Below are 72,089 nucleotides of genomic sequence, written 5' to 3'. Positions count from 1 at the left end.
GTGGCATGTATCACCAAGAACTGTCTCTGGAAGAGGGGTAGCCCTTTTAGATATATGCACAGCTGGGTTTCAGGTGCGGCATCAACCAAGACTTGGGAGCAGGGGTGAGGGAATGGTAAAGGAAGGTTGTGAAATGTGAGACCTGGTTTCTTAAGATGGTCTGTAGGGGTCAGTTGGGACTGTTGCTGTTGTACCAGTCTCCCGGTTGAATAACAATTTCCCTTCTTGAGCTCCTTGAATCCATTTCTGGGTTGGCAACTTATAGTTCTGGAGAACTTCTGTTTGTCTTCTCTAGGAGTGGAGCCTGAAGTGGCTTGGGAATTTATGGCCCTCATAATGGCCATGGACCTAGATCAGCGGTCCCTAACCTTTCCAGCTTGGCAGCCTGGCCCAGGGTATGGGGGTATGCGAGTGGCAGGCGCACACACAAATACACAGCTCCATTATAAACACACTATAAAGAGGGCAGATAAGTGGAGGGTGCTTTCACGCGAAACTCCATTCATGCAAATGGAGCTTGGCGCGCAAGCATAAGCACCATTCTCTCACGCAAGAGCACTCCGCTCACGCGAGTGGAGCTTCATGCATGTGTATGCGCTTGCCCGCTGCTCGTACAGGTAAAGCTTCATGTGCTTGCCCATCACTCATGCAGCCTGGTTTCAAATAGCCTTACATCTGAATCACTATTTTTTTTAAATTTTTTGCATATTAGAAAGATTAAGACCTTTTATACTGGCAAGCTTTTATTGAATTCATGAGTTTCTGCCTCCTTAAAAGATGATGATGTACATTTGATTTTTAAAGTTTTTAAAATATATGATATTTTTTTTTGGACAGTGCAGCAAAAAGGTGTTTAATATATGGATTTTTGAAAGTTAATAACAGATTAAGAGGCCAGAGGGATTTGGAATTATAGTTTTGAATTATTTAGAAGATATTCTCTCATTGGAAAATTGAGGTTTCTTTCATTTTTTTTAAAGATATTTGAAAGCTGGACGCTAGAGCCAGAGGATAAAGAAAATGGAACAGAAATCCTTAGTGCAAACCTTTGAATATCTTTCAGCCAGGTTTTTGGACAGAACGAATCAAATGCTTGATAAAATTGACAAGAGCATATTCTAATGAAGTTATAAAACAAGAACAAGCTGCCATGGAAGTCTATGAAATTAATTTGAAGGGGAATTTAAATGTAATACAACCGGATCAGATGGATGACTCATTCTTTAAAGGAGAAGAACAAATATTAAACCAGGAAACTGATCTGGATAATTCTTTTCCATCTGGTTAGACAGAGCTCCATTAAGATTTGAAAAGAATTTTTTTTAGACATGGCAAACAAAAGGATAAATTTTATCTATTGATACAAAAGAAAAATGTTAAAGTTCTGAAGGATTTTTCATTTTGAAACACAGATGAGCAGAATAAATCCTTTAACTTTCCTGTTTATAGGCTTGTTTGTGGAATTATGCCAGTTTTAGAATCCAAAAAAAGTAGAGCACAGATAGATAAAATATATGTATTTATGTAACATTTCAATGTCAGATAATGCTCTATCTGTATTACCTTTGAAAAATACATAACAAACTGGAAATATTGGAAATGAGGACAATAAAAAAGATTTATTGGCACCCTGGACCCCTTCCCAGCAAAAATATCTGGGACTCTACAGATTGGGGAGAAAAGTTACTAATATGGAGGATGATCAAGGTGTATTATATCATGTACAGATGGAGAAAGAAGACAGAGGGTTTTTTTTCCTTTCTCAAACTCTAGCATCAAAGATCATCCAAAGAAGTTGACTCTAAGGCTTTGGAATAGAGGAAAGAAAGCACTTCTTTGCATTAGACACAATTAACACATAGAATTCAATACGACGAATCATGGTGATTGCTACCTACTTTAGGCTACCTACTTTGGCTTTAGGAAGACTGGATAAATTCATGGACAGAAAAAAATCCATCAAAGATTTGAGGATTCAGCTTTCCCAATGGGCTGGGTACCGCATGCCTCTAAATTGTGGTAGAGTAATAATAGCAAGACAGAAGTATGTCTTCATTTCCTACCATAAGTATCCAAGCAACATTAAGTTGGTCACTGCAGGACTAAGATGGGCAGTGGCCTGATCTAACGGGGCTATTCTTATATTCTTAGGTTCTTATCTGACAGAGAACAATCAACAATCTTTAATAAGATGCTGGATGTTTCTGAACTCACTAGCCTTCCAGCCTACCTTCTAATCCATTAATTGTCTCTGCTTCTACTTTCTGTATCCTCGCTAACCAGCCACAGGTATCAGTTTTCCAACTCAGCTAATTATCTGTGATCCTGCTTCTTAACTGACTGTTTCTCAGTCAGACATGCTAACTCCACCCATCATTTCATTCTGGCTTTGCTGTCAATCTTTCTTCTACTCATTTGTCTTCCTTTCAAATTTATTGAACCATCACTCCTTAATTTATTGCTGTTCTTATGCATATTCAAGAGGCTGCTTTAAAGAATTTTAGCCCCAGTAGGCTAGCCTAGTCCTATGCTGGACATTACCAAGATCCTGCCTACATGCTGACTATTGCATTCATAGAATCCCCAACACATACCCATTATCCTTCCTGTCAATCATTTCTTCCACCAGGACAAGAAAAAAATGATTCTCTTATCCATCTCTAGGATAAACAAATTTGCATTTTTAGATATGTATCATGTTTAAATGCCCATATGTAGATGTGTTAGTGATATGACCTGTATAGCAACTGATTAAGGTTAAAAAAAATAAAGGCCATACTACAGATTCTTGTTTGCTGATATATTTGACAATTCGGTGTCATCTAGTGTTGGATATAAGAATAACATTGCATTCATATCCACCAAATATTTTCTATTCATTCCATCTAAAGTCTCCAAAGCTCTCTACAATTATAATATGCATTTACAAAGAAAGTTATCATTTTTAGATCATCCATATATGTTTTATTAATAGAAATGTCCATGGATATTGGAAAATGACTCAGGTATATTCCATTAGTATTCACTTTGCTCTAGTTCTTGTGGAACCTAGTTACTACAAAAATTGTACTTAGATTGGGTGTGATTCTTCTGCCTACAAAATCCTACTGCTGTGATATCACAGCAGAAAATCTAATGGAATCAAGAAAGAAACAGCTGGCACAGGGATCAAAAACTGAAGAAGAATAGAGAATAATGCATTACCAATGCTCAGTGGTGAAATCCTCCGTGGTTTGCCATCAGTTCGCTGCCCGCGGATTTGCGGTGTGTGCCAAATGCATCTGTGCATGCATGCTTGTGTGTCAAATGCATGCTGCACACGCACGCATGCACAGTGCATGCCAAACGCGCACTTCACACAGAAAAAGGAACCTTAACAAGGTAAGTAGAACAGCAAGGTGGGAACAGCTGTGCCGCACGATTTAGATTTGCTAGAAAGCAGGATTTCCTGCTTTCTAGTGAATATAAATCGCGCGGCACAGCCAATTGTCGGTTCGCGCAAACCGGTAGCTTTTATCACTACTGGTTCGCCTGAACTGGTGGGAAACGGTAGGATTTCACCACAGCCAATGCTTATGTATTTGTTCATGTTTATCCTGCACGTATAGAAGTATATATGTCCAGTAAGGCTGCCAAAAATGTATCCTGATTTTATATATATATAATTTCAACCCAGCTTTCTGATAAAATTCTTGTTAGAATATACGAGGGAATATGCATATCATGTTGGATTTCTTTAAAAGAAAGGTCAGATCAATATTACAAGGACTGAATGAAAATCAATGTTTCCATTATTATAAGTTTCCAAAAGGTGGTAGCAATGGTGTGCTAGAAGCTCTCATGAGTTCTTTACTGTTTGGTGTGTTTTCTCTCAGTAGAAAGTTGCTGTGAGAAAAAGTTAAATTGCTATTGTTCATGAAATAGAAGCCAACAATGAATACTAAGCAATGCACTGTGACTGAACTTTTTACAATTGAAGGAGTCCCTCCAACTGATATTGATGGCTAAATGCGGTGGACAACTTGTGACAGCAACCAGAGAGTTTTGCATGGGAAGGGTTGATGAACTGATAAAGGAAAAATTGATGAACCAATTGAGCAAAGTGGCAGATCATACAAATGGAAATTGCCATCAAGCTTGGCATTTCATAGAAAGGTGTAGGTCACACTACAAGAATGAAAATGAGAACATTCTTCAGAGCATTGTGACAGCTGGGAAAAAAAGATGGGTTCATCATTACCTGAAAGCAAAACACCAGTCCATCGAATAGCATCATATGGTGGAGAAACTTCCTAACAGGGAGGACAATTAAACAGTGGAACAGCTTGCCTTCAGAAAGTGAGCGTTCCATCACTGGAGGTTTTTAAGAAGAGACTAAACTGTCATTTGTCTGAAATGGTATAGGTTTTCCTCCTTGAGCAAGGCGCTGGACTAAAAGACCTCCAAGGTCCCTTCCAGCTCTATTCTATAAGGTTTCCCCTGAAGGGGGTGGGAGAAATCCGACAGCCTTCAGCAGGAAAACTTGTAATTATTCTTTGGAGGATGCAAATAGTTATTCACCTGAATGTCCTTTAACCTGGCACTGCTATCAGCTTAGAGTACAACATTCCAATGCTTAAAATGTGGAAACAATAGCTAAGCAGAGTTCAGAAGCACAGGAAGAAAAATTTGCTGCAACATGACAGTGCTAGACCTCATACCTTAAGAGCCACTCAAGAAGCCATTGTGAAGTTGGATCTCATTGTTTTGTTCCATCCATCATACAGCCCATATCTGGCAAGATGGCAAAACTTTCACTTTTTCCAGAAACTGGAAGAATACCTTCATGGTCATCTGTTTGATTCAATAAACAGGTAAAAAGAACTGTCAGGGCCTGGTTGAAGAGAAAAAGTATGCAATTTTTTTGTGATAGCTTTAATAAGCTTGCCCACTGTTAACAAAATGTGTAGTAAATGCTAATGATTATGCGGAGAAATAAATACAGGTAACAAAAGGATTTGGAGGATTATGATCCTGCTTCATTTATTCAAATATTCCTATTAACGCTAAAATTATAGGGGTGAAAATGGGGGCATTACTTTTCATTCAATCCACATACATAGTTATTTACAGCAAATACTTGGTTTTAGAATAGATTAAGTTACTCCTACTTCTATAACTTGATTCCCTCGTTTCTGAATCAACCTACACATTCAGTTGATGATGTTACTTATTTTCCTGACAGGTAACAAATGAACATGGCAGATATCCTTGGAGAAGGATGGCAACCTAATGTTTCTGTGCTAATTCTGCAAGATTCTGCATCATGAGAGATTCCAACACTTATTTATAAAGAAGGTACTCATATATTGGCCACAATAGTAACCTGAAGGAGTGGAGAGAACCAATAAGCTATTGGTAACTCTGGGTAGCAATTCTAGTAAAAGCAGAAAACAGCACAGCAGTGTTTGTATTGGATGGGGATGAAAGAATAGAATATAGAATATAGAATATAGAATATAGAATATAGAATATAGAATATAGAATAGAATAGAATAGAATAGAATAGAATAGAATAGAATAGAATAGAATAGAATAGAATAGAATAGAATATGTTGCAATATTTTTAGGATCAGACTCAATAATAATAGTAAGAGTTAAAGGTTTAAATATACTTCCTTTTATTTACAATAGGCATTCTATATTCACTGAATATTCACAGATAGAAGCAAGGAAAAGGGTGAAGGTGGCTCCTTATATATACAGTGGGTGGAGCTATATGAGGGAGTGGTGAAATATGAATACATTAAGAATAGAAGGATAAGTTAACCCCTGATATCCCATTCATATACTATTTACACATTATAGAATAAGGCATTTACATCTGACAAATCCCCCTCTAAATGCCGATTCGTTATACAACACCAATTACATTCAGATTCAGGACAATACAAGACATACAATTTAGAAGTTAAATATTTGTGCTGTTTAGAAGGTAAAGGCTTTGTCAATATGTCAGCTAATTGTTCTGAAGTATCACAATGCACTGCTTTAATAAATCCATCCTGAGATAATTGTCTCACATGTTTAAATTTTATATCTATATGCCTGACCCTTTGTCCAATGGCATCGGATCTAGATATTTCAATGGCTGCTTTATTGTCTTCATGCATAACAAAAGGCAAAGCAGGTTTTTTCCAAACATCTGAAATTAAATCATTAAACCATACAAGGTTATTTGCAGCTTTGGATAAACAAACATATTCCGCTTCTGTCGTTGAAGTGGCTACTAGTTCTTGTTTACCAGTGTACCAGTAAACTGGACAGTCATTTAAGAGAAAAATATAACCAGATGTACTTTTTCTGCATGATGTGTCACCAGCCCAGTCCGCATCTGCGTAACATGCAAGCTTTGGTTCTTTATTATCACTAGGTTCTAATACTAAGCAAAAATCTAGTGTACATTTCAGATATCTTAAAATCCTTTTAACAGCTTCCCAGTGATACATTGTTGGTTTGCTGACGTGTCTGGATAATAAATTGAGTGGTAAGGCGATATCTGGTCTAGTCCAATTAGATATATAAAGAAGTGAACCTATGATTGATCTATAAAATGTGTTATCTTTGAATTCAGGAGAAGATTCATCAGTATTTCTAAGAAAATCAGTTTGCATAGGAGTATCACAAGGTTTGGCATTGTTTAAATTGCATTTATTTAAAAGTTCTATAATCTTATCTCTCTGAGTAAGTTTGAATCCCTTTCTAGTCTTATTAATTTGGACACCAAGATATTTGTTCACTTTACCTAGAGATTTCAACGAGAAATGTTCATTTAACTTATTTACAAAAGTTTCTCTTCTCTCTTTGTGTTTTCCTATATACAAAATGTCATCTACATAAATCAACACAAATTCAGTGTAATCATCACCCTTTTTGACAAAGAAACAGTTATCAGCAGTGGTAGCATTGAAATCCATGGTCTTAAGTACTTTTACTAAACAATCATACCATCTTTTACCTGATTGTTTTAATCCGTATAAACTTTTGTTTAACAGCCAAATTTCATTTTTGTTGGTGTACTGACTGTGAGGTGCTCTTACATATATTTCCTTATCTAGTTTCGCGTGTAGATACGCAGTCTGTATGTCATATTGAAATACATCAAGGTTGAGTGCTGATGCTACCACTAGAGCTGTTTTGACACTCTCAGTTCTTACTGTGGGGGAATACGTTTCAGTATAGTCCTCCGGATATTTCTGTGCATAACCTTGTGCAACTAATCTAGCTTTGTATAGAGTATTGCCTCCTTCTAAGTTCTTAATTTTATATATCCACCTGGTACCAATAATTGTTTTATCTTTAGGTGCAATTGCAGGTGTAAATACATTTAATCCTTGTAAACTTTCCATCTCTTTCTTCATAGCAAGTTCCCATTTTTCTTTTTCTTCATGAGGAAGTTTTAACACTTCCTCATATGTATTAGGTGTTATCGGTTCATCATCCATATGCATTATGTAATCTCTGTATTTATTTGGTGTTTGATTTCTGTTGTTCCTAATGGCTCTTTCAGGTTTGCTATTGTTATCATGCAAATATCTTGCTTCCTTTTTTGTTAGTGTGTCTGTCTTTATTTTGTGTTGGCTATTTGTCCAAGTTTTGGTTTTGCTTTTATATTTGTTGATATTTTGTTTTTCTATGGTCCCTTCCTCATGAGATTTTGTATCTTTGCATTTATTTGGAAATATTTCATTAAGATGTAATTTAGACCAGTTGGCCTGTTCATGGAACACAGCTGTTCTGGAAACTATAAATTTGTTATTATTATCAATGAATCTGTACCCTTTGGTGCCAGTTTCATATCCCATAAATCTGAGTCTTCTGGATACGTTTTCTCCCTTCCTTCTCAACTGTTTAGGTATGTGTACGTCTGCAGTGACTCCAAATATGTGCATGTGTGCTAATTTTGGTTTCCTATTATACATTACTTCATATGGTGTCTTATTTACAATACTGGACCAGGTTCTATTTTGTGTGTAATTTGAATAATGTAAGGCTTCTGACCAAAATTGTTTGCTTAAGCCAGCATCCTCCAATGTGCACCTAATCATGGTTTGTAAAGTGGAATTTTTCCTCTCTACAATTCCGTTCTGGAACGCAGAAAATGGACTGGACGTGTAATGTAGCATTCCTCTATCTTTTAACCATTGGGAGAATTCTTTGGACATGAATTCACATCCCCTATCTGTCATAATTTGTTTTATTCTGATATTGTGTTGTGTTTCTATGCGTTTGTAAAATTCCTTAAATGTTTGAAAGGTTTCATCTTTGTGTTTTAATGTGTAAACAAACCCATAGCGGCTATAATCGTCTACTATTGTCAGGAAGTAACGTTTTCTATAAGTGATTGATGGAGTTAATGGGCCAACTAGGTCCATGTGTACTAAGTCAAAAATTTTGTTAGTTGTTCTAGTAGATTTTCTTGGCCTGGGACTAGTTTTTAGTTTTGTAGATTTACATACTGAGCATTCCAAATAGTTTTCACAATTTTTTATTTTGACACCTTCTGCGTGTTCAATCATTTTTTGCACTACAGGAAAACTGGCATGTCCTAACTTCCTATGTAAGATGTGAGCACACTCATCATGAATTGGCTTACCTATTTTTGGTTTTTTTTCTTTGTGTGCATCTGCATGATCATGAGATATTTTACATTCATCATTGTCACTGTTGCTAATATTTTCATCATCTGCTTCAATACAATCTTCTATATTTGAATCAATGTTATGCAACCATTCTTCCTTTGTTATCAGATAAGGTAGGCCTCCTTTAATCATCACAGTGCCTACATTTATTTTATTCTTCTCCAAAGTCGCTTTTCCCTTTGAGAAAACTATATTAATGTCAGAGTCTCTACTTAGTTTTATGGCACTTAGTATGTTATGAGGTATTTCAGGTATTAATAATACCCCCTCTATTTTTCCTAGACCAGGCAAGGTTACGTTCCCTCTGCCTAATACTTGAACCTTTTCTTGGTTAGCTACCTTTATTACAAATTTATCTTCTGTAAATGAAGACAATATATTTTTGTTATTAGTGGTGTGATTAGTTGCTCCAGAATCAATAAGCCAATTGTTGTTCTCATTTTGTTGTATTTTAGCGTTGTCTTGTTTATTTAGTCCATTCAGTGAACCAGATTTTCTATCCTTTGAATTTTCTCTGCCCCCTCTATTTTCTCTGTAATTTGGTGGGCTTCTATATCTATGTCTATCTATGGAAGACTGTCTATAATTGTATTTGTTCCTATATTCTGACCTATGTCTTTCCTTTGAAATTTTGGGACAATCTCTTCTATTGTGTTCCCTGGATCCACAATTGTGACATTTAAGTGTTTCATTATATTTGTCTTGGAAAGCTACTTTCCTAAAAGGTTTGTGCTCTGTGTGATTGCTAGTACGATTTTTTCTTGAATTGTCTTCTGCTATCAATTTGTTGGATAGACTTTCTATGGATAAATATCCTAGATTGATAGTGTCTAAATGTGACATAAAACTATCCCATGATGAATCAAGTGAATTGATAATAACACTTTTCATTGTTTGGTCTGAAATCACCTCCCCCCTCAAATGCAGTTCAGCTCTTATTTTGTTTAAAGATATCAAATGCTCACTTATAGAAACCCCTGGTTTCACCCTAGATGAAAAGAAATCCTTAGACATTCTTGTGGTGGTGGCTACACTGTCGCTGTGAAACAAATTAAACATGCATTGAATAATTTCTGAAACAGTTAGGTTTGGTTTGATGCTATGATACATTGCAGGAGACACACTAGATATTATTAAGAAAAATGCCCTATGGTGTAAACAATCTATTTTTAAAGTCCAAGGTCTTTTTGGGGGACTAGTGATAAAAAATAGTAAATTTTCTTTCATAAATATAACCTGGAGCTGTTGATACCATTCTTGCAAATTAATGCCATCAACCCTTAGTTTTGGGAAGTCGCTGGGTAAGTTTCCCACATTATTTTGTCCATTACTTACAACCTGAGGTAGTCCGTGGTCTCGCAAGTGTAGAAAATTGCAAAACGGCATGGGGATGCTCGCAACGAGTCTGCGCGGTTCTCTCGCCAGTTCATGTCTTCCCGGACCGTCTGCATAGTTTCGCGCATGCGCGTTGTTCATTTCTTCTTCGGCGGCGTCGTGGAAGGTTCTCTCCATTGCGGCTTGTTCGCTCCGCTCCTCTTCAGACGAGTCGGTCTCTGGTTCGGCCTTGGGAGTTCTGACGACGGTGGCTGCTCTTCTTTTTCTTTTGGGGGCGTTGGCACTTGCTTCGGTCTGTGGTGTAGGACGGAATCGACAAGGCTCTCTGGGTTCGGGCGTCGTCGCTCTCGAAGTCAGGATGGGAGCGGGCAGGTCTTGAGGTGTCGGCTTGCTCGCTCGCTTCTTCGGTGGCTCTTTGGTAATTTTTAGTTTTGGCCCAAATGCAGCAAAAAGCGTCTTCATTGCTGACTTTACTTGGGATCTTGTTGGGTCATCTTCACTTTCTGTTTCTGACTCTTCCGATGAGTTTGAATCCTCTTTTTCATTTTCGTTGTCTGATAATGTTTTTCGCGCCAGAAATTTTGAACTGAGCATTTTGATTGGCTCTGCTTCGCTCATCTCGGAGGTCTGTTGAAACCAAGATGGCTGCCATTCAAAATTTCGCGCCGGAGCACATTTTTTCTTCTTCGTAATGACTTTCTCTGCAGTCGTATTACTCACTATTTTTGTGTCTTTAGATTTCTCATTAGTGATGTTTTTCTCTCTCGCTGCTCCGCTGTTCTTTAGCATTTCTTGGAGGTTCGCGATGAGGCTTTCATCATTCTTCTGGCTTTTTAATAGTTTTAATATCTCTGACCTGAGTTCGTTATTCTCTATTTCGATTTCTTCCTGGTCATCATTTTCATCTCTTATTTCTTCGTCTTCAGTGATGTATTCTTCGGATTCTCTCGAAATTGCGTTTGTGGATTCGTTGATTATTTCTTTTTCTGTTTCTATTTCTTTGCTGTAGGCCCTGGTGTTGGGCCTATCTTTCTTAGACATTTTTAAGTTTTTATTGAGTCAATTAACCATCCTCTGCTACCAGCTTGTTGCAATATTTTTAGGATCAGACTCAATAATAATAGTAAGAGTTAAAGGTTTAAATATACTTCCTTTTATTTACAATAGGCATTCTATATTCACTGAATATTCACAGATAGAAGCAAGGAAAAGGGTGAAGGTGGCTCCTTATATATACAGTGGGTGGAGCTATATGAGGGAGTGGTGAAATATGAATACATTAAGAATAGAAGGATAAGTTAACCCCTGATATCCCATTCATATACTATTTACACATTATAGAATAAGGCATTTACATCTGACAGAATAGAATAGAACAGAACAGAACAGAACAGAACAGAACAGAACAGAACAGAATAGAATAGAATAGACCTTGGAGATCTTCTAGTCCAACCCCTGCCCATGGAGTGATATGAGCATGGTAAACTGACTAGAATCAGGGATGGCAGATATACCAGATTTAATTTATTGCCATGGGTTTTGAACAGATACATATTTAAACTCAAAAGAGGATTCTTCTAAAAATCGCTGAAATAAATTGAAAGGAAAGATCAAGAGGGCTGTATCTGTCTCAAAAAAAACCCACCTGATGGACTTTACACACTGGGCTTTAAGAAAGCTAATTTCAATAAACTTAGAGAGAGCTTGGGAAGGATTCCATGGATGAGAATCTTCAAGGGGAAAACAACTCAAGAAGCTTGGGAAATTTTGAAAAGTGGGATTATAAAAGCCCAGTCTAGCACATTACCAATGAAGAAGAAAAATAACAGCTCTCAAAAGAAACCAGCATAGCTGCATAAAGAACTATCTGACAAATTGATAAACAAAAAGGAGAAGTATAAAAAGTGGAAAGAGAGGTACATAACTAAAGCAGAATATCAGCAAGTAGCCCAAGCCTGCAAAGATGAAGTGAGGAAAGCTAAGGCTCACAATGAACAAAGGCTTGTGACAAAAGTAAAAAAAAATAACAAAGAAAGCTTCTTCCAACATGTTAAAAACAAGAAAAAAGTCAAGTAAATAATTGGTCCATTGCTGGGAGAAAGTGGCAAAAAGGTGACAAGCAACAGGGAGAAAACAGAACTACTTAACACATTTTTTGCATCTGTCTTTACACAAAGGGAAAAAACAATCCATCCTATCAAAAACAGCACCACAAAAAACAGATTAGGAACACAAGTTAAAATAGGGAAGAAAATGGTAAGTGAGCACCTGTCTACCCTAGACGAGTTCAAATCACCAGGACCAGATGGATTACACCCCAACATTCTGGAGGAACTGACAGATGAGATCTCAGAACCATTGAACTATATCTTTCAAATATCCTGGAGCACCAGGGAACTGCCAGAGGACTGGAAAAGAGCTGATGTAGTTCCCATCTTCAAAGTGGGGGGGGGAATAGATCCAGGAAACTACAGTCCTATCAGCCTGACCTCAATACCGGGGAAGATTCTGGAAAAGCTAATCAAGCAACAAATCAGCGAACACCTAGAAGCAAACAAAGTAATAACCAAAAGCCAGCCTGGGTTTGTCAAAAACAGATCATGTCAGACTAATCTTATTGCATTCTTTGACAAAGTGACAAAATTAGTAGACCAGAGGAATGCTGTCAATATAATTTACTTGGGCTTCAGTAAGGCATTTGATAAAGTAGACCATAACCTACTACTAGATAAACTAGAAAAATGTGGGTTAGACAGCATCACAACCAGATGGATTCGTAACTGGCTGACCAACAGCACTCAACATGTAGTCTTCAATGGAATTGCATCTATATGGAGGGAAGTATGCAGTGGGGTACCTCAAGGCTTTGTTTTAGGCCCAGTACTCTTCAACATCTTCATCAATGATTTGGACAAGGGGATAGATGGGGAACGCATCAAATTTGCAGACAACACCACGCTAGCAGGAATAGCCAACACTCCAGACGATAGTCTTAAGATACAAAAGGATCGTGACAGACTTGAACATTGGGCGCTATCTAACAAAATGAAATTCAAAGATGAAAAAAGTAAGATTCTACATTTAGGGAAGAAAAACAAAATGCACAGGTACCGTATATGTGGTACCTTGCTCAATAGTAGTAATTGTGAGAGGGATCTTGGCGTCCTAGTGGACAACCATTTAAATATGAGCCAGCCGTGTGCAGCAGCTGCCAAAAAAGCCAACACAGTTCTAGGCTGCATAAACAGAGGGATAGAATCAAGAACACGTGAAGTGTTAATACCACTTTATAATGCCTTGGTAAGGCCATACTTGGAATACTGCATCCAGTTTTGGTCACCACGATGTTAAAAAAAGATGTTGAGATTCTAGAAAGAATGCAGAGAAGAGCAACAAAGATGATTAGGGGTCTGGAAGCTAAAACATATGATGAACGGTTGCAGAAACTGGGTAGTTTAATTAAAAGGACTAAGAGCTAAGTGGTGGGATTCAGCCAGTTTGCACCACTTCAGGAGAACCGGTTAACTTTCTGAGCAGTTTGGTGAACTGGTTGTTGGAAGAAATCATTAGGGCAGAGAACCGACTGTTAAATTATTTGAATCCCACCACTGACTAAGAGTGACATGATAGCAGTGTTCCAATATCTCAGGGTCTTCCACACAGAAGAGGGAGTCAGGCTTTTCTCCAAAGCACCTAAGGGCAGGACAAGAAGGAACTAATCAAGGAGAGAGGCAACCTAGAACTAAGGATAATTTTCCTTACAGTTAGAACAATTGATCAATGGAACAACTTGCCTCCAGAAGTTGTGAATGCTCCAATACTGAAAGTTTTTAAGAAGATATTGAATAACCTTTTGTCTGAAGTGGTGTAGGGTTTCCTGCCTAAGCAGGGGGTTGGACTAGAAAACCTCCAAGGTCCTTTCCAACTCTGTTATTCTATTATTCTGATAATTGACACAAAACCACAATGAGCAGCCCTGATTTAATAAAGTCTTTAGCAATAGTCTTTGGTAATACTTATATAGCATCCTATTCAGTAGCTAGCCTGCCAATTGTATAGCTAGCTGTGGAGCACAGCTTATGGTAGAAGTTGTAGTATAAGATTATTGCTATAGCCTACCACATGAACTTCCCTTCATTGATCTGTTTACAGCAAATTGAAAAGTGTGTTCTTAATTATTTGACCTGCAGCGGGGGTCACTGGGCTATGATTTGAAGCTGTTCATCCATAATGAATTGGATTCTAGCAAAAAGAGTTGGATAAGAGTTGAAGCTCAATGAATTTTGGGATGAAATATGGCAAAAGTACTTTCCAAATTCAGATCGCTTGTGGATAAAAGTTATATTTGACTGAAAGGGATGATAGGCTACCAGCAGGCAGCCTTTTAAATTGGATCATTTAAGTTCAGCAAATACTGTCTGTCTGTGAGCACACTTATTTTTAGATTTTTGAGCCGTAGGAGTTGCAGCTAAAGTGTTGGATTAAACTAAAAGGGAGCTGAAGATTGTAAATGTCAAAGAAAAATATTATTTTTAAAGGTCAGAAAGATTTCTTAAAACTTAGGAGGATGACAAAGCTGGATAAGGCAAGAGAAGATGTTTGCAGTCAAGACAAATCATGTCTTTTTTGCTGTATGACAGAGCCATGAGAGCACATGAGTTTAATTCTTAATAGTAGAACACATTCCCAAAGTGTATGCATGAATCCCCTACATCAGGGCTGTCAAACTCATGGCCCGCGGGTTGGATGCGTCACGCACTGGCCACGCCCACACCCAGTTTAGCAAAGGGAGGGAAAGTCACGATACGTCACGTGACGATGCGAGTTTGACACCCCTGCCCTACATCAATACATTTAGCTGGGGAAATCCCCATTTTAAGACTAAGCAAGGAGATATAAGTAGTTGTTGACTTACAACCACAATTGAGTCCAAAATTTCTGTTGCTAAGTGAGACTGCTGTTAAGTCAGTTTTGCCCCATTTTATGACCTTTCTTGCCACAGTTGCTAAGTGAATCACTTCAGTTGTTAAGCTAGTAACATGGTTATTAAGTGAATCTGGCTTCCTCATTGACTTTGCTGGTGAGAAGGTCGCATGACACAGGACACTGTGCAGCCATCACAAATACATGTTGCCAAGCATCTAAATTTTGATCACATGGCTATGGGAATGCTACAACCGTCGTAAGGTTAAAAAACAGTCATAAGTCTCTTTTTTCAGTGCTGTTGTAACTTTGAACGGTCACTAAATCAACTGTTGGAAGTCGAAGGCTACCTGTACAAATGTGTCAAGTCTTCCTTAGAGCTGGAACTCTTTTGTCCCCAAAGTAGGCATCCCACAGGACACATGCATCTTCCGTCACATGAAATTCAGTAATGCAATAAGATTCCAAAACCCCAGGAATATGGTTAAAATCATGGTAGTACTATCATTTTTCTCTATCCTTTTTTTTTTTTTAAAAAGACTCTTTAATATAATTTATTCCCTGGCACTCCTTTGCCTGTGGACTCCGATGAACTGCACAGTGGCAGACTATCCTAGAAGAAGTTGCCCATCTCTGGGCAATCTCTTTGGAGTACATAGAAGTTACATTCTTACAGCCCTAATCCCATATCTATTTATATATATGTCACTCACATTTCCTACTTCATACTCTCCCTAGTACATGTGTGCGTGTACACACATTCACATAAAATCACACATATAAAATACCAAGATCCCTGCCTAACAGACCCAACTGATCTTCTGGGAGTTTCATAGTTCAATGAGAAGAGGGGAAAAACAGATATAAAGTATCTCTCCCAGCCAAAGCTAACATGGCCATGGCAGCACATTGAGCAGTGAAGCAAGGAGGGGGCGTTTGCCCTGCAAACTTCTCAGGCTAATTGGAAGTGGGCAGACCCCGGTTCCTGACTGCAGCATCTTTAGACTTAAAGGACCTTAGATGGTCTGCATGATAATGCATGAGTAAGTTTGTATTGGGAGAAGAGGAAAGCACCAATTCCAAACTACTAAACCCAGCTTTAGGTTGATTGAGAGACTGGTTGGGGATAAAATGGAGATTACATTAGGAGGATATGTTTCTTAGAGATGATTAGAAGTATTATTAAGCAAGACTAAGCAAGAAGTGAGAATATGCCCAAAGCCGGGCACATTTTTTTTTGAAACAAGAGTAATGATTGTTTATAAATTCACATTTCTTACACTTACCTTGGTTAACTATAATAGAATCATTATTACAGGTTTGTGATGCATTGCAATCATCTGCCAAACTTGTTTACCTTGATAATGGTCAGAATACTATGCATTTCATAAATCATGAGTGGATAAATTAAAAATGCATAAAGGTACAATATATTCTTTTGAGAATATATTGAGAAACTTATTTCATCCTTTTATAAGTAAAGATTATAGATATAGATTCTGTTTCTTTTTCTTTTTTTAATTGATATTCCCTTTTTCTTCAGTAGTATAAGGCAATGATACTCTCCAGCTGTGTGGACTTCAATTCCCGGAATCCTTCTTATCAGCAGAACTACTGCTAAGCATTCCAGGAGTTAAAAGTCCAAAAATCTGGAAGGTGGCCATATTGCTCTAATCAGTATCATGTGAAAAAACAATCTGTGTGACACTATAGATATTTTTTTTATATACTGAAATTACAATTTCCTTCCAGAATCATTAACCATTACTCACCTGGGAGTGCTAAGAGTCTTTGAAGTGCCAAATGGTAGCTTATCCATCTATGTCAATTCTCTTTCTAGGTCAGTACTATCTTTACTGAGTGGCAATAGTACTGTTCCAGGATTTCAAGCAGAAATCTTCCTCACCATTGCATAGAAATATTATTTGCTGAGCCTGGAGCTCTTTACATGTGAACATACACACACACACCCAGGCAAAGCTCCCCTTTTTAAATCTCTTGGCAGGTTTCCTTTTCAGAGTAAGAAATTGTTTGAAATGACTCTCTTCAGGGGCCTTTAAAGGTTCCTCTGGATAACTCTCCACTCTTTTCTAGCACAAACTACCCCTGCTGCTTTTAAGCAGACCCTGCCAATTTTATACAAAGCGCTACTGCTGCTGCTGCTGCTGCTATTATGACCTTTCAAAGACATTGCAGCTGAAGTGAATTATAGAATAGTGCACTGGGGGTTCAGCATTCAATGGGAGTAAAGCTAGTTAAACAGATGTCTTCAGCTGTAGGAAAATGCTATGACTTGTCTGCCTTGCTGGATTCTAGCCTTCATTTCCTTTTTAGTCCAAGACCTTCATCCCATATATGAAAACTTTTTTAATATAAGCTTTAGCATATTTAATTTGTAAAAACTCCATTGATTCTAGTAAAACCTACTAAGAATTTGCTTACGGAAAATAAAGACAATGTAAAAATGTCAAGCCAACAGGGCTATGTTTCCATAGATTGTTAAGAGTTATTGCTTATTTCTGGACTGGGAGGCCCTGCTCATAATTACTCATAACTTTGTCAATTTCCACTTAGATTACTGCCACATATTCTATGAGCGCTGCCCTTGAAGAGTATTTGGAAGCTTCCACTGGTGCAAAATGCCACAGCAGTTGTAGTATTATAGCCAAATATAATTTTAGCCTTCCTGTGGAGATGATTTTCTGATTTGAGGCTTACATTAGCCTTTCTAGTCTGATTTTGCTGTCCCTCTTTCTCCTCTTTATACTGTGAATTAAGGAGGCATCTGCTTAAGCCAGTGGTGGGTTTCAAAAATTTTTACTAACGGTTCTGTGGGTGTGGCTTGGACGTGGCATGGCTTGGTGGGCGTGGCTTGTTGGGCATGGCAGGGGAAGGCTACTATAAAATCTCCATTCCCACCCCACTCCAGGGGAAGGATACTGCAAAATCCCCATTTCCTCCCAATCAACTGGGACTCGGGAGGCAGAGAATAGATGGTGGAGCCAGTCAGAGATGGTATTTACCGGTTCTCCGAACTACTCAAAATTTCTGCTACCGGTTCTTCAGAACTGGTCAGAACCTGCTGAAACCCACCTCTGGCTTAAGCTGCTCCCAAATGTTATCTCATTGCTCTACATCAGAGGTGTCAAATTCGCATTGTCACAGTGGCGTCACGTGATGTATCAGGACTTTTTTCCCCTTCGCTAAACCGGGCGTTGGCATGGCCAGTGTATGAAGCATCCAGCCCGCAGGCTGCGAGTTTGACAGCCCTGCTCTAGAGTTAAGAAATGTTTCAGGCCATTTTACATTGGTAATGGTTCTTGCATATGTCCCAAAGATGCTTTTTCAAGCGGCAAAAGGACATTCTTTGTTTTTCCTTGAAGACATTTTTCTTCTCATTCAGAAGCCATCCAGGTTATGGGACAACCATAACCTGAATAGTTGAGAATCTCCATAGACATTTAGCTAGGTTCTTGTATATTTACATCAAGGTCATCTTCCTTGCTCTTTATAAAAAGATACTTAATGGAGTGTGCAAATGATCACATAATTAATTTCATTTGCAAGAGAAGTAATGTAGATTAGAGCTCTACAAGGAAAGGAATATGTCATGTCATGGTATATGACATGATTTTAGAGAAGACCAAGGAACAAGAGAAATTATAGCTAATGACTGTTGTACAATCAAGAAAGGGAAGAAATATCAACGAAAGACTAGTACCAACAGAAGAGAATATACATAGTTAGGTTGAACTGTGGAGCCCTTCATTGTTTGTTGCAGACATTCTGACTAGGTAACATCATCACTATAATAAATGTGGGGTTTGTTTTCTGTTTATATACAGTAGCTTACCTTATCATTGCTGGTGGGGCTGTGATTTTCTCCTTGGTAGTTCCTTGATTAGAATAGTTTTCTGCTTGATTGTTTGTCTGGTGTTAATCCCTGCTTATCTATATGTTGGTTGCTGGACAGGATTTGTTTTGTTTTGTTTTGTTTCCTTCTTGACTTTTTATTGTTTCTTCTGAATGGTAGGTATATGTGGTTTATCTCTATGTTTTTATAGATGTCTGTGTGCCAAGTTTCCAGAAATTCCTAGCATTTTAAAATTTAGCTGGCCCATAGTTTCCTAGTTAACTGTCTCCAGGTCAGCAAAGGGTGAAATGAGGCTACTCTCTCTACCTATTCAACCAGTATGCTGAACATATATTGTAAGAAACTGGATTGGAGCAAAATCTTCATTTAGTTTTCTAAACAAAGAACTGATCTCCGCTCCTCCACATCCAGAAACAAGCAAAAAAAATCTCACTGCAATTGCATTTGGCATTGGGTAGAGATTAGGGCATCTTATAACAATAGCACTTAGACTTATATACCGCTTCATAGTGCTTTACACTCTCTAAGCAGTTTACAGAGTCAGTATATTGCCCTTTCCCAAGTAAAACAGACAAGAAAACAAAGTGAACTAATTCTACTTTTTTTGTAAGGCTACATTAACAGAATCTTGCACATGTGAAAGCACACACTTCTCGCCTTCACTTTAAACTACTTGATCAATTAGGGTGGGCCCTTCCTAAATTTGTTTCACCATTAAGTGACTGTGGGCTCCTGTCAGACCCTTCTTGTCTGATTGATTCCTAGGCAATATCTCTTCCCATTTTTCCCTAAGGTCATTCATAAATTCCATTATTATTTAGCTCCTAATTCTGAGCTAGAGGTACAGAACCAGATAGTAAAACTCTAGATGACTACAAAATGGCAAAGGAGAATGCAATTAGGGACCATCCACATTGCAGTCCAGTTTATAGCAATATTGTCAATATGATGGATAGAGCCATGGTCTCATATCAGTTGTCAGTTTGGGCTTGTGAAATGTTTAGATAATGTTTAAAATTATTTTTCCTTTTGGCATTTTGTTTGATGTTGGATAGGAAAAGAAACTAGTAAAGCTAATAAATGATTTATTTTTTAATAAATAAAAAAAATTATTTAAAATAAAAAATAAAAAAGCTACTGTTCTGACCTAGGCTTCCCCAAAAAGCACGAAGCAGAATCCTGGTCCCAACAAAACCCCTTTTATTAAAGGAATGTGAATTCCTCTTAATCACATTCAGCAAAGGCCTGGCAACCAGTCTTTCAAAGGTGAATTTATGACCGCAGACCTTATCTAGCTTGGAAAGCTGCCATGTAAATATTTTCCAAACGCAGTGCTGGGCAAGGAAAGACTTGGCACAGAGTCTCTGAGATTCATGGACAGATCTTCACACTCCTGCACCAAATGAACGAATGAACGAATTGTTTCCTGCAAAAGCCCACTCCCCTTTCGCTCCTCTTTTATTTCCTATGGGAGGGGCCATTCATCACCCACCTGTGGCCTTACTCCCAAATCGACCCTTGTTCTTTAGCTGTTCCTTTCATCTGGCAACTCTGCGCATGTGCACACTATTCGTCTGCCTACTGATGTCTGACTCCGAAGGCAACTGATAACTGGCATACGGCCCTGGCCCACTCTCTGCCTCCAATGTAGAGCCCTCATCAGAGCCTTCCCCAGACTCCAGGAGTGGCCCATGTTCCTCCCTAACCTCCTCACTGTCTGAATCTGCTACCAGCTCCACTGGCCACTGATGGGCCACAACAGGTACGGACTTCTAAAGATGACAACAAAAAAGCTAGATGGTATCATGATAGATATTAAAAATGGACCCTACTTGTAGCCTGTCATTATTCAAAGCTTTAACTGTAAGCATACAGTACTGCCCAAAGGTCACCCACACAAATGCTAGGTTACTTTCTGTGATGTGAAAAGTAAGACAAGCGTCCACCTTACTACTAATTTTTACCCTTCCCAATTAATCTTCCTGGTGTTATACTAATAGAATCTTATATGATAGCGTTTCATTAAAGAGGGATATCCAATTCTTCATCGTCATCAGGAAAAATGTGGCTTTGTCCATGTGGCTCATGTGAACACCTACACTCTGACTTGTTTGCCTTTCAATTGTTAGTAATTTCCACTTTTCAGCAGTATGTAGAACAGAATGTTTTAGACTCATGTACTTAAACAGTTGAGGAAGTCCAGCACAAAGATTTCAAATATGTTAAATTTGTAAGGGGTTAAGTTGAATAGGATTTATTTCCAGAACACCAGTGTGTGTCACATGTCATTGCAGAAGGCAGTAATGGTGAACCTTTTCGGCACCGAGTGCTGAAAAGGGAGTGAGCACTCCATCTGGCCCACAACCCGGAAGAGGAGCTGCCCAGAGCACATGCGCATGCCTGAAAATGAACTTTTGGTTCATTTTGCACGCCACCCAGCTAGTCTTCTGGGTTTCTGGCACACCTGCATGTGTGACGATCAACTGGCTGGCACGTATGCTCATATAGGAAAACGGAAGACCAGCTCTTCCAGTTTCCGGCACTGCCGCACACATGAAAGCCAGCTGATCATTGTGCTTGCATGTATGCCAGAAACACGGAAGAGGAACAGGCGACTCTGCGCATGCCAGGCGACATGGCTCCACGTGCCACTTCGGGCATGCATGCCATAGGTTTGCCATCGTGAGCATAAGGAATTCTGGACTTTATATATAGAGTTATTGAAGAGGACAAAATTTTTGAATTTTATATTTCATATAGATTACCTCCTTTTCCATTCTGAGTCTAGGAACAGGATTTGGCTGTTTGATGTCTCAATTTAATCAAGACGTTTAAAACATTACTGTACAGCAGGTAGAAGTTGAGTTATAAAACCAGTTTTGATTAGAATAGCTAACATTCAGAGGAAACTTTGAAGCTTTTAGATGGGAAATTAGAGATGGTGTTAGAAGGCGATAGGAGCTTGTAAAATGTAAAACTCTTTGAAGTTATCCTTTCTGTGAAATTTGTTCTCTGCTCAGTGCATTATGTAGTACAGTATATAGATACTAAAGGATTTTATAAACTTTTCTAAATTTAGAATTTTCTAAGCTCTCATTCTTTAGGCTATCGAAAGTTCTTTTTTAGATTGTTGTCATTTGTTTCAGTTATATTCTATTGGTGATAAATTATTTATAAAGTCTCTCAAGTCAAGTTTCTAAAAGAGTACATGGGTATGTCAACGGTATTCCTTTGGTGACAATGTGAAAGTGATTTACCACAGATGCTTCTAGATTATTTCTTCTCAACTTCCCAGATTATTTCAGTTTTGTGATATGCTGGTCCATTTCGATGCTTTCTTCTCCAAAGCAGCTCAAAATTTTTAAATATATGGAAATAAAAGTCTAGTATCGAAAAAGAACCTATGCCACTTTTTCAATCACTAATGTGCAGAAAATACAATACAAATACAATAATCCTATGCATATTCTTACCAAATTACTGCTCATAATATATATGAATAATTAAAATACTTTTTAAGAACTAGTTGTTTCTCCTGTATTGGATAATGAATTGAGCTATAGCTAAGACAAATCCATCTTCATCTCTGACAATATGTTGTTTTCTTTACAATAAAAACCCAATTTGCTATATTAAGGTTATTTTGCCACTTTTTAAAAGAATCTCCTGTTCATTCAAAATCTGTTTCCTACAGAGTTCATTTCTAGCAAAGTTCATGCTTCTGGGATTTTTTTCCAGGTCCACGTTTTTGTCTAACTTCATATTTCTTCTCTCTCACTTTCACACTTTTATCTTTTTCATCCAACCTTTCTTCAAGTCCTTATTGTGTTTGCATCTCTTTCTGCCCCTTTTCAAATAAACTCCGGGCTCTCTCTCTCTCTCCATGGTTTATGGGATTCATGGACACAACTAGGACACAACTTTTGGGGAGTACAAACCTATTGGCATGGTTTCTCCCAGAACTCAAACAGCCCCCACCCTACTGGTATTTCAAAGGGCCTAAAGACCTGGCTCTTCTCCCATGTCTTTGTTAAAGACAACTGATGTCCCGTTCTTTCTTTTTTGATTCCCTCTCAGTTAGTTTTATTTTCCATTGCTGTTCTTTTGTCTTGTGCTATTTTTATTTTCTAACATTTTCTTTTTCCTTAAATTTTTTAAACAATTGTAACTACAGATAGGCCTTGACTTACAACAGTTCATTTAGTGACCATTCAAAGTTACAATGGAACTGAAAAAAGTGACTTAGGACTGGGTTTTTTTACCTATGGCTGCGTGATCAAAATTCAGGCACTTGGCAACTGATTCATATTTATGATGGTTGCAGTGTCCTGGAGTCATTTGATCGCCTTTTGCAACCTTCTGATAAGCAAAGTCAATGGTGAAGCCAATTGACTTAACAACCGTGTTACTAGCTTAACAACTATAGTGATTCATTTAACAACTGTGGCAAGGAAGGTTGAAAAATGGGGCAAAGTTCACCTAACAAATGTCTCACCTAGCAACATAAATGCTGGGCTCAATGGTGGTTGTAAGTTGAGGACTACCTATATATTATAGTTGATTGTTACAGACTGGAACTGCATTTTGCACTTTCAAGAAGAAAGCAACTATTTTGTCACTTTCAGAGGAAGAAATGGCAGACTGAAGAAAGCTCCAAAAAAAAAATCCAAACCAAAGACTATAGCAGAATGAAGAGCCAGTAAGTAGACCAGCTCTTTAAAACTTCTACAGACAAGAAGAGGACTTGAGATCACCCACAAGTGCTCCAGACAGCTACTCCTCACAGGGAGATTTACAGTTCTGGGAGGCAAAGGAATAACCATCTTGCTCATACTGCAGTCAGTATTTTTGAAAGTATACTTTTCTAATATCTTTCAGAAATTGCTTGTTAACTGTTTCAGCTATTAAAAACCTTTGGATTAGTAAATTTGACAGTACTAGGTGAGTTTGCTTCAAACCTTACTGAAAGTTTAAAAACTTTTTAAAATATTTTTTTTAATAAACAGCAGAAAGGTGATTAAAACTCTGATTTTTAAAAAGTTAGAAATGGCTAAGAATCAAGATAAATTTGGAATAAGATTTTGAAATTAATTATAAAAAATCCTCCCCATGGGAAAATGTTTTTGATTTTTAAAAAATATTTTAAAATATTTTTTAATAATTGGACACTAGAAGCAGAAAAAGATTACATATAAAGGAGAGGAATAAATAACCTTGCTTCACAATTGCAGAATGAAGCAGAACATTCCAACATTGAACATATTAAAAGATATTTTTGAAAAATTGTCAATTAATTTTAATAGTCTCAACAGAGACATCTGTATCTATGGAGACATTGTTTTTAAAATATGTTATGGACGAGAAACAGATTTTACTTGACAAGATTGAAGATTCTGAATTAAAAGTGGATTTACAAATGATAGTCCACAAGAACAACATGGAAAAAGATACCAATATTATACTGGACACACAAAAGAAACCAGCTGAGTTTTTAATAATTAAAAAGGATATTCAAACAATAAAACCAAGAGAATGATCTGGGTAATATTGTTATATTGGATTTACAAAAAAGCCTTTTAAAAATTTTGAAGAATCTCATGAGAAGAGACAAAGAAACATGAAATCAAATTCTATGACATTATTTGAATGGAATAAAGATTTTAAATTGTTAGAAATGACTATAATTTGATTAAGATTAAAATTGTTATTTCTGGTCATCCTTAATAGATTTTTGCTGACACTGGGACTGAAATAACAATACTTTATGGATGATAGGATTTGGGGAGATTATTGTATTTTAAGAAGGTGTGATAATTTACTAAGATTATACTTGTGAAGGTGGGAAATCACTTTTCTTTCAATAAATTTTATCCTTTGTGTGAATGGAGTTCACTTTTTGAGTAAAGAAAGAATTATATGTCACAGGGGGGGGGATCAGGATTTTAGAGATGCTTAGAAGGGGTGGGTTCTACTTACCTCCATTACCGGTTTGCAACGGGAGCACGGGCAAAAGCTTCTGCACATGCGTAAACGTCATGATGACGTCTGGGCGAGTGGACGGAGCCTCCTGCCGCCGTTACTACCAGTTCACAAGAACTGGACCAAACTGGGAACAACCCACCACTGATGCTTAGGTGGGGCATGGACAAAAAAAGGTTGGTAACCACTGCTCTAAAAGGATGCAGATTACCAGCTGTCTGCAAGGAATATAAATCCTTCCATTCCCCAAGAGCTGAAGAAGCTTCTTGAAGCAAAACGTCTTCAAAAGAAAAAACAAGAAAGTCCTGAAAAAGTACCTTTGGAACTTTGTGTGATTTTTAAATTTTTAATTAATCATTCAATTATATTTGTAAATCCATTATTTCCATCTCTTTCTTATAGGTTATACACTTTAAGTCCACCTTAAAGTCTATTTCAATTATCCTTAAAGGGACTTGTTCCTCTTCCATTATGACTTTTGGGTCCAAAACTGTTAAAAGTAGAAGGCTCACATGAAGTATTCGTTCCATTATATACTGCTTTAATAAGACCACACTTGGAATACTGCATGCAATTTTGATCAAGATACAAATGAAAGCAACAAGGTTCAAAGGAAAGCAACAAAGGTCTGGAGACTAGACAGTATGGTGGACTATTAAAGGAACTAGGTATGTCTAGCCTAATAAAGAGAAGGACTAAGGGTGACATGATAGCAGTCTCCAATATTTAAGGGGCTGTCAGAGAAATGAGGGGGTTGACCTATTTTCTAAAGGACCTGAGGATAGGACAAGAAGAAACCAGCAGAAGCTTATTTACGTGAAATAAGAATTTTCCTGATAATAAGCAAAATTAACCAATGGAACAGCTTGCTTTCCGAAATTAAGTGTCTCCATCGCTGGATATTTTCAAGAAAAGATTAGACAATCATTTGGGATGGTATAAGGATTCCTGTCTTGTGAAGGGAGTTGGACTAGAAGATCACCAAGATTCCTTCCAGCCCTATTAATTCTATGGTTTCCTTTAAAGAGTTATAATCTGGTACCAATACCACTTGTCAAATTCAGTACACCACCACATGGGACTAATTTAAAACCTCTAATTGTAGGACTTTAAAACTATGTTGAACATATTCCCATTTTTATAAGTGAGCCTGATGATTTTAGCAAGAGACTAATACAGATTATAGTAATTTTGTCAAGAAAACACAATTCCACACTACCATGTCACAGAAACAAATGACTAGAAGTAGGTCTTTGTGTCCCTCACTTTTCCTTAGAACTGCGTCAAATATTTGGTAATCACCATTAAAGCCAACTCTGGATTTGCTATCTTCACAACAGGTTGGGATTCACTGGGTGCCTTTATTGACTCTGCAAGGCAAGATTTTTAAACCATGGTATTAACTGGTAATTCTATAGAGAATACTGTAAATGACAAAGAATAATTTAAAGGGACGATTTTAATGAGATTATATAATTTGCATAGCGCTAGGGTTTCCAGTGTGGTGCTTAGCCTGTCAGTGTGCCCAGACATTTTCCGTTGTGTCTGTCAGACTCCTTTCTCAGACTTAGAAATTTATTCCAATAATGTCTTTTAGCACAGCAAGATTTCTTAGGAAATGAAATCCTAGCTGTCCACAATTAAATGCTATTTTTGGAAATGTGCACATTTAGTCAAAGATAGAAAATTAAACATGTTTAAAAATGGAGCATCATATAGAAGGCAGGAGTGGGTCAAGTGGATAGCAAGTTTTTGAATTGATAAATTGATTGGCAATTGATTATGCTAACCCATGACAGTCATTCTATAAAACAGTAATACTCCCAAGCAATGACTTTGTGAAAATACCATTCAATGCACCCTCAAAACCTTGGGGACTCTCTGATGTTGAGTATTCAATATATTTAAACCATCTAAATAGTTATTCTGATAATCCTGCCAAATCAATATAACCAATACCAATATAAGAAACTGGGGAGAGAAATGTAAAGGCAAGAACTTGTCTAAAGTTCAAAATTGAGATCTGAACATCCCAATTCAAAATTGGTTCTTTCAGCTGCTATGTTATGGTATCTGGTCTACCCAGTTTTTCTTTAACAAGTGTTGGTAAATATCTATAGCATTGTCCATTTCTAAAAGAAGTTTACCTATGTGTTCTTCTAAAATTAAGGACACACATTAGGTATCAATGCTGTTTTCATATTTTTTTATCTCTGGAAAATAACAAAAATCACCTTAAAATTTTTCATTTTATAATCCAAAATACAAATCTGAAAAATGCTATAAAAACTATGAGAACTTTAAGACCGGTAGGCAACTCCTTACTGCTGCATATTTTAAATCAGGTCCATTCCAAACTTCATATTTTGGTGATGCAATTTAAATATTCACAAAAGTTTGAAAACTGTCAACATTAGGTTCAGAATACAGACATGATTACACTCATACTCATAGTCTTTTAAACTGAAGTCAGTAATAAAATATGTTCCTTAGGAAATAAACATATATATTTTAGTTAGAAGTTATAGTAGCAGCATTAAAGTGCTGTCATAAAATTCCAAATGACATGCATGAAATAAATATTTTATATGCAGATAAGGAATGAATCCAGTACTTTCTTATATTTCATACTGTTATATATATATACAATCATATGTTTTGAAGTTTTTCTCCAAGTACAAAGAAAAAGCTTTCCATTTATTGTTAAAGCAAAACAGAGAGCTACACCACAATTTTAAACAATTCAGATAGCAACTCAAGCACCTGAGTAAGTTTTATAAGAACGTTTTATGAGTATATCCACATTTATACATGAATCTAAACACATTCTTACAAAATGTTCTACTAGAAATATACCCAGATGGACGTAAGTATACAATAGCAAAAGCTTCAAGCTCCAGTTAATAAGGTAATTTTTGATTAAAAAATAGAAGGCAAAATGTACCTACATTAGGAAAAGCTTTTACAGTATAATACTAAGACAGTCACAAAGTTAAGAAAATACTGATATCAAAGGTACAAACAATCACAGTATTAATAGATAAAATATACAAGGGAATCTTATACATAAATAAAATGGATTTGCATCTCCATGTGTTCCCAGTTGCTGCCACAATCATCAATTGGCGCTCATTTTGCCATCTGTAGGATTCCTTAAATTGTAAATAATCAGTTTTCTTAGCAGTTTGATCTTCATTTCTAACTGGCTTCTTTCTGAGATTCTTCACTGCATAATTTCAAAATAATGCAAGATGGCCATTATATGTTGAGGCATGAAAACATAGCCAGTGTAAAGTGCCATTCCAATAATAGACACCAACATGGAATCTGAATGAAAGTAAAGGAAAGCATAAAAGGCTACAAAAATGGATTACCAACATCTCAAATGATATAGTAAAAATGTTTAACATTCTTATTCATTTACCAAAATCCTATGAAGTTAAATTATTTTTAGTACAGAAATGGTACAACTATCAAAAATAGTCTTTGATTAGTCTGACTCAACAAATAACTGTTCAACTTCTCACTGCAGATCTTCAAGGTAAGACCTTTTGCAACTTTGACAGAAAGGAAAAGTGATTAATAATCAGACATTTGTAAGAGTAAAAACCAGTTCTCAGAAGCAAACTTAGCACATTTATTACCTCAGATCATTGCTTAAATTCAGGCTCAGCGTAATTTCTTCACTAACAGCAACCTAGCAATAGACTGATAGGAATATATGGATGCAGAGACAGCATAAACTGATGTGGATTATAGAGTGTGTTTAAACAACAGTAGTAATCAGGACATACTATATCAAATTTCAGAAGAGAGGCAATTCAACCACTCCTCCTCTTTTTCTCTTTCAGGAAGATTTCTGTAAGAAGGGGAGAAAAGCAAGTCTTTTCTTGTATGAAATCCTTGAAACATTTTGACCGAGTCTCTGAAGAGGGAGTGGATATTGCTTCTCAACAGGACAAATCAAGCTGAACAATTGTCAGTTCTGACCAACAAAATTAATTCTGAAGACTAGGAGGTGGGATCCAATTCCAATTTTCTATCAATAGGACAGTTTTCCTTAACGTAATTGCAAAAGATCCACATCTCCTCTCCCTCAAAATCTGTTCTGAAAGCTTAGGGAAGAAATACTGCAGCTGTAAAATATTTTTCTGTTTACGCAGTGCTCAGCACATTTGTAACAAAAGACACAATGTCAGTATCACTTACAGAACAGTACAAACAGTATGCTATGAGAAACTGAGCTAGCAGTATTACATAAAAAATACAATTAGCAAATAAAAGGAATTACACCACTGATTTGAGGGAATTATGATAGCAAGGTATACATGTCACAAGATACGTTTCAAACAAGACTATCTTGCAGTATCAACAGTAACTTAGATGGAAGCAAAAGAGCGTTGTTGAAGCCCAATCCACTCAACTAAATTTGGATTTAGTTTCTCTACAATATTTGCTCACTTTCTCCATGGGAGATCATAGAAAATAAGAGAAAGGATCATTTGCAAGAACTAAGAATTCTATACAGGGGTCCTGAATGAACAAATTACTTATTTAGCAACATAGATATTAAATATTAGCAGGTGGCAAGCACGACTTTAAAGAGGCATTATTGTTCTGAAAGGAGGAATTGTTTCTATGTTAATTCCAAGGCTAAGAACAGAGTAATACATGGAGGAGATAAAATACAATCTTTTAAAATAAAAAATGATTATACTGGATTTTTTCAGCACATATAATCATATATATTAATGTAAATCATTATTACCATAGTAATTTAGAAACAAAAATTTGATCTGCATTAAAATATGTAAGTTTAATGGGTAGGGAACAAAGAACTTTTATGAATTACATCTACTGTGATTTACTAAAAAGCACAATTTATTATTAAATAACCCACTTTTCCTACAGCAGCTGAAGGTGGCATACATAGCACTTCCTCTTACATTTCCAACACCCTGAAAAATATTCTGTGAAGTCTGCATCTTCGACTTATGACAATTGATCCCAAAATTTCTATTCTAAGACAATTGGTGAATTGTGCCCCATTTTACGACCTTTCTTGCCACAGATGTTAAGTGAATCACTGCAGTTAAATTAGTAATACAGTTGTTAAGAATCTGTCTTCCCCACTGACGTGTCAGAAGGTTGCAAAAGGTGTTTGCTTAACTCTGGCACATTACAACCATCATAAATATGAACCAGTTGGCAAGTGTCCGAATTTTGATCACATAATCATTGGGTTGCTGCAATGGTCACGAGAAAAATGGTCATGTCACTTTTTTCAGTGCTGTTGTAACTTCGAACGATCACTAAATGAATGGTTGTAAGTTGTGCACTACCTGTAGACTGTGTGACTGACCAGACACAAAGTGGACTTCCACAGCTAAATAACTACATGAATTGAATTCTCCCGTCCTATTCAACTGTTTACCACTATACCAAGTGGCTCTTACTGCAGAGTTTATAGAAAAGCTTTGGTTATTCCATTAATTGCAAAACATTGAAGTGTATATTATCTAACTTCTGCCTTTAAAGATTTTGGTCAAATAATTAAAATGTTATTAACACAATTGTTCTGGAGCATTTGCTAACAATTAGGCAGTAAAAGAAAACTAGTGGTAAATTAAGGAGTGTTCTGAGGGCTGGCAAGAAAATCAAGGAATTCTGAAAGATGTAACAGATGCCATAAACTGCTCCTTCATGACAAATACAAAGGACTGCAATGGTAACCAAAATATGTAGCATGTTTTTAGAACCTACAAAAGGATGATAGGTTGAAATTGCCACAAAAGCATGTAATTAAGACCTAAGTTTGGAATAAGGTTTTTAAAAAATGAATCTTCATTGAATTACTTTACTGATATCAGAACTGGATATATCTATCTCCCCAACAATCCTGTGGGTAGTATAGACAGAAAACTACCAACTGATTGTCAAGCAGTGAGAATATCTCCTTTAACACATAATAAATTCTCCATAGTTAAGAAAAGTGGGAAAATTTGGCTTCAATTTCCACTCCCTTTTAACTGCCAACTGCTAAGTGCCTAAATGGAGGAAACTGAACAGTGCAAATCCGGACATTGTCTTTAGAAGTAAAATACTAGGCACTAATAACAGCAAATGGCTTTTCAAGATGGGGTAGGAAAATAAAAATGATAGGTTAAAATGTCTGAAAGCACATTAAGCTTAGCCACAACCTTCTTCCCAATAAGGCACAGGATTAAGATGACAGCCCTGAAATACAATCAGACATTATTTTCCATCTCTTGAGCTTTATTCGGCTTCCACCAAACCACAGCACAAACATTTCTATTTTCGCACGCAGCCTGAGCAAGGCGTTCTTAGTTGCGTTGTTGTTAAAAAGTAGCACGTTAACCAAAAGCCTTTGAGGTCAAACGAAGTACAAGGCAAAGTATTCAGGTAGCAGCAACGCCTTAAAAACGAGTAAAGGCTGGAAATACCAATTAACGGAGGCAGTTGATTTATGTGCCACTGGTCTTCTGCTTTCTATGGAGAACTTCCACTCCATAGAAACCTCTCCAAAAGCCAGTGGCGCACATACAGAGCACCTTCCTCGCCTCCGGCCTAAGGGGTTACCCAGCTAAAGCAAGTTCTCAAGGCCCCACGCTGCCACCCGTTCCCATCCGCCCGCCCGCCCGAGTCCAAACCGGCCACGGCAACCTGCGTTCGGTTTAACGGGAACTTTCCCGACGGAGCCAGGAATCTCTCGGCCTGGGACGACAATAAAAAGAGCGAGTAAAGGATACTGAACACCGTCCGCTCCCAGGGCTCCAGCATGTAAAGAGCCGTCACCAGCAGATACTGGTAATAAAGCCACGACATTCGCTTCCAGGCCGAGCTGAACGCCATTTCCCCGGCAGGGTCTCGGTACGTAAGAGCGCGCTAGCGAAACGCACCGCCGAGCTGAGGTCGAGAGGAAAAGGAGCTTGTGACGCCCAGCTTCTCCGCGGATTGGCTGAGCCGCTTCCCGACAGCCCATTTTTGTTCTTTGCCCGGCCGAGCCACGCCTAGAGGCGGGAATCCATGCGCCAAGTTTCGCAATAGGGGGAAACGACGCACTTTCTCAGCCGGCCCGGGGAAAACGCGATCCTGCTTGCTGTCTTTGAGGCGGCGCAGTGGGATTTTTTTTTTTCCCCCGGAGACCTGCGCCAACCTGCGGGAGTGCTAGCTTGAGAAGGAGGAATCCAGTTCATAGTTATGTTGGGTGCTTTTATACTCAAAGAAAAGAAAAAAAAGTTTCCCTACCACAAGACAGACCTCATTGTTATATTGAAACTACTTTTTATTTGCCTTTCAACATATATGTGTTTTTTCCCCACCTTTTGTGCTCACCCACAACTCTGGGGCAGGTGAACCTAAGAACTCCACAGGGCCAGCTTCCTGACTATTTTACTACCATATTCGCTTCCTGAACGGGGAACAGTTTATTTCAGTGTTTCTCAATCTTGGCAACTTGAACATATGTGGACTTCAACTCCCAGAATTCCCCAGCAAGCTAGGCTTAGGTGGGGAATTCTGGGTATTGAAGGCCACTTGTCTTCAAATTGTCAAGGTTGAAAAATACTGGTTTATTTAAAGTTAAATCGATTTAAGGGTCGCTTCCCGTTTAAGCATTCTTTCCTCCTGTCCTTTAGAGCTTAAGTATGGAAGCGGCCTGGGTGGCTTTGGGCTAGTTTCTCTCCACCCAACTCATTTCTCAGGGTTGTGAGGAAACTATTGAGGAGGAGAGAGTATTAGGTATGTTCCTGCCTTGAATTATTTTTTTAGAAACAACAAAGAAATTAAGAAACACTAGTGGAAAATTAGGTGGGGCTAATATGAAAGGTGTGGCAGCAAGAGAGAGCTTTATTAATTCTGAATTCTTCATTATGCAACAAACATTTGTCTACGTTTTCAAAAACATGTTTTTAGCTGTTAGTATTTTTATTCAAAACATGTAAAAATGGGGGAGGGGCAAATAATTAACTGCCACAAGAAAAAATCTTCAATTTAAGGGTACACCCTTGAGATAACATCAAAAAAAAAGTTTTATTATAATTGCTGCAGTGCAAAGTATGAGTGGGATAACTTCATTTTTTCTCAAATCCTCACTATTTAATACCATCCTTCAATCTTTTACACATTTTCTTTATTATATAAAAATACAAAAGAAAATAGGAAAATAAGGGAGGGAAAGGGAAAGGGGAAAGTGTAGGGCAAAGGGGAAAAAAGGCATTGATCCAACTCCCTTTGGTGCAGTAGAATAAGATATCGTCTTTCCCCAAAAATAAGACTGTGTCTTATATTTTTTTGAACCCTGAAATAAGCGCTTGGCCTTATTGCCATGCGCTCAAAAGCCCGATTGGGCTTATTATCAGGGGATGCCTTATTTTGGGGGAACAGGGTAATAGCATCAAATCTCAACTTTTTACTTTTATATAAATAATATTAACTAGCCATTTCTATAACAACAAGCCTATCTAATCGATAAAACCCAAAATTAAAGTTTCAATTTTTTTCACATCAAGCACAAAATCCAGAAGTGGCTTACAAGTAGAAACAAAAATAATTGCATTTTTTTCTTTGATCAAAGCAATCAATTTGGTGATCTCTGCTAACTCCATCTATTTTTGCAACCATTGTAGGAATCGAAGTGTCCTTCCATTTTTGTGCATAAAGTAATCTTGCTGCTGTTAACATATATAACATCAAAGTTCTAAAAAAAATTCCAAGTCTTTCCACTAAACCCGGAAGAAAAGTTTCTGGTTTTATCTTTATGTTCACTTTGAGAATCTTCTGTATTAAGATGTGAATCCTACTCCAATATTTATTTTCTTTATCAGATGTCCACCATAAGTGATAAAAGGTTCCTTCTTTACATTTTCATTTCCAACATTCATTTGAAAAATCTTTATTTCAAGAATTAATGATGAGAGTGAACAAAAAAGGGCAGGAAATAAGGAAAGAACAAGCTAAAAGTGCAGAAAATAAAATACATATATAAAGAAATTACTTCCAATTTTCGTTTACATCAGTTAAAATATAAGTAAAAATGTAAATCAACCTCTTTCTCTGTGGTTGCAGTATTGCTTACATTTTTTCTATAATTTATTTTTTCTAATAATCAAAAACAATTTTTTTCTGTTTCACACAAAAAGTCAATCAACATTAAACTTAGCAATGTCTTACTTTGTAATTAAAGCTTATTAAAAATTTGGCCTTCTCAGCACGTTCCATATTTACCATCCATTCTTTCATTGTGGGTAAAGCCTTAAAGCTTCTATTGTGGTTAAAGATATTGAGGCAGGAATCTCAAGATGAACAAAGTTTATCATTAGCATATGAAAAGAACACAGCCAGAGACGAAGAGCCTAACTAATTAAATGCAGCCCTAAAATGTAGGGTTTTAGTGAGCATGGATTATGTGGCTTGCTTACGTGTATCCATCAAAATTGCTTTTCTCTATTCCAAGTCTGTCTAAGAGTACACCAAGCTGTTGCTGTGGTCTGCCGGTGGCCTGCAGAGCTGGCAGCAGAGTCGGACAGTGAGGAGGTTGGGGAGGAATATGGGCCAGTCCTGGAGTCTGGGCAAGGCTCAGACAAGGGCTCTGCGTCAGAGGCAGAGAGGGGGCCATGACCATTGGGTAGTTATGTGCTGCCTCTGGAGCCTCCGGTATCTGACATCAGCGAGGCAGAAGAACAGTGTGAGCCTGTTCCCAGTGCATGCATGCGCAGAGCTGCCAGAAGGCAAGAACAATTTAATTAAGAAAAAGAAGGGTGACTCAGGAGTAAGGCTTGGAGATGATTGGCCCCTCCCATAAGACATAAAAGAAGGGCAAACGGGCATGAGCCTTTGCAGGAAGCAATTAGTTCATATATTTGGTTCAAGCTCTGAGAAGTCCTGTTTGACTCTGTGCTACATTTGGCCTTGCAAAACTAATTGGCAATTAGGTCTCTGGCAGCATTTCAAGGGAGATAAAGGTGGGTGTTTATCAACATTACCCTGAACGACTGTGTCAACTTGAGCAGACCTCTGTCGGAATCTGTACAGACTGTTTGTGAATCATTAAGGACTATGAATGACCATAATTCACAGCCGTCTCAATAAAAGGTTTTTTGGGGACTAAAATTGTGATTTATGCTTTCTCAGGAATCCTAGGTCAGAACAGCTGTTTCTCAATAGCCTTGATTTGGATTTGGATCTCAAGTGCAACCCTTTACTTCTGCACAGAAATAAATTGTTTGGAATTCCATTTTTCTCCACCCTGCATGAAGTTGCTGGTATCCTTAAGATTTATATTGACTGTTTCCCTACGACTATCATTAAGTATTGTACCTTATGATTCTTGACGAATGTATCTTTTCTTTTATGTACACCAAGAGCGTATGCACCAAGACAAATTCCTTGTGTGTCCAATCACACTTGGCCAATAAAGAATGCTATTCTATTCTATTCTATTCTATTCCTATTCCTATTCCTATTCCTATTCCTATTCCTATTCCTATTCCTATTCCTATTCCTATTCCTATTCTATTCATTGGCCTATTGCACCACCTAATACAAAACCAGTGTTGAATGGGCCAACACCTTTCTCCCTTCTTTTCCCTTCCCAGCAGGCAGGTTTGTGACTGCCAGGAAGTTTGCAAGGAACATTGAAAAGGGGGACCACATGACTGCAGCAGTGTAATGGCAGTGCTGAAGTAGTCACTCCTTTCCAAAATTTGATTCCCTCAATAGTAATGGGTCTTAGTATTCTGTAAATTAGCCCATTTGAGGTACCTTGGTTAAAATAATTTTGTGCCACGATGAACCATTTTGCCCAGTTAAAGGTTAGAGTTGAGAATGTTAGTAGTATATAGATTAAATAATTATGTAGGTCTATAATTTCTTGTCAATGTCAAGTCCTGTTCCTTTGGTATTAATGCCACATTTGTGTCTTTCAAAGTCACAGGCATCATTCCTCCTTGTAAGATAAAATTCACTGTGTTTTGCAAAAGTTGTAAAAGTTCATCCTCAAAGCAGTTATAATAAGAACCTGGTAAGTCATCTGGTCCAGGCAGTTTAATCTTGCTTATAGCATTGAAATACCTCTCCTATTGTTATAGCTTTATTCTTAATATATCTTTGTTTTTCTATAATCTTTGCTAAACTTTGACTTTTTTTAAGTATTAATGTTTTCTCCTAAGGAATATCATCATGTCCTTTATATAGATTGGAATAATACTGATGAAACACTTTTTCTATTGCCATATTATCCTTTTGAAGTTTCACTTTCATTCTTTTTCTTTTCTTAATTTATATGCTAACCATTTCTCTGGTGTATTTACACCAGTTAGTTTTTTCTTTAAGCCCCTTTAAGCCCCAAATCCATAAATTGTTACTCTTTTTTTTTTCTTTAAACAAAAGTACCATATAAGGTTTACAGGTTTTTTTTTTTAAAAAAAAGTCTTTAGTACTTTTGAGGAAGAAGAAATATTCCTGTTGATACATGCTGATTTGAGAAAGCCAAAGAAAATTAAAAAGAATGCAAAACGTCCTTTATTGACTATAGAAAGACATATGGCTATTACAGCTGCTTTCCTCCTGTGCTGCACTCCTCTGTAAACCAGTTTAGGTCCAAAGCTATTTTTCTGTTTTTTTCCTCTCCACCCCCATGCAAAGCACTATTGCCTGGCACTGCACTATTGCCAAAAATAAGTTGGCAAAGGCCAAATATAAGGAAAGTGGGACAGTTTTGTCTGAAAACCAGTTAGTCCAGGAATATTATCAGGAATATCAGTGGTTTGCAGAAAAGGTTAAAAGAGTCCTATGTAGAAGGTGTCTAAGCAGCTGGACATGTTTAAAACTAACCTAGAATTTCCGTGTAAACACAAATCCATAAAAATCCTGAATCCACTTCCAGGATATGTGTGCAACAACTCGTGTTGATCTAGTAGCTTCTGGTAAAGAAATCTGGTCAGAAATGTTGGCTGTCAGAGACTTTCACTATGAGCTAGGCATCTGACAATCTGATTGGCTCTCAAGCACAGAAACAGAGGATTGATAATATTGGATGAACTCCATCAACAAGTGATCAAATGAAGAGGAAAATGACCTCAACATTCCATCTCCTTTAATAATAGATCAACTTTAATACAGACAGCACATAATTCAGGAATTATATGACGTAATAGGCAGGAAAACGTACATTGGATTATTCATAATTAAAGAGAATTAATCTTGGACTGTTAAATGTTGAAAGTATGTTTTTTATAAATCAGCCATTAAATAAAGTATGAACCTTGACTGATATCTCTTTATCTCAGAACTGTTTTGATTCTACTTAACAGAACAAAACTGTTCAACTTCTGTACATAAATTAAAAGTTCCCTTGTTTTATCTTTACAGAGAAGAACACAGATAGCATAATCTCCATTTCAGATTAGTCAAGCAGTGTTTTTAAAAATATAAAAGGGGCCTTAGATTAAATCATCTTTCACTTTGAAATTTTAATATAATTTTGAAGGATGTAAAATAGTGCACCTTAGCAATGGCTTGCCAATACATTGAAAAAATGAAAGACTTCATCCTTATCTAATGCAGCCACTTCTGTTGAACATTCGGTACATTTTACTGGGTGATATATCTCTTCTTCCTGGCTTTCTGAGCCAGTTATTGATTCATTACTCTGCTTAATTTTCTTGTGTCCTCTCTTTGTCTTCTTTTTCAGTGGGTATTTGTATTTCAAAATTTCTTCTTTGACAACTGTACAGTTCATCACAAACATTGCTCTGTATTGAGTTCTGTATAATTCATGCCTAAAAAGAACAGCAGGGGAGAAGGAAAAACATAGTGACCTTGACTGATTAAATATTTCAAAATTGATAACCCTTTAAATATTGAATGCAACCTGAGTCACTCTGTGCTCCAGTTATTGACCTACACATGGGCACACTTAACAATCATCACGACCTCCAGCTGTAACCTGAAGACTCTATTACAGCTATAACTCAAGGATTATCTGTATAGCTCATATTACCATTTTATCCTGAACTTCAAAAATAATGAATCTCCCTTCTCTACACTGTATGTGTTATTTGTTTTAAATTTGTAACTTTAAGGCAGGGAAGAGATTTGCTATATCGATGTAAGCCATCTTAGATAACAATTGCCTGCTATTACTCAATCTATTGTAAACAGCATCAGTGAACTGGCAGAAGTATATTCACCAGTGAAACTGATTTTTCCTCCTAGTGTGCTGTAAAAGGTGGGAGACTCCACCACAGCAGACTCGGGGCAGGCTGCATATGAAGAATGTAAACTTTCATCACACAACAGATATCGGTCTGAATAGGTTTATGCATTTAAATGTACTAGTAAAGAAATTATTCCTCTCCATATTTTCACTACTGACAAACTAATGATGAAAAACTATGTACAGGTTGACTTAGGACCATTCATTTAATGACTGTTCAAAGTTACGACAACACTGGAAAAAGTGACTTATTTTCCTACTTGCAGCATCCCCTTGCAGCATCCCCTTGGTCATGTGATAAAAATATGTTTTAATGACAGTTGCACTGTCCCGAGGTCAGGTGATCACCATTTGTAACCTTCCCAGTTGACTTTTGATAAGCAAAGTCAATGGGAGAAGCCAGATTTGCTTAACAACTGCAGTGATCAGCTTAACTGTAACAAAATGGTTGTAAAGTGGGACACAACTTACTTAACTGTCTTGCTTAGCAACAGAAATTTGGGATTCAATTGTGGTTGTAAATCGAGAACTATCTATACTAAGTCCCTATTTATTTATTTTTTGAGGACATGCAAGGTAAATACCTCTGGAAACTGAATTGAAAATTAAACTATTAACTTAACCACATAAATAAATAGTTTATATTATGCAGAGTTCAATAATTACCTTTGACAATCAAGGCATAATGTTGTCATACAAGCAGGACAGTTCAAAATAGCATCACTGTTGGGAATGGCAGGAAGCTTTTCTTGTTGTTGTGATCGAACATTTCTTATATTATGATAACTACAGCCAAGAGAGCAAAAAAGTAAAGAAACATCACTATTAGTGTAGCAAGCTTTACTGAAATGATGCATACCAAAAACCAGAAATGGTGGATGATATTTCAATGCTCAGCGTTCTTAGTCCTAACTACATAAATATCACATCCAAAATGAAATGGCTTCACCCTCCACCACCACCCTTTTGATACAGGTTTTACACAAATTCTTATTTCTCTCCAGATTACCCATAGTATTCATATTTAATGCAAGCAGAAGCAAATTGACATGAGAAACCCAACAGGACAATCCCACATCACTCCAGAACACAAAAAGATGTCACCCTGAAGGTGTTTAATGTCATCAGACCCATACTTGCAGAACTAGAGATCTCTTATATAATTATTGGATAGGCAAGGAGAAAGTTGGTATTTACACAATCTCGGCCTCCAAAAAACCCCAGTTCTTATTTAACTGAATGTAGGGGAGTCAGATCTAAGTATAAGATTATTTGAGTCTTTACATGTTCTCTAGTGCATGTATTTCAGTGCAATTTTATCATATGTACATTTGTATATACTAGAAAATCCAGCAATGCAAATGAAATGTCTTCCTGCCTTAAACTAGCTCAAAATATGATTCCAACTGGCACATCTTTCCCCAACTGAATGTGCAGAAAGGAGTTACCAGAATCTAAGATTCATTTGATGTACCAATAATTAAACACAAAATTACAACAATGGCAGGAAATCAGAAATATGTAAGACTCTTATCATAATTTATTCCAAAATAATAAATAAATAAATCTGCCAACAGCAGGAGGGTGGATCTGGTGATAATGATGAGTGCACTATGGGGAGACTTGAAAGAATAGGTTAGAGATAGTATAAAATAAAGAATATCTATATGGTCACTAGGAGTTTAAAACGACTTGATGGCACACAAGCAAATCTAAACATCCTTAAGTAAAATTAAGACTTCACACTAAGAAAAAAAAGGTAGGTAATGAAATTTGCAGTGACATAAAATATTGACAGGAATAAAAGATTCTATCATATAGTCTTAGAAGTCTCAATAATTAATCTTCATCTTGGGGATTCAGAAAGAAAGGTGGTGTTAAGGCAATAAGATGATCTGTGGATCGCATAAACTGTGGTGAAAATGCAATTTATTTATTTATTTATTTACTAACTATATCAATTTATATTCCACCATATTCAGGAAAGTTTAGGTGATGTCTAAATTTAAAGGTTGAGTGCAGAACTTTAAAGCTCTTGAGTTCTTAATATAAACTACCTTTTAGTCACAGAGTAAAGTTTCACCATTCTTCTTACCTCCTTCTTATCGCATCTACCCATTCCTGATCTCTATTGTCTTCTTCTGGATCATAAAATAACTCATCATTAGTTGGAATTCGTCGTTGGTGATGTTTTCTTTTTTTTCTGGTTTCTGTAGAAGCTGTCATGTTTGAAACAGATTATATTTGTAGTCATGACACAAAATGTGTAACTCAAAAACAGAAGCCCCTGTTGAATTAACATCCCCTGGGTGGGTATCTATGAAAAATATTCCAAACAGGTATCTCCTAAATGTGATAGTTTAAATTTGGTCTTACCCAGTCTGATATCTCCATATGTGATAGTCACATATGTATATGTTTGGTGGTTCGGGCGCGAACACATTCACGCACATGCGGGCACGCTTTGGGCACTCAGTCTGGAAAAGGTTAGCCATCACTGGACTAAAATCAATGCCATTTTCCAATGGCTTGTATGTGTGTATTGGAGGGGGAAGGAGGAAATACACATTCAATTTTTGTGCAGCTCAAATTCATAGACTAAAGATAATACTGTAATCCTTAAGTAAAAATAAACACATTAGTGACTCTACTCACAAACACAACCTGCATTCACCGTTTCTTTTTGGATAGTGAAATGGGCAATGTATAAATTTAATTAATAAATAAGTGACATCCATGATGTCATCCAGAGAATTGTATACTAAATTTGCATGGAGATGTATATGCGTTCATTTCATTTCATTTCAATTTTTTAAAATTAGCAAACAAATTATAACTAGCACTTCAGATTTTGTGACTTAGTCTGTATTTGGAAGACAAAGGAATTTTACTGTTTATGTTTTTAGACAGGCTATAAAATTATTGGTTATTTACCTGCTGCATCTTCATCATCTGAATCGGAATCAAAATAAATGTCATCATAATACTTAGAAGTGGAGACAGTTCCAGACTGCCCAGCAATAGAAGCATCACCTAAGTCACAAAAAACATACAATTATGAGATCACTCTACATATGCAAATGTGACCTATCCTCCTAGTAATACACTGAAATTCCGTGCAACTGTAATAGCTTTTGTGTTTATATTCTTTATATGTAAGATCAACTGTACTCAACCCAATTAGCATTCTGCTTTCACAGTAATCAACTAAATACCTACAGGAGCCTACAAGCAGAACATGGGTCCAAACACCCTGTCTGTCTCAGCAACTGGTACCAATTTCTAATCCAGGAGGTAATATATGATCAGTGTAGCACTACAAATATATATTGTCTTATTCTTCATAAGTTGTTCTAATTCTCCTTTAAACCCATGCACTCAGATAGCCATTCCCAGATGTTCATTAATAATAGTTACTTTTTAAGCAATATCTTAGCAAATGATGTATTAATTTTTATTCCGGCATCTCTCAAAAAAACCCAGATATCACCAGCCTGAAAACAATGCTGTGAGTGATTATACTGGAAGAATATGCTTGTTCAAACTACCTAGGATGCAATCCTATACAAAATGCACTCAGAAGTAAATCCCAGGGTAGGATTGCATTGTCAGTTAATTATACAAAAGAGAAACTATTTAATTCAATGTCAATATCCTGGCGTCTCATTACAATGATTCTGTGATTGCACAAATTAAACTGATTTCTCAGTGAATATGAGAAACCCTGTATCTTCTGGACTTAAAATCTTAAATAGGCACGAATTTGCCTCAAATGCTTGGAGTGCCTTGACACAAAAATATCACACACAGCAAATTATCTTTCAGTCTCCAAAGTATAGCTGCCTGAATGGGATTTCTGTTGTTTAAAATTTTAAATGTAGCTGTATTATTAAAAATATATGTAAAATAGAAATTGATATTAGCAACTTTATTAACATTCTCTACATTTCTTGATAGAAAATGTGAAGAGACTGGATATGAAATATAACCTTGAGTGCTGTTGCCCTGTTCACATTTTGTAATTGCATAGAATTAAAAAAACAAGCACTTTGATTTATTTTGGTTATTTTTGTAGCACAATAGGACTCAGGATTACATTTCCATTATCCAGTCTCTTCATATTCCTCAATAATTAGAGCTGAGTATCCCCTCATGGTTACAGCAAATAGGTGAAATTAGTTGAACTGAGCTGATTTCCCAAAACTAATCAGGGTTGAAAAGTCCTGGAAAGCCAATTCATATTTTTAAATTTTGGAAAAATGTTTACCTGGGAGTTGTGACTTCCACTGGCCTTCCATATTTTTCATGGTGCTGCTAAGTTCAGCTTCCATTTCCTTCTGGAATTCATCATCACTAGAAGATTCACTTTCTCCTGTGAGACACTCCCGTATCAGTTTACGCTTCTGGTCTGGGGTGCCATATAAAAGCACATCCACTTCATCTTCAGAACTACACAGTGGTGTAGATGACGAGATTAGAGATCGTTATTTCAAGATGAATATCACACACATGGTCCTTGTTTAACATTACTTAAAGAAGGTATTTCTAAGTAGCTTTTTTAATTAGCAGCTGGCTAATGAAACATCAGCTAACAAGAAAAAAAAGTGAGTTTAAGGGTTAGGGTTAGGGTTAGGGTTGAGAGACAATTATTTGAAGAACATTTATGAAAAGTAACTAAGTAAATTTATGTCTGCCCTTTCACAACAGAATTATATTTCAATCTATATATCACTAAAACTCTCAATGGCATGAACTTTAATTGGGCAAAACTGGGTATAATACAGCAACAATTTTTAAACCAAGGTATCTCAAATGGGATAACTTTCAGAATGTGTCCAAAATCCAAGACTGATTATTTATGAGGTTATGAAAATTGGGAAAGATATCCCTGCTTCAATGCTACTGGATGCTCCTTTGGTGACATGATCTTCATTTTTAATGTTCCATGCCAGTTTTCCAGACACTCCCATCCTCTCCCCTCCCCCCCCCAGCATCAGCCATTTACCTGCCTGCTGGGAAGAGGTAAGAACGGAGGGAGGGGCGAACTGAAAGAAGGAAGATTTCAAATGCTCCCTGCCAAGCAGCAGGAAGTCCAAAGTTGCTCCTGCTCCCACTGCTTTATTGCCCATCCTGGTCATTCTGTTTCTCTGTTCGGGTAAGGGAATATTTCTGAAACAATGACCCAAATGAGCACGGATTGTCTAGTATGGGATAATACTCAAATACACTACAAAGTAGCATACCACTGTGCAAAACAGCTTGTTGATTTCTTAGTTAAAAATAAGGAAGAGCGATTCTCAAAATCAAAATTTACAAAACCGTTAAGATATTAACTGCGGGAAGAAAAACGTGAAGATCTCAAGGATTTTTTGTTTGTTTGTTTTTGCAAAATATAGAAAGCGGCAGGTTCCAATACACAGCAGTTTCACCTGATCTCAGAGAAGTAACCAACGATCTCTCGACAGTAACTAATTAAAAGGGAAGAGAGGCCTTTCCTGGTTTCTCCTTCTCCGTGACATCCCAACCCCACAAAGACGTAAGAAAACGCAAAGATATTGCCGTCTGCCTTCCCACACCCAAAAGACCTGCTCTGCGCTGGGTCCTCGTCGCTGGGCTCCTCGATCACGTAAGGATCATCTTCTTCCCGCAGAGAACTCATGCCGGCTTCTTCCTTGTAGTAAACAATCCTGGTCTATTCCTTCCCCCAACTAGCACACAACGCCTTTTCGTCACTTCCTGTTTCCGCTAAGCCTGGGGGGGGGGGGTTGGTGCCACCGATTTCTGATTCCGTATAGAAATCCGGAAAACATTTAGTTCCGCTTTCAAACTTCATGCGCCCGTATCTGCATTTCTGCGCCTCTATCTGCTCAGTCATCCAGGTCGTGGTTATCCCAAAGGTGGTTTTTCAAGAGGCAATTGGACTTTCTGGTTTTTTTTTTCTTTGAAGACGTTTCGCTTCTCATCCAGGAAGCTTCTTCAGCTCTGACTGGATGGTGGGGAATGGAAGGATTTATATTCCTTGCACGCCTTCAAAGAAAAAACAAAGTCCAGTTGCCTCTTGAAAAAAACACTTTTGGGACAATTTGATCTTTGAAAAACACCAAGAAAAGGAAAAAGCAGCCAATTAAAGCGACGGAAGTTTTCCAAAAAGCCCAATCTGCCTTAGCTCGAAAGGCAAAAAAGAAAAAAAAAACTCTCCACGCTCGCAGAAGGGAAAGGCTCTCCCTATTAAAATCTGGAGTGATCAGACTGACTGACTGATCACTGGGAATGGGGAAACTTCCCATTCCTATCACCCACCTCCTCCCACTTACGCCTGTAACTTGATGTATCCTTACAATTTAGTTTCCTAGAATGATTCGATTGCTTATTTGTACCCTATGACTATCATTAAGTGTTGTACCTTATGATTCTTGACGAATTTCTTTTATGTACACAGAGCACATGCACCAAAGACAAATCCCTTGTGTGTCCAATAAAGAATTCTATTCTATTCTATTCTATTCAGGAAAAAGTGTTCTGGATTCATAAGAACCCAGGGAGGAGTTTTTCCTAGTCGCCTGATACGAGTTTGCTTATTAAGATTTAGAATTCTGAATATGGATGTTGGTAGGTTTTTTTCTAACTCTTAGGTACGGAGTAATCAATCATTTTAATTTTAAATTATATTGTATGCGTTTTCCTTAATAAATGTCACTTTCAAAATATTCTAGCCTTTTACCAGTAAAATGCTGTAACATATATAATACATATAACAGCACATAAAGATGCAGTTCATATATCATCCCATAACAATGTTTCTCAAGTTCAGTATTTGAGATTTTGTGGACTCCCAGATTTCCCATCATTTTCTGATTATTTAATTGGATATAACAGGGTGCTGGATAGCAATAAAGACATATATATCGCTTCAATGCTTTACAGCCCTCTCTAAACAGTTTATAGAGTCAGCATATTGCCCCGAACAATCTGGATTTTCATTTTACTGACCTCAGAAGGATGGAAGACTAAGTCGATCTTGAGTCAGTGAGACTAGAACTGCCAGCAGCCAAACCACTGCGCCACCAGAGTTTTCTACATGCTGGATATTAGGAGCCAAGAAAATCAAACTCCTGTTTTCAAGATAGGCTTGTTCTTGCAAACCTCCATTACCTGTAGTTAACTGATAACCTCTGGTGCACAATGGGAAATGAGCAATTTTTCTTGGCTTTATTAAGCCTCAGTACTTTTAAAGATCATACAGCATGGGGAATTTTGTATCGCAACTACAAAGAGTTTAGCAACACAGAGTACTGTTAATTCTAAAATACATGCACGATAGACTTCAAAGTCTAGATTTAGAAATACTGTTTAAAATGTTAATCTCATTCACATGTCCTCTTCTTTTCCCCTCCAGTCATTCCTATAAATAGTACTTCTGAAGTTTGATGGATTTTCCTTTTCTTCTTTTTGAAGAGAGGGAGGAAAAGCTCTTTTTCAGTCACCCTACTAGTTCCAATTCCTCAAAGATACATGAAAGATTTGACTAGACCATTAGTTCCTTCAGTATCCTATTCATACTGATTTAGAGCTTCCAAAGACTTTTTTATCACATTTCTATTAATATTTAGCTCAATCATTCTCTTCGGTTTCTTACTGGCAAATAATGCTATTGGAGAAGATTGAACCAAAATAGGAGTTGAGTAACTCTGCCTTTTCTGTTACTAGTTAACTTCTAAGCAAATTCCTCTTATAAAGGATTTCCTATGAGTCAGCAGTGTGATGAAATTCCAAAGAAGGCAATGCAATTTTACATGTGTCAACAGAAATTTCCAAATCTGGGAAATAATGATTCAAAGTAGTTCATAGAGTAGTAATGAACTATTCTATATTGTGATCAGATCTTACCTTAAATAGTGTCCAATTCTGGACACTACACTTTAAAAAAATTTAAAAATTGAAACAGGCTGAGGAAGACAACATGTTCAATGGACCAGAAATTATGCCATACGAAGAGAGTGAAAGAACTGGGAAATATTTAACCTTAAAAACAACTGAGGGAAGAAATGAAGGATATCAAGATCTGTGTTTTTTCATTCCAAGGTCTAAAATACAGAATAAGCGATTGTAGAAAGGCAAATTCTAATTGAACGTTAGAAAAAATTCTAACAAAACAGATTGACTGAGAAATTAATTACCCAGTAATTAGAGCCCAGTTGATGGGCTCTGTTTCGTTGAGTATATTCAAGTGGCAACTAAAAGCTGTTTGTGTGGAACACTTTAATTTGGATTCCTCCTCTGAGCAGGAGACTGGACTTGAGCCCCAAATTGCCTTTTCCAACCCTGTATTCTATATGATCCACTAAACATGTGTCTCAATGTATATATAGTAGTATGGAATCAAGTATTTATTTAAAAACAAACATAATTAAAAAGTATAAAGTGGAGACAATTGTCAGATCACCAGGCTTAACAATTACAATGATACAATGACTTGTGATTTTAGAAAAATTCAATGATTGCGCTGTTTATTTTACAGTAATTGGGATTAGTCTACAAGTTAAGGCAAATATACTAATGCATTTGCTTTTTTTCTGAAGTTGTATTATAAAGATTACATAAAGTTTGCTCCAAAATTTCTAGGAAATGTTATTTGAAAAAGTTAAGATGCTTGATAACAATATGTGAAATAACCAATACAATGCTTTACAGTAACATTATCCAAACACCTAGTGGCAATATTTAATTGTTTTGAAACCATATGTTTCAAATCAGCTTCAGACATTACAAAGGTAGTAAAATAAGAGTGGCAGCAATATTTAACACTAGCTTTAAACAAAAACATAATTCTATTGGCTACTCTCACAAAAGAAAGACTCAGAACATTTGGTTTCTTAGACAATAAGAGTGTACAGTGATTAAATTAACGTGACTATTTGTATGTAGCAAATATATTGTTGCTTCATATAATTTGGAATTATTCTGATACGCTTATGTGGTTTTTTTTTTTTGGAAAAAAGGAACATGTTTGTGTATCCTTTGCCACCAAATTCACCAAGCTGTAAATATTAACTCATTATCCTTTGCCACCAAATTCACCAAGTTGTAAATATTAACTCAAAGTCGTAAACTCCAGTGGAAGGCAGCCCTTATTAACAGGATGACAGATTCTAGTTTATGTATCACCATTAAGCACTGCCAGACAACTCTGCAACAGCTGTAAATTGCCCTGTAGTAATGAAAAAAACACAGAGGTCACTGTTAATTTGTGATTTCCTCCTATCTCAAACTAGTAATATTATTAAAGATGTATATCATTATAAGTGAACTGAGAAGACAGTATTTTATATAATCCAGTTTCAGTACAAATCATGCTGGGATTTAGTATTTTCATAAACTGCTCTTACAGCTGTTACACATTGCTAACACTGGCATGTTCAGCTAAAGTGCAAGTGGAAGCAATTTGATATTCATTTTTTAAATTGTAAATATTCTGTTAATGTCTCAAATTGGTACTGAAAGCAATGACAATATATAATAAAACATAAAGTCAATACTTAAAACTCAATTTACCAATTAAAATGTAAAGATTAAGATATACAAAACTAAAAACAAATTTACTGCCATCATTTTCTGAGTACTCCAATGATTTCAACACATTATTTGATTAGTGTCTGCCAGAATCCCAGAATTCTCAGCAATTGTCATATTGTTTTTCAGGAATTGTGATAATTAAAACCCACACAGCAGAAGAATACCCAGGCTGGGGAAGTCTGAGTGTAGTTATTTTTACTTATTAGGCTTATACGCTAGTAAGTTCAATCAAAGTTGACCCTCAGTTTTCAAAGATTGTTTTAAGAAAAGAAACATTAAGCTTAAGTAACTTTACAGATATAAAACAGGCAAAAAGACTGAATTAGAATTTAAGAAAAGTTTTAAATGGATTAAGGGACCAAAAAAACTGGGATATTAGGACTTTTGCTAAAGTCCTGTTGAAAAAATTAATAAACAAAACATTTCCATGGGAATGCATACTGTTTATTCTACCAGAAAGATCATTGGTGGAAAGTTGAAAACAAAACAGTAATGAAACCTGAAATTTCATGAATATAAAAATGGACCATTAGAGGGAATTAAAGTTTCAGGCAAGAAAAAGAAAAGTGAAATCTGCAAAATGAGAAATAAAGTTATGACATTTGACACATTTTTAAGAACTGGGAAAGAAATTTATAACCAATCTGACAGCAATTATCGCTGTACCTGAAAATGTATTTTTCAGATGATTATAAAGAAGAAAGAAATATGTGGCAGACAAAACTATGGAAGAATATATGGATAGACAGGATGAAGAGGAGATACAAATATTAGTTCATAGAGAAATATGAACTAATATGGGGGGGAGAGAAATTGAAGGTTATAAGACAGATATCATAGAATGAAAACACACATCACACAAAGATTTAAAAGGTGACAAAATGATAAAGAAGGAACTGGGCAAGGACTTATTTTTTTATTTACAAAAGGGATTTAAGGAAAAAAATATATAATAAACTAAAATAACCTGCTAAACAAAATAGTTTATCTAAGAGACATAACTTTCTCTCTTACTCCTTTTCACTAAAACATCTATCCAACATCTATCCATCACTGCTGCTATGAAAGCCACATCCCCATCTTTCCTTTTTTTTTTAAATTAAAAAAAAGATACTTCTAGTTAATGAGTTGGAAAATGGAAAAAGCACACAAACTTGCAACTTATTATGGATGCAAATCAGTGGAGGGTTGCCCCCGGTTCAGACCGGTTCTATAGAACCAGTAGTAAAACTGGCGGGAGGCTCCACCCACAGACGTTGACGTCATCAGAATGCTTCTGCGCATGCGCAGAAGAGCGCACATGCACATGCACGTGAGCAAAGCAAGTGCATTGCCCCATTGCGAACTGGTAGTAAAGGTAGGTAGAACCCATCCCTGATGCAAATATAACGGATGCCAGAGCTTCCATTAATTTCAACGACACTCGCTGCTTCAATTATTAAAATTGATTCAGAAATAAATATTCTGTATTAGAGGTAACCCTGAAATGTTAATTCAAATTGAGATTGCTCATCCTTTGTCTTACAAAAGGCTACAATCTATGTATCACACATATTTAATTTCCATCTCAATTTTTTAATTAAGACATATTGTGTATTCTTTTGGCTTCTAAAGTACACAATATTTAAATTACAAGAAAAAAGAAAACAATAACCTTAGCATGTTTCAGTTCCAATTCCGCCAGTTCTACTAGATTCTTCCGGAATGCAGCAACTCTTCTAGTTTTAAAATCTATAAGTTCTGTGGGAAATGAAAAGATTTGGCATTTCAGTCATAAAAATGTAACATTTAAGAGAATTCTGCTTAGATCCAAACACAAAGTTAAATCCAGCAGCTCTTTTATAAACTTGACTTATGAAATCTAATAGCATTAAATCTAGCCAAGTGATTTTACATAATTAAATCATGAAGTCATCACTGTTTTGTGTAACAGATAAAAAAAATTCTAACAGTATTACAATCCATAATCTTCATCATATTTGGATACTCTAGGATAAAAACTTACTTTTATTTTAACTGGTTTACATTTTCTAGCTACAATTGCCTATCAGTCTTCTACTGAGAAGGAACTCAGATGTTAACAGTGAGTTCTGGCAGGTAATCTGGTTAAACATTCAGTGACCCTAACTTGATTTAATTACCATTCTAACCACTTTAATTTTGTTAAACCTATCAATCAGCATTACCATTTCTGATTACAAGGACAATTTAGCAAATGTATTCTATATAAAGGCATTTTCTTATAGGAATAAATACGAACTAATGAACAATACTTATTTTTCAGGTATTAAATACATTAAAAAAAACAATTTCCATATCTTACAGAATCTTAAATGTTAACAAAGTATAAGCTTTTGTGGATTTCATGATACCATTTCATGATATGCTGCTACTAGTACCTACAGAAGTATTGGATGGCAGGGGGACTGAGAGTAAAGGGAAATGTAAACAATATTAGAAGTAAATCAAATGTAATAAAATAGAGATATTTCATTATTATCGCTCCTTACCACTGTCCATATAGCCTGCATTTCGTTTCCTCTGAACCCTTAGAAATTCACGACTCCTCAAAATGTAAATACACATACTCAGTCCTCGACTTAAATTGATCACTTACTGACCATTCAAAGCCATGGCAGACCCTTCCCCCAAAAACTATTTAGACCTAGTTCCAAAGTTCTGCTACCCCCCAGGTCACATGACTGCATGTTGGTGCTTGGAAACCAGCCCACATTTACAGGCATTTGCAGTATTCTATAGTTACATGACCACGATTTATTTTGCCAGAAATTGGTATTTACTTTCAGTTTACTTAACCATTGGGTTCACTTAACAACCGCTGTATTTGCTACACGACCACATTTGCTTAATGACCACCACAAAAAAGGTTATAAAATCAGGTCAGTCACGTGATGACCCACTTTATGATCATCCTGATTTACAACAATAATTGTCAGGCACAATATGGCCGTAAGTCAAGGACTACCTATATATTCTTGTATTTCAGAAGATTGAAAAATCTGATGGAGTGTACTGTAGTCCACAATACATTATACCATAATTAACTTGTTAGCCTTAAGGTGCCAGAGGACTTACTCTTCTGGAAATTAATGCATTATAAAATTTGACAATTTCCAAGACTATTTCAGTACCTTGTTTTGCTGATTCAGATATTTTTTCAAATTTATGACAGCAAAGCTGCTGAGTATTTTCAGCTTGCAGTACATCTTTGTTCTTTGCTCTTGCTTTGTCCAGTGCCTTGTTAGCATTTTCATAATCTACCAATGACCTTGATCTCCTATACAAAAGGTCCTGTAATAAATAAAAAAGGAATAAAATCCAATTCTGTGTATTAACTTTGGAAAGAATACTTTAAAGGTTGATCCAATGTTACTCCAAATAGTATTTTTACTCTATTATTAAGATAGTTACTTTACAAAACTAATTTTTTTCCCTATCATAAAAATGAAAGCTCATTTCTTTAAGGGGAACTATATCAGAAAACAAGTAACTACAAGTAACCAACTGAATCAATCATCCTGTCTTTTTAAAAAAGTAACTATAGCGCAAGAAAACTTCTGTTTCCATTATGCTTGTTTCATTTCCCCATCCTCACACACATCCAAACTGAAAGGACCATATGTTATGAGTTTTTAGCAAATATGGCTTAGTACAAACTAGTGAATGGGAGCATCTAAACACTATTTTAGCACATCAAATATTAGTTCTATTGAATTCTACTTTCTGAATATTTTCAGGCTGTTATTCTATTACAATATCAAATTTACAAGATACTTTTCCAACCAGAAATTTAGTTCACCTTTGCAGCTTGTGATTCTCTTAGGTAGTATTTTAGAAGATCTGAGAGTTTAAGATCCTCATCAGCAGATACGCGGGCCTCTACTTTCTAAACAAGAAAAGCAAATCAGAAATATTTTAGGCACTACATACCATCTCCATTTATAATGCCCCAATTACATGCTCCTACTTTATTATTAAAAGCAGACATTTACAGAAAGCTATTGTCTACATCTTAAAATGCCTGGTCATCGCAACTCAAATACTATATAGTAGAGCTAAAGGAGGTTCAGAAGAGGCAACTAAGATGAGCAAGGAGTTTCCCTATGAGGAAGATTGTGATATTTTGGACTTTTTAATCACTCGATTTCATTGAGGGCCGCACCCGGGTTGTGTTTGACCTTGGGGGCCGGAGTGGGTGTGGCCAGCTTGTGTCGGGGGCATCTGTGGCCCGAGCGCTCTGCCAGAGAAAACAGGCTCCCGAGCTTCAGTTTTCGGCCGCAATGGCCTCCTGCAGTCCTCTGCCAGCAAAAATGGAGCTCAGGGGGGCCGTGGTCCCGAGTTCCATTTTCAATGGCAGAGGGCTGCAGGAGGCAGTCCCGTATGAAAACGGAGTCTAGAAGGGCTGTATGTGGCCCGCCCGAGCTCAGTTTTTGCTGGCAGCGGCACCGCTGTTTCCAAGTTGGCCCCATGGGTCAGATCTAAGCACCCCACAGGCCGTATCTGCCCCATGGGCTGCATCTGGCCCACAGGCCTTGAGTTTGACACCCCTGGTCTAAAGAGTTGAATAAAAGGAGACATGACTGAGATGTATAACATTATGCATGGTGAGGATAAAGTGGACAGGCTATTTCCTAAAATACTGACAGTGGTGATCCCATTGATGTTCCTCTGATCAAACAGAAAGTAGGTAGTACTTTGTAGAAGTTTGTGGTCTTTATTTTATTCATATTTCTGTTGTTACAGTCTGTGTTTGTTGGTTAATTAAGTAATGTTTTAGAAGTTTGGACAGGAGGTATTTTTGGAAGCATAAGTAACACTGAATAATAGTAAGATGTCACAGGAACCCAAACCAGAGAAAAATATCAAAATCTGAAGAACCCAAATTGAAATTTTGCAATCTTTCATAATACATACCCTTGTTTTATCAAACAATTCAGATACTTTCAGGAAAAATCTGTAAATGAAAAGTAAATATAGTAAATAGTTTTTTGATCATAATTTTGTTTATAATTTATGGTGGATATCATTCCATATCAATAATTGCCTGATGAACAACATTATCAACTATAAATAGAAACTACTGAATCATGTTAACTTTCAATAGTTATCAAAGTAATTTCCTTAATGCTTATAAGAGTTATCCCTTTCCTAAATCTTCACGATGGCATACACCAGGGGTATCAAGCTGGATCAGCATTGTAGTTCTCTTCTGCAGGCCGGTCTGGGGTGGGGGGTGGGGAAATGGGACGGATCCCTCCTGAAGCACCCTGCCCGAGGATGGGTGGCTGTGGCTGCCAGAGGCACCACGGGCCATTCCTTTGCTATTTCCAGGCTGGTCCACAGGCTGGATTTAAGCACCCCAGGGGCTGGATGCGGCCAGCAGGCCTTGAGTTTGACACCCCTGGCATACACTGTTATCTGCCCCATTTTTTCTTTAATATAGCTCTAAATAATAGGCAGAAACTACCTAATATGACTCAATGTCATCCAGTGGACTTTATAATTTGAAGACCGTGGTCCCTCTAAGCCTGCTGGAATATCCAGATCATCTTCGAGACACTTCAAATGGGCAACAATGTGCCATCTAGACCGAAGTGTTTTTCATCCTACCATGCACACAACTCATGCTCAGTGTATTCTTTAGAATGGAATCAAGAATACTGACATCAAACAATGTAAGCATGGCCTGCAGATCTTTTACTGTTTGCTCTGAGGTTCTTTTCAATCTCCTAAAGTATCATATATCTTCGGATGACTTATGGTTGTTACTTCATGAGCATTAAAATCTTTTTCTGGAGTTCCTCAAAAAGCTTTTACTTGGGGGCAGAATTCATTTCTGTAAACCTTTCTGAAGAACAGACTCTTAAGATTATAACCATGTAAATCAGACAAGGCTATGTATAATTTTTAAATAACTAAACAAAGAAATATTTTTTTTAATGGAACCTCACATCTCACTGGACCACCTGGCTGTGTTTACTGTATTAAGATTATTTTATACATACTTTTTCCAATAAAAAGAGTGAATATTCCCTCAAGCTGTTCAACACAAACATGAGACAGCATTTTGGGTGATATCTGTTTAATCAGGATTACAAACAGTTCTAAAAGTTCACGACTGCAATTTTAGCTTGGAAAAGAAAGCAATAAATTGGATGAACAGATTTTTTTTTTTAAAAAAAGGAAAGCTTAAATGTTGGAATTATGATATTCTTTTATAGCATTCTGGAATGAAGTTCAAGATTTGAGCAGCCCCTACTCTATTGGTGTTTTGAAGAGCTTGAAGACCTGTCTCTTTGCCCAGGCCTCTGGTGTGCATGACTGAAGCTCCCCTTTTTTATTTTACCTTTTACCTAACAAACCATCTGTGTTTGCTATGTCTGTCATCATCTTTGATCCATTTTGCTTTGTTATTTTGTTTTAAAGTTTTTAACAATTTGTAAACCACTCAGTCACTAGGAATTGAGCTGCATGTAAAATTAATAAATTAGTAACAGCAATGGTGGCGACTGAAGATAGCAGAACTGAAAACTAAGAAAGCAAACTTTCTAGTCTAAGGAAATAAAAAATGAAGATCAAATTGGCAGAAGAGAGAAGAAAGTAGTACTGTGATTCAATCAGCTTCAAGCAGGAAGCAAAGACCCAATATGTGAAGGACTGAGAAATAATTCTGATCACAGAACATTGGGCATTCTCAAATATACTATAAACAGCAAAACAAAAGCAGAGCAGAGAAAGACTACAGTACAGAATCTATTGCTAAATCATATTGTGTGGTTGGAATAGGATCCAAAGAAACCTAGCCTAAAAAAAACAAACCAAGAGCTTATTATCTGGAGATGTCTCTCAAGCATTTGCAATGGCAACAAAGGACATTTAATCTAAATTGAGTTAAGCAGTCCCTATTATTTCAAAAATCTATCCTTAATAAACATAATTTTATTTTATAAGATTTTTCAATTTATCCCTATACCTACCACATATGTACATAAATTCTTTAATGTACAGAAGTAGCACTTTGTAAAGGTAACGTTCTCTAAATGTAAGATCTACTTAGAAAATCTGTTAATAACTATGGCAGGGATTTTCATAAAGCTAAGTCCAAAGTTGAGAGAAAAATAGCTGAAATTATTACATGATATGCACATCAATTTAAAAACATTCAAAATTATGTGCTATAATTTTTTAAAGTTATGTATCTTTTAAAAGAGACTTACTTGCATATATCTGTGGAGTCCTGTGTTCCCAATGTATATAATGAAGAACCAATTCTATTGTAGTCGTCTGCAACATCTGAATAAGAAAAAGATATGGCATTAAATTCATTTTATATTGTTAGATTTTCTACTTTGAGCATATTTGTACATGAAGTGCATCCACAATTTTGAGAGCAGCCATGTGATTCATATTCCCAAGAATTCTATCTTCTTTAAAGTCACACCTGTCTTAAATCTCAAAACTTATTTGGAAGATATAACAAAAGCTCAGGCAATATCTATTTAGCATCAGAAAATTCTGCAAACACAGATAAAAAAGAATAAGACACAGTTTGTCACTTCCATATTTGGTCTTAGTCCTAATCAATCAAATATTGTCCCTATTTTTCCAAAATACCATTTATCCTTGTCATATATTCCAGATTTATCCCATCAAATGGAATCTACAAACTAATAGTATTTTACAATTTAATGGTATTTATCCTAATGCCCCCAAAATACTTTCTAGGTATTAGCAGGCAACTTACTTTTGTGGGATCGTGTCATTTTATCAGACTTGAGAGAGGAATCCTTGACACGATTGTGATATTCTACAAGGAATGTTCTTTCATGTTCAAAAAAATCATCTACATCCTGTATGCCAAGACATATCAGAAGAGTAATTTGAAGAGAAGCAGTTTATTTTTTACTGAACAAATGCTGAACAAAGATAAACTAAATTCAATTGTAGAAACAGCAGTTACATATCCATAATTACAGTGATGCTTAGTAAATTCCAAATTTTAACACTCAAAAAACCCCAATAATTCTACTAGAGTAGCATTTCAACATACTGATATAAAATATTTCTAGATCATTTCTTTTTCTAAAGCCCAGATAAATAAAATAACACCAGACATAACAATTCTGGTGAAATGGGATTGCCATGTTCTAAATTGTACTCCAGCATAACCATTGACAGCCTGAAATTTTCAGCCCATCTGAAGAACACCAAGTTGGGAAAAGCAGCCAAATCCACCAAGCTATATAATGTATAATTATAGAAAGGAAAATTATTCATATTTATATAAATATGAAAATATTGTTATCCTTTTCTGTGTTTCTTCCAGTTTCACATCTAAAAAGGTGGAGAGCAAGAATCCATTTTGTCTTATAGGAGTCATGCACCAATAGAATGGTATAAATAGAATACTTCTGAATGACAAAGTTTGGAAATGTACCCACTAGCATAGAAGGTTAGAGGAAATAGTGGAGCACAACTTTTAATGTATTAGTATTTTGTGACCGAACATACCACTTGTGTAAGATTGCCCATACTGTATCTTTAAAATTCTAAGTATTTCCAATGACCTGTCAAAGTTAGAGATCCTTAAACTGAGAATGCCATTTAGCCCACATAATTTAAGTTGCAGGTATAAAATGAGAAAATTCTGAAATTATGATTACTTTGGCAAGCATTTTAAGATTAGATGGATAGATCTGATATGGAAAAATGCTACGTATTTATGCCTCATCTCTGCAGGAGTCGAAGGGAGTAAACAGACCACAAGAATCATCCTATAATTTCTATATCCAGAAGGACAGAGAGCAAGTTTCAATTCCTTCAGGAAAGCTAAAAAGATCAAGTGCTGCAAGAGTCCCAAACAAAGTACCCCAGAAATTCTTAACACTAGATAGATGGAAAACCAATGGTATGTTGAAAAGAGCTACACTTTGTATACAAGAGTTTTCTGTAAATTACTTGAGATATATTCGTCTTGCAAATTATTTAAATTCATATCTTTGAACAATACTCAGAAATGATGCAATGGATTTAAAAAAATCACCTTTACTCCTGAAACAATCACACCATCAGCAGACTTAACCATGTTTTTAAAGAAGTCTTCAAGTTTCTCTTTCTTATTTTTTCCCCGTACACTCAACTGAAATAAGACAAATGCATAATGTAAGTTTACTTTTTTCAATTCAGAGATGTTATTAACTCAAAGCAGTTCTTACTAAAGATAAACTATTAGAATGTTGTATCATTTTCATTTCCACCTTTGTACAGTAAAATTTCATTCACTACCCAGTTAGAGTGGATTTTAATGTGCTTACTTTCTTATTAGATGCATTTCTAATGTATCAAATTTCTTCCAGGATTTCAAGGTAATTTAACTGGATAGCTCCCTTCATTTTACCACATCACAACTTATGAGTAGGCTGGGCTGGTAAGAGTGACAGTCTCAAAGTAAATCAATGAGTTAGTTACATGACTGAGGCTGGACTTAATATCCCCAATTCATCCCATTAACCAAACACAGCACTGATTTTTTTTCAATATTTGTAGATCTATTGTAATTTTCTACTGAATTGCATTTATTTCAGGTTTTATAGTGCCAATAGTTTGTTCTAATTCTTGTAATTTGCTAGGAGTAAAAACTGGGTATTTAAAAATTATTATTAATGCTACATCCAAGTAAATAGCAATAGCAATAGCACTTAGACATATATATCGTTTCACAGTGCTTTACAGCCCTCTCTAAGTGGTTTACAGAGTCAGCATATTGCCCCCAACAATCTGGGTCCTCATATTACCAGCCTCAGAAGGATGGAAGGCCGAGTCAACCTTAAGCCTGGTGAGATTTGATCCGCCAACCTGCTGGCAGCCAGTGATCAGCAGAAGTAGTCTGCAGTACTGCATTCTAACCACTGCGCCACCATGGCTCAATAGGACATTTATTTCAATAGATGACTAGGTCAGAAAACTAACATGGTTTTTAAGAAAAGAGCCTTGGTAGTACAGTGGTCTAAGGCACCCTGTTATTAAGCTGGTTATTAAGACCAGCTGCCTGCAATTACTGCAGGTTCGAATCTCGCCAAGGCTCAAGGTTGACTCCATCCTTTCTAAGGTAGGTAAATTGAGGACCCAGTTGTGGGGGCAATAAGCTGACTTTGTATAAATATACAAAAAGGATGAAGGCTATTGCTGAGCACATTGTAAGCCGCCCTGAGTCTCCGGAGAAGGGCGGCATATAAATCAAATTTAAAAAAAAAAAAAAAGAAGTTCATGTTAAATACTTTACTTGTATATTTGAATTGCATTTTATTTTTAGAAAGCAGGTATTCTTTTAGATAGCTGAAATATGTCAAAGAAAAAGATGTATTATATAAAACATTTTACTTTTTAAAATGCATGACTGCTTTTTAAAAATTTATCATCATTACTGATGGACTATAGCCAATTTAGTGTAGTCTCCTCCAAAATGAGCATCCAACCACCTATTTGTGGATTCCTAGGTTTCTGTAGCAATCATGGAAGGTTAATCAAACATTTTACTGCTCCATGGATAAAAAGATGTTTCTGGAAATCCCAGTATCAGAGTACAAAAGCATTCTCTATGACTGTTTATCAACAACTGAGAAACAGCATCTCTCTTATATTGACTAGCAATCATTAATCTATGTAATCTATGATATCTATTTAGAAATAGCTATCACCATATTCAATAACAAAAAGCTTCACATTTTGAATATACATTGGTAGAGAGGCACTTTAGCCTGAATTAATTGCTAATCAATGTTACTGGATGATCCCAAATTCTAGAATTTGGGAAAGAAAGATTTTATTAACATTCTCTTGATTGTGCATGTTAAACCTCTAGGAAGTCCTGCTTTAGAATACTAATGCATATAAAATGCTTTGGTCCTATCATTTGGCTGTTGTTTCTTATAAATTTTCATTAATACAATATCCTTTGAAATAACTTCAATAGAAATGTTCATTTCAAATGTGATTTCTCAGAAGATTATTAGAGAAAAGTATAGTACTACCCATCTATAGTCAAATCTTGTTATTCATAGTAGTTGTGTTCTATAAAGTTGCCAAAACACTGAATTAGTGAATAGTCATCCTCAGCTGGGGACATGCAGATTTTTCCCAGTCTGTGCATGTTCACAAATAATGTGAAAATAGTGTGAGTATTGGTTGTATGGGGGAGGGGGGGTATTTTGGTTTTATTTTATGGAATCCCAAATAATGATCAATTATATTTCAATTTTTTCATACCACCACCCAAAAAGGCATTTTCTGTTTTGTCATTTCCACAATTACAACTCAAAATCCTTTTTTTACCTGGAAAATACGAAGTTAGAAATTCCCCTCCCTAATGAATCCCATTTATGCCAGCTTTCACTTCCTATTTTATTACCAGTCCTCCCAATCTGAGAAACCATTTTTGATCTCATTTTAACCTTGAATTAACATGAAAAAAAGAAAGACTGCTACACATTTTAAATTTAAATGGGTTTTAAATTTAATGAATTTAAATGGGTGTATGTGTGTTTTAAATTGAGGGCCAAATTTTATATATCTGATTTTAATTGGTTTTAAATTTTATAAATTCATGTGTTTTAATATGGCTGTACACCGCCCTGAGTCCCTCGGGAGAAGGGCGGTATAGAAATTTAATAAAACTAAAACATTTCCAATTTTACTGTTAACAATTTTTCTACTTCCTCAGGAAGCTAGTCTCCTTGCTACCTTTTACTGGAAGAGCTGTCAATGTTTTATATCTCTTCATCTTTTGCATTTTAACTTCTTTGATTCCTAAGAGAATGGTTCCTGTTACCCTTATCAAAATTTGATCTCTGTATGGAACATACCCAATAATTTTTAGAACTGCCATATCCTCTGCATTATTGTTTTTTTTAAAGAAAAATCTATTAAATGGGACAAGAAGTTTACTGCAGAGATCATGCTGTTCTTTGTGAAGACTTTTTTGTGTTTTTAGATGCTAATTTTAGCCATCATGTTCACATATTTTAAAAAGAATTTATTTCTATACCTTATATTGAATTTTATTTAACAAAAAGCACCTAAATCTTAATAAATATAGTGCTCTACAATTGCTCAATATTATGAATATATTGTTTTCTGGATAAGCACAGATGTTTTTTTGTGATGTATTTCAGTACTCACATCCTGATTATATTCCAAGAAGACATGGAAATTTAAGTCCTTTCTCAAAATGGGATGAGCTGCTACACGGCATAAGAAGACTTCATGCATAGCTACTGTCTTTTTGAAGATTGCCAAGTATTCTCTAAATATAAAAAGCAATATTATTTTGTAAAAGTGTTTCTGCATAAAAAACAATAGATTTCAAAACAAAATGCTGCAGTTAGTTGGATTTAATTAAAAGAATTTTTTTAAAAAATTAATCAAACTAAAGAGGAATTTCAAACAGACTAATAGAAAGACCACAAATTCTTTGTAGGGAACTAAAGGAAAGTTTTCTTCTCCTAAGCTCTCGCTATTCCCTAACAGCTGAGAGTTAAAATTCAGAATATCCAAATATCCAACTATTTTGCTGACAGAAGGTATTACTCAGAATGAGGTGATTTTTCCTCTTTCCAGGACCTCCACAACTCTCCCCTATAAGAGATACATGGTCAGATTAATGACCAAATATCACTTTCTTCCTTATTCTGATAATGGTGGAAGCTGGTTTGATATCCCCCAAATTACCTTAATAAACATAAGTACTTACTGTCATAATCATGTATTTTCAAGTATACAGAAATTAAAAACGCATATACATTTCATTTTGCCTGTTATATACAAAATAGGCACTGATCTTTTAGAAGGAATTTGCATTCTCAGTCCATTATAGGTAGTTCTTGAATTTCAATCAGTCAAACCTTCCATTATTTTAATACAAGCAAGATATTAATTCAGCAATCAAAGACAAGTATGCCAATATGCCTGACACTTCTAGAAAGACTTGGAGTTGGAAATATAAAAAAACTATACACATACGCTTCTAATTCTTGCTTCATCTTTGTAAATTCTTCCTTAGTCATGGATCCTTCTCCTTCACCAAGCTTCTGCAATTTTTCTCTTGAAGCATCAAAGTCAGGCCTCGGTGGCGCTGGTGGTATCTGTCAAATGAGTTGATCAGGTTTATTTTTAAATCTTATACAGTGAAAACTCTTTGGATAAGCATACCGTAAACTATGTAAGAACATTAACACAAACCTCTTTCTTTATACTGTCCATTGCATTAAGACAAAAATCAATCTTACTTCAACTTCATTAACAATTTATTTATGCATTCCGATTTAGCATTGTTTTAAAATATTTAAGTATTATCTTTCAATAATAGTTCAAGATAACATGTTTCCTATTCCAATTATAATGCTTATGAGGTTCATGATATTATGAAAAAGGCGTATTTTAAAATATATGCTGCATCTGTCATAAATCAGCATGGGTCATTTTAAATCAGAAATTCTTTCAAGCAGCTTAAATAATAGCATCCAAAAATTAAGTATGATTATTGGAAAGTTTAGATTCAAGTATCTTTTTAAAAAGTCACTGAGATTTAAACCATAGCCATTCAGTGGCTCACTGGCAATATATAAAACTACAAATGTAGCTAACAATTTGTAATTAATAGTACTTTTTTCTTCATAGTGATGTCACTGAAAAAGCACTATAAAATATGTAACATTATTCTTCCACTACATCTACTGTGCAGTGGTGAAAAACTGATCAAATACTACTCAGGAATATGTGTCATCTTCCTCATTTGGCTTTATTAGTTATCAGGCCTTCCTTATTGCAACAGATGTACTTTTATTCTGGGAAAATAATTTTCAAGAAGTAAAGCCTCTAATATTCCTTAAGCAAACTTTCTTAGCAATATACCCTCAGATCAATCACCCTTAACTATTTGCCTTATTGACCAGAAATTACGGCAGTGTAATTTATTCTTTAGGGAATAAATAAAGACAAAGTAAATCTGCCTACTACAGCTAAATCAACAGGAAATACTGTTAAAGGAAATATTTAGCTGCAGAAGTAAAAATAAATCGGTACAATTGAGTTTATATTCCACTTAAAGAATTTACAGATGTGCTGCTAAAAGTTAAAATATTCTTATTGTTAATTAACAATTTATTTTTTAAAAATTGTTTCTTACAACAATTTAAATAATTTAAATAATTAAGCACAATTCTCTAAGACTAGAAATCACTTCTATTAATAGTGCATTCAAAAAACATGCTACTTTTCCTTCATATTAAATCAACTGCCACTTTATTACAGGGAATACATTTCATATTTCTATTTTTGCAGTAATTTATTATGTTGATATCCTGCATACTTCCACTTCAAAAAAGTCCATAGCCTAATAATCAGTTATGCCTTTTTTGAAGAGCAGTATTTCAGAATCTCTAAATATCTCCTCCCTTAACTGCAGCAATAAAAGTAATTGATGTTTCATTACATACAGTTTGTTGTTCTTATCACTTGTAAATCAGATGTAAAATATTAAGACATGGAAAGATCCTGGGTTAAGCAGCAAAAAGGCTGATGCAGCAAGTGGGAAATTAAAGTAAGAACTACATCCTGAAATTCTTTCAAACATCTCGTTTCATTTTCAGAAGAATAAATTTTTATGAAACATTCTGTGGTGTTTCACAGAAACGTTCAACAGGAAGTACGGGAGCATTTGCTATTGTCAGATCCTTTTCTTACAGTTCTTTGGGGGGAAAAAACTTACAATGTAGCCTGCATAATCTTCATTCTCAACAAAGGAATCATGAAGCCAGATAAACTCTTCATGTTGTCTGACAACTGAAAATTCATTTTGTTTGAAGTTTGGTAAAGAACTCTACAAAACAAAATAGAATGAACGACATAGTTAAGTACTTTACCTCATGTTAATACAAAAATAACACAGATATCTCTCCAGAGTAAATTACAGTATTATACCTCAACCACAACAGATTCAGAAAGCAAAAAATAATTAAGCAATTATAAAGGGGGGGGGGGGAATATGGAAATCCAGCAGCAGGTTTGATATTCACTCCCCTGCCCATAGTACAGTAAATCTTTGTTCATGTATATTACATATTTTCACAGAGGAAAAGTGTATTATCAACCTAATCATGCATTAAGACATTTTAAATTTTAGTTAAATCCTACTGAAAGCAACAAGATTGACATCAAAATATTATACAGTAAAAGTCCTTTTTGGGGATCTCAATGCAACAGACTTCACGTGAAATTAACCACATTATATTACAAATTACATTACATCATACCAATGACAAAATATGCCTAATGTTATTGAGTACCTTATATACATATACCAATAACCATCATCTGAAATATAAGAATGTCTCAATTTACTGGACTTTTGGTTATGCTGGATATAACCAAAACCTCTCCCATAACTGCTTCATTAAAATGAGATATCACTACATTTAATCTTTACACAGTAAGCTTTATTTACCTCTTTAAAAATCAATTATAGTATAAATAAAAGCAATGTCAAGGATTACCTTTGTATGAACAGTGAATTTGACTTTGTCCCTTTCACTAAGAGCATCTGAAATGTCCACTTGCAAAGCAGCATCAGTTTGCAGATCTACAGTAACAGCTCTAAGCTAAAAAGAGAAAATTAATTACTAAAGGGACATAAAAGCTTTTTAGAATGTATTGGATTTTGATTGTACTTTAGCTTAGAAACAACTACATTAGACACTATAAAACACTACAGACTAGAGGGAATGATAGCAGTCAGTAACACAAATCAGCATAAATTTTACTTGTAAATATATGCTAATTTATGTTACTGCCATCATTCTCTCTGATATAAAATTTGAATTTCATTAATAATGTTTTAAACCATTTATAATTAATTCAAAAATTACTTGCTGATTTGGAAATGATTCAGCATTTCCTTGATACTGACTATAGCAGAATTTAGGAACCTTTTTCAGCTTAATGGCTGAATTAGCATCAGGGAAGCATACTGATTGGTACATGACAGCAATAGATTTCTCCCGTTATATGCAACTAAATGTTGAAAAACGAAATACACTAATATACATCAGAGTCGAAGTAACAAGCAATTCAAATATTAATTATGCTAAAATTACAATTGTTTACATGAATACAAGTATTTTTGCTAGAGATCTAAAGAATATTTGCATACATATCAGGCAGAATTCCTTTTAAAGGACAGCACTCATACTTAAAATAATAACTCTTGTAAGTTAAGTTAAATATTGTATGTTTGTTTTAAAGATTTGCAGCATATTATTAGGTGCCATGAGATTTTAAATACTAGAATATTAAACCAAAAGAGATACAAATGGGAACAGATCTCTTAACTTTAATTTTTAATTCTTCCTTTGTAACTTCATTCCTACCTTGGAATGAAATAATTCACTAATGCATAATTTCCCAACACATATTTTTTGACAGAGAAAGTTCGTTCGCTCCCTTACAAAAGAAAGATGTATTGTTTTTCTAAAAAACTAAAATGCAAGCAGTGCATGGGTGTCAACAGACTCTTTAATCTCCCAATTAACACGTCAGAGATTCTGGCACCAATTCTCAGAAAGAACTTGTTGCCTTCAATAACAGAAGTTGCTGCTTCTAGCATGTGTAGTGCATGATGTTTGAAATAGTCTTGGTTCACATGTGAGATCCACAAACAACCTGCAATGACCACAGGATAATTCTATTACCTCCTAATTGCCACCAGTTTTCAACAGCTCCTGCTCTTACTACTGCTACTCTTTCTATCCTTCCCCTCAAGAGGAAGCATAGATTCAAAGATTAACCGTACAGCAAAGTATAGGGCTACATTCACATTTAGTATTAAAACAATTAAGATAAATGTAATACTTACATTTTAAACGAATTTAAATCACAAATTTAAAACACCCGATTTAATTATGAATTATCAGACACATTGTTCAAGGGAAATATTTTTCTTAAATAAAATTGACTTACTGGCAGCAATGTAAATTTCCTGTATTTCTATCACTTCTATTTGACACCAAATTAAGAGTGTAACTTAAGCTTCCACTAAAAAACTCTAGAATTAGAACCTCAGCTTCTTTTTCCATTTTTCCATTCAAACTTTTACAAGTAAAAGTTCCAAACTCCTGCAATTTTTAAATAACACATGAAACTTTGCACTGCATATGTATGCAAATATATTTATTATTTTGTCCAAGCTTTTAGAAAAACACTAAGATTTTTTTTCTTTCAAAAACAATGCTACTGCATTAATCAGGCTTGATGTTTTATACCAGTGTTTCCCAAATTAGCCAAAACTGAGTAAAAGTTATTTTTGAGTAGCAACACACAATTCCATTACCCATCACAACAAGACATTTAAACTTAAAGTTGACTTAAAGATTACAACTTTAAAGATAGTAAAATACATTTTAAAATCTCCCTAAGTATTCATATTAAGATAAAAATTAATTACAATGCTAATTTGTTGAAATGACATGAGGATTATTCAATGATATTGTTTTATAATACAGGTAGTTTTCAGGGTATAACCATTCAGCAACTATTTGAGGTTATATAAGAGTGCTAAAGGAAGGAAATTACAACTCTTCCTTGAAGTTTGATAAAACTCTCATAAGCAGTTTTAAGTAATGAAGGAAAAAGTTTGGGAAAGCAGTTTTACACTATGTGAAACAGTTTTCGGATCAAGCAGCCATGTTTTATCTGTTATTCTCATTATGTATCAATATTTACCTTATAACATTCCAATAAAGCATTTCACAAGGGTGTTTTTTTTTTTTTTTGTCAGCTGGAGTGATAGCAACCTAATATTTACTTGGTACTATCCATTCTTTTTTAAAAAAAATACTGCTTAGGATCAATTGGCAAGAAACAGAAACCACTCTCAATAGTAGCACTCTGTCTTCAAGAGTATTTAATCAATCGTTCAGAATATTTTATAACAATAGCACTAGAATAGCAATATGAAAGCCATTTTGAAAAACATATCAATGCACATAGAGGAAAAAGATTACAGTACTCAACTCTTACACTTATTTTCTACTGACAAAAGAAAAAAACCCAGGAAGTTAGACAAACAAAATGATGTCTCTTTAAACTATCAAGAGTTGGGATCAGGTTCTCAAGATGGTATCAAAAATAATATACAGTAGTACTGTAAATCAGTCAAGTATTTCTATCATTATTTGTAAAACTAACAATTCTTTAATTCACAGAGCTCTAGTTACATGCTTCTAGCAACAAGATTAAAGATAAATAATCTATGCCAGCCTTCCTCAATATGGTATTCTTCATGTATGATAGACTTCAGTTTCCAGAATTTACAGCCAATGATTGGCGAGTAGGAATATTCTTAACAGTTCTGAAGGGCATGCAAATTGAAGTAGGTTCGCTCCAGCCTTCATCGCATGATTTCACTATGAAACCGCCTTCTAATATATTCAGAATTTTCCACCTAATTGCTGTTCAGGACAAACTGATCTCAAAGCATTTTTGCCATGGCACCATTGCCCTTTTTCATAATGATAATTAACTGTAATTGTGTCCCCAACTCTCTTGAACACAAAGCTATGTTAAAAAGAACAGCCCTATGGGTTAATCCAAATATATAGTTAATTCAGCAGTTTACCCCAACCAGATAAGGCACTATTGTTTATATTATGCAGGAATTAGTCTTGAGAAAAATGTACAGACAATATGATTTATGTTGTTAAGTACAATCCTTTGCACAATTACACAATTTTACTGAATTCAGATTGTCTTGCTATGAGATACATATGCATGGGATTGCAGCCTCATCCATCTATTGGTTCAAACCACTCTAAAATAGTCCAATCACATCTAAGCATATAGAAAATAGATTACTATTTATATTATAAATATATCTAATTGGAAAAACGTTTGTATTTCAGAGCCAACTACACAATTTTAGTGAAACATATTTTAAACCACATATTAAATTATGTAAATATTTACATCCCTGTTTAGAAATCACATAAACATCACTGCTATGCCTTTGCAAATAAAAACTCTAATATTATCTCTGTAATAGAGAACTTGAGATCAATCCACAATCTTCTCCAAAGCATAATATTACCTTAATTGTTCCAACCTTAAGAGAAAACAGAACTGGAGAAAATAACCAAGTAGACAATGTGGTGTTTCTGTTCCATAGGTGTGTTCACTTTTGAATTTCTAGTATTACTTTTTCAATCAGAATTAAATTTAAATCCATCATTTGAAACCTACATAGTATTACCATAAAAGGTATGCCCTAATTCACATTGAAAAAAACCAGTCAAATACAATGTTGTTCTTCAAGATCTCATTTCAAAATTATAATTTAGGACAGACTATCATTTTCATGTAGTACTTGCACAATTGGGAATCAGGAACCCAGGCTAATTTACTGCCAAACAACTGCAAACCACTAGCATATCTAACTTCTGCATTTTTGAAAAACAGAATTTTATAGCAACTGGGGGAATTAAGAATTATGATGGTAAAGAGTCCATTTTTGCCTAGTTGATTATTTTAAGGCAAAAATTCAGCTTAACTAGTTGATAGCCTAGATCTATACTTGATATTTCTTTCTATAATTTTCTCTTCAAAGTTTCTAAAATATTTGACTATTATTGTCTCTATGACTCTTGCAATGAACACCACACAACATATCCTTATAACTTTCTAAGTCAAAGAAATAATACTTAGAATGGTAGCTACAGAAGAGGAGTCCAACCAAGGTATGGCTCCCAAATTATAATTAAATAGTCCAACTGGTCTGGAGAAACAATAACTTTCATCTAACATAATTTGCAGGATTATTGCAAGGATAAAATGAGAAGAACTCACTATGCATTAATATTTCAAAGTGCCCCTTGGGAAATTAAGGAGCTACGCTAAGGACTAAAGCTAAACTATTATTTAAACTAAAAACCAGGGTACACATATGGCTAAACCAAAATCAAACAAATCACATTATGTTTTAGTCTAATGTATGAAGTAAACCACCAGGTTAAGTATCTTTTGCTTTAGCACGTTGTGGGAAGACGTTTACTATAGTCTTTTAACCGTGGTCTGCGATTTCTGGTAAATTACACCACCTTATTTCACGAAACTGACCAAAAACCAATGACATCGCGATTAACTCTTGGAATTGGAAGACGCATTTACACTCTCGCAGCAAACCATATTCCGAAAAGGAAAGGAGCATTCCGGTTGCCCTTGAGGTAATTACAGTCTTTCTCGATGGTTATTCGTTAACAGTGGTTATAAATTTTTAGCCCGACTTTACAAACCTTAAAAGAAAAAGCCCTCAGAACTGGCACAAGCATCCAGGGATTACTTGACAAATCAAAAGTGGGCCCAGAACACCGACCGCGGCCCTTTCCTGGTTCCGCCAGACGAGGCTGCCCAGGAAAAGGCCCACTCCCGCCGCCGTCCCTCCCCCCTCCCCCCCCACACACAAACTCGGCTGCCCAGCTCCTCCGCCCACCAGCCCTGAGGGGAGTAGGGTCGCGAGGACACCCCCCCTACGACGACCCACCCGGCCCCCCCCCACGGCTAAATGAAACTGCCCGCTTCCAGCTGGGGGCAACCTCCTCCCCTCTCCCCCCTCCCCCTTCTGCAAAGGCAGCACTTACTCCTCGGTCTTCCTCGGAAAGGAAATCTGGGCCGTCGTCCGAGCCTTCCTGTTCCCGAGCGAAGGCGGTGGCGGAGCAGGAGGTGTCCAGAGGCATCCCCGAGAAGGAAAGGAAAGGAGAGAGGAGAAAGCGACAGAGAGGTTAGCGGCGAGCCGGCCAAGCCCTCCCTTGCCCACAACTCCCCGAGCACCTACCATCATGGCTGCTCTCCCAGCCCTTCCCTTCGGCCTCGCGAGCGCCGGCCTAACCCACCAGTCCGACCCGCCCAGAGCGAAGGGGCGGGATTAAGGCGGCTCCCAGAAGAGGGCGAGGGCGGGGCCTCCGGGCGAACGTTACAGCTGCGGCGCCTTTCCTGAGTGCGGGGTTGCCTTCCCTCAGAAACGGCGTGAGGAAAGCTCGTTCGTTTAGCTGAGGGGGCGTCGCGCTTTATGAATCAGCGGCGTTTGCGGGCTTGTCCTTTGCAGGAGTTGAACTACAGATTTCTGGGAGTGGTTGCACCAAACGAGACCCCCGGGGGGAGCCGCCCCCCTACCTCACGAGAGGAAATGGCCGTTTCCTTCCGAAAAGGGGCTGTGGTCTTTCAAGGAGCTCGGGACTCTGAATCCCACTCGAGTTTTACGTGGTGTACTGGATGTGCTCGGGAGGGCAGAGGAGGCGACAAGGGATGAGGTGGGGGGGACCGCGGGGAAACATTGCCGCAGCTAGTTCGTTCCGACGCCGCTGCTGCATTCCCCTTAACGGTTATTTCAAGGAAATGCGCTTTTCAGAGACATATTACCACTCGAACCCAAATCATGTGTTCCAATCATGTGTTTCAATCGAAGCAGAATCCTTGAAAATTGCTATAATCCAATTATTGGGCTCGCTTCAAAGAAAATAGCTAAAGAGGGAGAGGTTGGTGAAGAGTAGATAGGTTCGTTGCAGGATTGTAGTTTTACTCAATCCACTATAGTATGCTGAGGATAGAGTACAGCAGTGGTGGGTTGCCCCCGGTTCGCACCGGTTCTATAGACCTGGTAGTAAAGCCGGCGGGAGGCTCTGGCCACCGACCCCAATATCATCAGAACACTTCTGTGCATGTGCAGAAGCTTCTGCGCATGGCCCCATTGCAAACCGAACCAGTAATAATGATAAGTAGAACCCACCCCTGGAGTACAGGTAGTCCTTGACTTTCAACCTTTCATTCACTGACTGTTCAAAGTTACAACAGTACTGAAAAATGTGATTTATGACCATTTTTCACACTTATGGCGGTTGCAGAATCCCCAGGGTCACATGATCAAAATTCAATGCTTGGCAAGTGGTTCATATTTATGACCAGTGTGGTGTCCTAAGATCATGCGATCACCTTCTGCGGCCTTCTGACAAAGTCAATGGGCAATCCAGATTCGCTTAACAACTGTGGCAAGAAAAGTCGTAAAATGGGACAAACTCACTTAACAAATCTTAGCAACTTAAATTTTGGGCTCCATTATGGTCAAAACTGGAGGACTAGCTCTATAGCAAGGGTGTCTAAACTCGCACCGTCACATTGTCGTCATGTAATGTATCCCAACTTTTCCCCTTTGCTAAACTGGGGTGTCCATGGCCAGCACATGACGCATCTGGCCCACAGGCTGCAAGTTTGACACTCCTCTATAGTAAAGAAATATACCTTTTTTTTCAGACAGATGTTTCCCAATGTACACGTATTTGTACAGCCCCTCCCACAGTGTTTTGTCTAGGTTCAAAGCAAGTTTGGCATCAGTAAGCAGTGTCTTTAGACATGTTATGATCCTTGCACATTCTCCTACCTTGTGCCAGCTCTGATTTCTGCCTGCCTTTAGACTAAGCTTTTTCCCCTATATTATACAATGGATGACCAACTGTTGATTGGTCACAATATAAATCTCCACAATGTCCCAGATTAGCACCATATCAGGAGTGTAGAGGAAACTGCTTCAGCGTTCCAGGATATAACCAGGTTCTCCCAGGATCACTTTTGCTGTTGCTGACTCTGATCTATTTTTCTCTCTTTTATGTTAGCCTCCTCAGAACTCCATCCTATATGAGAAGAGGCCTTTCAAATGTAGAGCCTGTTACTGTAATTGCAGTACTATTTAGGATGTCTTGTTGCATTAAGTTCTCATTTATTTTACCATTCTTTTAGAGTTAGACCATAACTCTCCATAAAGCTCCCAGTGCATTAAAACAATAAAAGCTATTGCATACAACAACAATAAGGAAAGCACATACCAGCATCCAATAAAGATAAGAATTAAAAGCCCTAAGAGACAGTTCAGCCTTCACTGTCTTCTTAAATGATAGGTCAGGGGGCACAATAAGGATTTGTAATGTAAGGAATTCTAAAAAGATGGAAAATAATGCCATTTTTAAAAATCTTATTACAGAGCTATTTTATGTATATATGCTACATCAAGCCTTTTGTTTTTCTTGTTTTATATCTAATTTAAAACAAAATGAAAGGCTTCACATATGTATATGTGAATAAATTGATACCATAATTCAGAAAATATTAGCTACCATTCCTTTGGCTAATGTCTGTACCTTATACAGAGAGCACCAACTTTAAGTCATATTGTCTGTTTAGGGTTTCTGCTTCTTCCTTAGTAAAGAGGAACATATACAGAGTCTGCAGAAGAATAGTTGAGTATCTTCATTTTGGGAATATATAATCTACAGATTAAAAATAGCAACAATATCCAGAACCTTGCAGAAAATACTCCAATGTATAACATACAAAACTATTTATATTAGTTTTGTATTATCAACAGCTATATGGTAGCCCTTCAGGTTCAAAGAAGACCCTCTGTTGTACAGTTCTATTGTGGACACAGAAGTGGCTCTAGCTCAAGTCTGTAAGCACAGTCTTAATACAACAGGGGCCATTGTGAACCCTGGAAATCCATTGTGGTAACCAAAATAGGTTATTTTGTGATGCCACTCTTATCAGTTTTTGGCAGCCCCTATCTTCAAAGCCAGTGGGAGGTTCACAATAGAAGGCTCACCAGCATGTTTTGTCAGCAGCTACAACTTCTAGCTCCCTTGGCTGGATATCATAGTGGCATAGGATTTCTGTCACAATGTCTTTGTAGCTCTTGCATAGCTGACCTTGAGATCTCTTCCAAACTCCAGTACACTATAGACTAGAACAAATGGTGAGGCATACAGCAGTCATCCATTCTGATGATGATTCCATCCATCTCATCTGGGATCTGATAATCAATATCTCAATGCTGATGGACTTCACACAATCCAAGACCTCAGGTTGGACACATAGTCTTGCCGATGAATGGCAAGGATGGAGCAGAGAACACTTGTGAGAGATTTCTCCAGTTCTTTAATGTGCCTTCAGTACAAAGTCCAGGACACATATCTATATACCGGTAGGAGGGAAGGGATAACCACAGCTCTGGGGACTTTTAACTTTGTGAAGATACAGATGTGTTGATTGAGCACTGTACTATACAGCCACACAGCCAGCTCAGTGTCTAGCTGACCATGCTGATCCTGGAGTCAATTTCTTTGTCCAAGTACCCATTGCTTGAGATGATGCTTCCTAAGTATTTGATTCTGTTTATATTTGTCAGCTAGATGTCATCAACAATGATTTTTGGTCTATAGACTTAGTATTTGGTATGGGCTGGTAAAATACTTCAATTTTGGTCAGGTTGAAGAGCATAGCAGCTTCGGAGAATTTGTTCAGCATCACCAGTAGATTGCTGTCTTTGTGCATCAGAAGTGCACAGTCATCAGCAAAGATGGTTCTTTGAATGACTTTGTCC

General features: G+C 36.4%; 3 protein-coding genes and 1 long non-coding RNA gene across 4 annotated transcripts; 1 reads left to right on the top strand and 3 right to left on the bottom strand.

Moving 5' to 3' along the window:
* Nucleotides 1-26,981: 26,981 nt before the first annotated feature.
* Nucleotides 26,982-31,757, bottom strand: SPTSSA (serine palmitoyltransferase small subunit A). Its single transcript, XM_034418003.3, has 2 exons — nucleotides 31,563-31,757; nucleotides 26,982-28,119 (listed from the first exon to the last, which is right to left on the bottom strand). Exons 1-2 carry the CDS (start codon nucleotides 31,663-31,665, stop codon nucleotides 28,016-28,018), a joined length of 207 nt encoding a protein of 68 aa, XP_034273894.1. The 5' UTR covers nucleotides 31,666-31,757; the 3' UTR covers nucleotides 26,982-28,015.
* A 5,135-nt stretch (nucleotides 31,758-36,892) lies between these two features.
* Nucleotides 36,893-43,771, bottom strand: EAPP (E2F associated phosphoprotein). Its single transcript, XM_060687431.2, has 6 exons — nucleotides 43,615-43,771; nucleotides 42,297-42,478; nucleotides 40,964-41,062; nucleotides 40,125-40,248; nucleotides 38,696-38,815; nucleotides 36,893-37,592 (listed from the first exon to the last, which is right to left on the bottom strand). Exons 1-6 carry the CDS (start codon nucleotides 43,686-43,688, stop codon nucleotides 37,319-37,321), a joined length of 873 nt encoding a protein of 290 aa, XP_060543414.1. The 5' UTR covers nucleotides 43,689-43,771; the 3' UTR covers nucleotides 36,893-37,318.
* LOC117665775 (uncharacterized) lies at nucleotides 43,591-44,530 on the top strand. The gene is made up of 2 exons (XR_015729127.1): nucleotides 43,591-43,655; nucleotides 44,469-44,530. It is a non-coding gene; the product is annotated as an uncharacterized LOC117665775 (long non-coding RNA).
* Nucleotides 44,531-46,508: 1,978 nt separating this feature from the next.
* Nucleotides 46,509-68,958, bottom strand: SNX6 (sorting nexin 6). Its single transcript, XM_060687430.2, has 14 exons — nucleotides 68,499-68,958; nucleotides 68,305-68,352; nucleotides 63,172-63,276; nucleotides 62,388-62,498; nucleotides 60,641-60,762; nucleotides 59,801-59,924; nucleotides 56,667-56,762; nucleotides 55,368-55,473; nucleotides 54,841-54,916; nucleotides 52,538-52,577; nucleotides 51,423-51,509; nucleotides 50,755-50,914; nucleotides 49,257-49,342; nucleotides 46,509-47,237 (listed from the first exon to the last, which is right to left on the bottom strand). Exons 1-14 carry the CDS (start codon nucleotides 68,502-68,504, stop codon nucleotides 47,184-47,186), a joined length of 1,221 nt encoding a protein of 406 aa, XP_060543413.1. The 5' UTR covers nucleotides 68,505-68,958; the 3' UTR covers nucleotides 46,509-47,183.
* Between the last annotated feature and the right edge of the window lie 3,131 nt (nucleotides 68,959-72,089).

The sequence above is a fragment of the Pantherophis guttatus genome, chromosome 1, assembly GCF_059756535.1.
Source record: "Pantherophis guttatus breed Tessera chromosome 1, ASM5975653v1, whole genome shotgun sequence".
NCBI lineage: Eukaryota > Metazoa > Chordata > Lepidosauria > Squamata > Colubridae > Pantherophis > Pantherophis guttatus.
Note: the sequence above shows the minus strand (reverse complement) of the source record. Positions and strands in the feature narration are given on the sequence as shown.

What these genes read in the sequence shown, in the direction of transcription:
- SPTSSA (XM_034418003.3), bottom strand. Translation starts at nt 31,665, where the DNA reads ATGGCGTTCAGCTCGGCCTGGAAGCGAATGTCGTGGCTTTATTACCAG. An exon ending in CTGGGAGCGGACGGTGTTCA is followed by an intron (nt 28,120 to 31,562) that starts GTATCCTTTACT and finishes ACTTTCATTCAG; the next exon opens with ATTCCATGTTGGTGTCTATT.
- EAPP (XM_060687431.2), bottom strand. Translation starts at nt 43,688, where the DNA reads ATGAGTTCTCTGCGGGAAGAAGATGATCCTTACGTGATCGAGGAGCCC. An exon ending in GAGGACCCAGCGCAGAGCAG is followed by an intron (nt 42,479 to 43,614) that starts GTCTTTTGGGTG and finishes ACCACTGTGTAG; the next exon opens with TTCTGAAGATGAAGTGGATG. An exon ending in AGATGATGAAGATGCAGCAG is followed by an intron (nt 40,249 to 40,963) that starts GTAAATAACCAA and finishes CAAACATGACAG; the next exon opens with CTTCTACAGAAACCAGAAAA.
- SNX6 (XM_060687430.2), bottom strand. An exon ending in AAGATTATGCAGGCTACATT is followed by an intron (nt 60,763 to 62,387) that starts GTAAGTTTTTTC and finishes CTCATTTGACAG; the next exon opens with ATACCACCAGCGCCACCGAG. An exon ending in AATTGTTTGATAAAACAAGG is followed by an intron (nt 51,510 to 52,537) that starts GTATGTATTATG and finishes TTTCTTGTTTAG; the next exon opens with AAAGTAGAGGCCCGCGTATC.